The sequence below is a fragment of the Ranitomeya imitator genome, chromosome 2 (assembly GCF_032444005.1).
Source record: "Ranitomeya imitator isolate aRanImi1 chromosome 2, aRanImi1.pri, whole genome shotgun sequence".
Classification (NCBI taxonomy): domain Eukaryota; kingdom Metazoa; phylum Chordata; class Amphibia; order Anura; family Dendrobatidae; genus Ranitomeya; species Ranitomeya imitator.
The window spans coordinates 423,147,043-423,219,131 of NC_091283.1; the positions used below are offsets into that span (position 1 = coordinate 423,147,043).

The 72,089-nt window shown below is 43.9% G+C and overlaps 1 non-coding gene and 3 pseudogenes across 1 annotated transcript; all 4 read left to right on the plus strand.

Moving 5' to 3' along the window:
* Nucleotides 1–10,276: 10,276 nt before the first annotated feature.
* On the plus strand, nt 10,277–10,490 carry LOC138668186 (U2 spliceosomal RNA; annotated as a pseudogene).
* Nucleotides 10,491–15,281: 4,791 nt separating this feature from the next.
* Nucleotides 15,282–15,427, plus strand: LOC138668283 (U2 spliceosomal RNA; annotated as a pseudogene).
* A 13,721-nt stretch (nt 15,428–29,148) lies between these two features.
* On the plus strand, nt 29,149–29,331 carry LOC138668193 (U2 spliceosomal RNA). The gene has a single exon (XR_011319119.1). It is a non-coding gene; the product is annotated as a U2 spliceosomal RNA (small nuclear RNA).
* Nucleotides 29,332–35,939: 6,608 nt separating this feature from the next.
* Nucleotides 35,940–36,148, plus strand: LOC138668115 (U2 spliceosomal RNA; annotated as a pseudogene).
* The last annotated feature ends 35,941 nt before the right edge of the window (nt 36,149–72,089 follow it).

Consider the following 72,089-nt stretch of genomic DNA (forward strand, 5'->3'; position numbering starts at 1 on the left):
AACCCGGCTGCTGCCACAAAATCCAGAGCGGTACTATGGACCTAACCAGCATCTGTCAGATGGTCCCCAAGCAATGCCCGACGCGTTTCCCCCCCATAGGGAATGGCGGGGGTTCATCAGGGGTAATGCAGTCACATAAAAGATGAAGGTGCTGTAACGGCAAACGCCACTCACCAAGACCGCCTTTTTATACAAACACAGGGCGCACCCTGGAAGCGTCGGCCGGACTGTGCCGGAAATGACGCCGCCAGGGCGCTCAGAACACAAGGCGTCGCATCATGTGAGCCCTGGCCACACAAAAATGGAGGAGCGGCCAGAATACGACCACAGGAAAAATGGCCAACACTCCCAGCGCATGCGCATACCAGCGCTCTGTTACAAAAGAGTCACACGCATACGGTTACATAGAGATAATCAAGACCGCAGCGCAGGCGCACTAATAAACCCCAGCAGATGCTGGGCAATAGCAGTGCACCACTGAAGGCCAATGTATTGTGCTACACAGCGCGGCAAAATACTAACCCGGCCACTTAGAAATGGAAGAGCGGCCATAGAACCGGCCACACCATTATGGCCAAATTCAAATATGAATACGCATAAGAGGCGCTCTGTATAAACAGAGTGCAAGCAATTACATCATAATAGCGCATGCGTGCTAGAGTGCCCCAGCAAATGCAAGGTAATATCAGGAGCTGGGGGTAAACATGTATTATGAGACCACAGCCGTGATCTATACATACAATAAATGGTGAATGGCCTATGGACAAAACTACAACGAATAAATAAAGTCAAAATAACAAAAGATAACAAGATAAGAGTCGATCAATGCGACCCTAACAATACATAAAGTATAAATATACATGGCCATAAATAAATACAAAGACCCACCCTGCATGGCTATATGAAACTAGCAAAATTATCCGTCAATTACCTATAGAAGGGGTAGATCTATCAAAGATAGTGTCGTGCATAGTCACTTTATCCCCCCTAAAAAACAGAGTACATGGCTTGCCAATAGATCCACAGGTACCTTCAAATGCGGGCATTGCTCTTTTTGTAAATACGTTGACGTGTCCAAAACTTTCAGCAGTTCGGCTACAGGCAGGATATTTTCTATCAGACAGTTTGCCAATTGTAGAACTGCTGGCTTGGTGTATCTCTGCACGTGTTCTTGTCCCAGGGACTATGTTGGTAAAACCAAACGTGAACTACGTATTCGCATGAGTGAACACCTTGGTGATATTAGACACAATAGAGATACACCATTAGCGAGACACGTCAACATTGATCATGGAGGTGACAGTAGGTGTCTTTCATTTAAGGTCATTGAAGTAATCACTCCTACGGTCAGACTCGGTGACTTTGATAGAAGGATACTACAACGTGAGGCCAGGTGGACATATTTACTTCAATCCGTGAGCCCTCTGGGCCTTAATGAGCAGTTGTCTTTTGCTAGTTTCATATAGCCATGCAGGGTGGGTCTTTGTATTTATTTATGGCCATGTATATTTATACTTTATGTATTGTTAGGGTCGCATTGATCGACTCTTATCTTGTTATCTTTTGTTATTTTGACTTTATTTATTCGTTGTAGTTTTGTCCATAGGCCATTCACCATTTATTGTATGTATAGATCACGGCTGTGGTCTCATAATACATGTTTACCCCCAGCTCCTGATATTACCTTGCATTTGCTGGGGCACTCTAGCACGCATGCGCTATTATGATGTAATTGCTTGCACTCTGTTTATACAGAGCGCCTCTTATGCGTATTCATATTTGAATTTGGCCATAATGGTGTGGCCGGTTCTATGGCCGCTCTTCCATTTCTAAGTGGCCGGGTTAGTATTTTGCCGCGCTGTGTAGCACAATACATTGGCCTTCAGTGGTGCACTGCTATTGCCCAGCATCTGCTGGGGTTTATTAGTGCGCCTGCGCTGCGGTCTTGATTATCTCTATGTAACCGTATGCGTGTGACTCTTTTGTAACAGAGCGCTGGTATGCGCATGCGCTGGGAGTGTTGGCCATTTTTCCTGTGGTCGTATTCTGGCCGCTCCTCCATTTTTGTGTGGCCAGGGCTCACATGATGCGACGCCTTGTGTTCTGAGCGCCCTGGCGGCGTCATTTCCGGCACAGTCCGGCCGACGCTTCCAGGGTGCGCCCTGTGTTTGTATAAAAAGGCGGTCTTGGTGAGTGGCGTTTGCCGTTACAGCACCTTCATCTTTTATGTGACTGCATTACCCCTGATGAACCCCCGCCATTCCCTATGGGGGGGAAACGCGTCGGGCATTGCTTGGGGACCATCTGACAGATGCTGGTTAGGTCCATAGTACCGCTCTGGATTTTGTGGCAGCAGCCGGGTTCAAACCATGAGAATACAACAAATAGATGAGTATATTGGTGACATCTAAGTCTGACTGTATATTTCTGCACCATGAGGACGATTGTGTCCTTAAATTCTCATGTGTTATATATTTTGATGAAGTTTCGCCACTTTATTGTTTAGTGGTGATTGTGATCCCAGGTGCTGCCTTGTAGCTTGTCTTTTTTGTCCACTCTGTGTCATGGTTGTTGTGCCATATTTATGGACACATACTAGTTGTTATTTTGACATCAAATACTGATATACAATGTCACGAGAGTGGTTCCTCATTTGAGTGCTGGGTTTCTGTCTGTGGACATTAAAATTGCTGCACCCAGCATACCCGTATTTGGGCAGTATCATATTACCTGGAGGCTAACATAGTGCCTCCACTATAACATTATTGGCTTACCCTTTGTGGTATAGCATTAGAGTACAGTGCTATTTCTTATGATTTCCAAATTTATTATTTATCTATTTCTGGGATCTTATTTTCTCGTTTTGTGCTTTTTTTTCTCTCTTCTACGGGTATCGCGGTGTTTGTGGGACAATATCTGTTTGTCTATCCTTTATGTTAGGGATTATTAGGGACCCTAGGGCTAGCCACCGTTGAGTGGGGGCGCCTACCGCAGTAAAGTAGGGTGCCAACCTCCACTGGCAGGCAGGTGATTAGTATAGGTGTTGAGAGTAGGGCGTATTTAGCCTTTCTTCTATTCTAGGTCCTTAATAGGGCCTTAAAGGGTTAGCCGTCGAGGAGTGGGGGCGCCAACCGCAGAAAAGTAGGGTGCCAACCTCCACTGCCAGGTAGGACTCATTGTAGTTCATGCTAGGGTCCATTAGGTACATTTAATACTGTTTTAATATCTTGGATAAATATAGTTTTTTATGGTATTATTAAAAGTTATTTTTTAGGGATCTCTGTTTTCTGTTTTGGTGTTTATATGTCTCTGAGATTCCGTACTATTGTTACCCGGCTCCTTGGCCTGGGGGGATCGCTGCATTTAACAGTGTGGCTTCACCCCCTGCTGCTATTGGGGAGTCGGCTTAGTCCCTGGGCAATGAGGAGTGATAAACCTACCTGCATTTTTTCCCTGTGGGTGAGGTTTTGCTGGTGTTATTGGAGGAGATGGAAGAACAGAGGTCGTATGAAGTGCCGCCCTATGAAAGGGTGAAGAATGGTGTTCGTTTTTTGTTAGATAATCCAATTCCTCTTTCCTGGATCTTCATTCTTGGTGGAGAAAAAAAATTTTTGGCCTTGTAGGTGTACAGAAGGAGGATGTCCTGTCTATGTTGGAGTTTTTAAAGCGAGGTTTTTTTTATGTTTTTTTTTTGTTCTGAAGAAAAATATTCTGATTTTTGGAGAAGAATGGGCCTGGTGAAAGGTGAGCCTATTTTGGAGGGTGTGAGGATTGTGCCACACTTTCCCAGAAGGGAAAGACTGGTAATTATAAGGATGTACAGTCCCATGGTACCAGAGGAAGAGATTCTTTATTTTTTGTCTCGTTGTTTTGATGAAGTAGCTGCAGTGGGGAAGATTTTTAATGATTATGGATTTTGGACAACGAAATGGAAGTTTGTGGTGAAGATCAGAATAAGGCCAGATGGAGAGATGATCCTTACACCTAGTCAGTTTAAGATTGGTTTTGTGAAGGGTGATATGTTTTTTTCTGGAATGCCTGATTTGTGCAGGAATTGCAAACAGTATGGTCACTGTAAAGATGAATGTTCTTTATTATGCTGTTCAAGATGTGATAAGGGAGGTCATACACAAGAAGGTTGTAAGAGTAAGAAATTATGTAACCTGTGTGGAAAAGATGATCATATATATATCAGCACTGTCCAGAGAGGAAAAAGGGCAAGAGAAAGAATAGTAAAGCTGGGAGTCCTGGTATGCGTCTTCAGGTAAAAGAGATTGGTTAAAAAGAAAAAAAGTTGTGGAGGACAATACTGAAAGTGTTGGGTTTTCAGTTGAGAAAATGGAGGATGAGGTATCTTTGCAGCAAAAGGAAAAAGAAGAAATAGTAAAAAAAGAAAAACTTGAAAGGAAAAAGGAAGAAGAGCGGAAGAAGTACTTGAAGGAGTATGAAAATAGAATGAGATATGAGAAAGTCAAACCTTTGTTAAGAGATCTGATATCTGTGGAGGAGTTGAGAAAAATTGTCTATATGGACTATGTGAAAGAAACAGAAAATGAGGAGGCTATTGGTAGGCAAAGATTGATTAAAGTGGTGGAAGAGCTGAAGAAAATAGATGATCTAAAAGTGTTGTTTTTTGGCAAAAATGGAAGGCATGTGCAAATATGTGCTCAAGAGGATTCATGGAATTACTGGCACAACATAATAAAAATACAATAGATATGCTGGATAAAGAAATAGAAATAGTCCAGAATTTATTAAAACAGGAACTCTCTGAGACAGATTTGCATGTGCTTCACCGTGACATCGATCAGGAATTTCAGAAATGGGAGGATATTTGCGCAATGAAAACTACCAAATTTCAGAGGGATGTTGGTGATAAACAGTCTAAGACGGTGTATAGATGGAATCGCAAAGCTTTTAAACGTACTAGGAAAACTAGGCGAATATCTATGTCTGCGTCTATGTCCCTCACATCCCAAGCATCAAGTGAGAGCTCATTAAAAGAAGTCTAAAATATTTGATGCTTGCAATATGTTTCCTAATAAAGACTCTGCAGTGGTGAAGCATAAAGTTTCACAGCCTAATCAACAGGAGAAAAGAAATAGAAACAGGTAATTAATTTATCGGATCATGTTCTTACTCAAACCCAAATAGAAGTTTTGTCCAAAGGTCTAACTTTTTCACCTACTAATCATTTTGATTCCTTTACAGCTATAAAAGACCTTTTTTTATTTTCAAGAAAACTAATTCTCAAAAAGTTACACACTAAAGGTACCTTCACACTCAGCAACGCTGCAGCGATACCGACAACGATGTCGATCGCTGCAGCGTCGCTGTTTGGTCGCTGGAGAGCTGTGACACAGACAGCTCTCCAGCGACCAACGATGCCGGTAACCAGGGTAAACATCGGGTTACTAAGTGCAGGGCCGCGCTTAGTAACCCGATGTTTAACCTGGTTACCATCGTAAAAGTAAAAAAAACAAACACTACATACTTACCTTCCGCTGTCTGTCGCCGGCGCTGTGCTTTCCTGCACTGACTGAGCACAGCGGCCGGAAAGCAGAGTGGTGACGTCACCGCTGTGCTTTCCGGCTGGCCGGCGCTCACAGTCAGCGCCGGGGACAGACAGCGGAAGTTAAGTATGTAGGGTTTGTTTTTTTTTACTTTTACGCTGGTAACCAGGGTAAACATCGGGTTACTTAGCGTGGCCCTGCACTTAGTAACCCGATGTTTACCCTGGTTACCAGTGAACACATTGCTGAATCGGCGTCACACACGCCGATTCAGCGATGTCTGCAGGGAGTCCAGCGACGAAATAAAGTGCTGGACTTTCTGCAGCGACCAACGATATCACAGCAGGATCCTGATCGCTGATGCGTGTCAAACTGAACGATATCGCTAGCCAGGACGCTGCAACGTCACGGATCACTAGCGATATCGTTCAGTGTGACGGTACCTTAAGGGGACAGGCGAGCAACAAACATTGATTAGACTGAAACAGAAACTCTTAGAATTTTAGAGGAGCTCTTAAATGAACAGGATCCAGTGGTGACAGGTACGTTCCCACAATGTATATACCCTCGGTCTACTCGTTTTCCCCCCTTGTCAGTCTGTCCTGCTGTCGACATATTTACTAGATTGGTGATGGATGAATTTAAAAATGTGTCGACTAGACGTACAAATGACAGTCTTACGGCTCAGCAGCGGATTGCTCTAAAAGATCTGAGAAATATGAGGGACGTAGTGATCACACCAGCTGACAAGGGGGGAAACATAGTAGTCTGGCCACAACAAATGTATGAAAAAGAGGCCTATAGGCAACTTAGAGATAAAAAAAAAAAAAAAAAACATCTCAGTTTAGATCATAATCCTTTGGCGGCTTTCTCAGCAGAGTTACAAATGATTTTGCAAGAGGCCTTTGACAGTGGAATAAATACTAGATGGACTATTTACCAAATTTCCAAGGGTCCCGACTATTTATTTTACGCCCAAAATTCATAAGGATCTGCCATCTCCACCAAGACGGCCCATCGTGTCCGGGATTGATGGGCTATGTGAGCTTATCTGCAAGTTTGTAGATTATTATTTAAAACCACTTGTTGAAGCCCTCCCCTCATATGACCGTGACACGATGGACGTCCTGGCTAGGATTGATGGCATGACCCTTGAGAAAGAAATGATTCTTGTTACAGCTGACATCGAATCACTGTATACATGCATTCGACACCAAGATGGACTTGAGGCCTGTCGCTTCTTCCTTGCTGGCAGTAACTGGGATGGCCCTTTATGTGGGTTTATTTTGGAGTTACTCCAGTACATCCTAACGCATAATTTTTTTGTGTTTTGGGATGTTTTTTATTTACAACAGTGCGGCACAGCTATGGGGGCGGCCTGTGCGCTTTTTTGCCAACCTCTTCCTGCGGACCATGTGCAGTGCTGGCTGCGTTATATTGATGATTTATTCATTATTTGGCAGGGCAGCGAGCAACAATTACATTGCTTTATGGAGAATTTGAACTCCAATCCATTTAATATCAAGTTAACATACAAGTATAGTAAGACCGAGGTGGATTTTCTTGATATCAAAATTCTGGTGGATGGACATCTGCAATTGCAGACAGATGTATATCGGAAACCCACCTCGGTCAATTCATTGCTGCACGCTAGCTCTAGCCATCCATATGCTACCATTAGAGCCATCCCAGTGGGTCAATTTTTAAGAATCAGGCGTAGTTGTTCATCGGAAGATACTTTTCTAAAACAGGCCAGTGATCTTGGTGATCGATTCAGAATGCGTGGATACAGCAACAGATGTTTCAAGCAAGGGTATGCAAGGGCTAAAAGGAGTAGTCGGGCTGCGCTATTACACTGTCAGAAAAAGGTTAAGAGTGATCAGCAACCAATAAGATTCATATCTACGTTTAATGGCCAGTGGACGCAAATGAGAGAATGCCTTAAAAAACACTGGAGTGTATTACAAACTGACCCTGTCCCTAGTTTTCTGCTAAAGGACCCTCTAATGACAGCAAGGAGAGATATTTTAGTTCAAAGCCATTACGTTCCTACTAAGAAAATTTTTCTCAACACAGGTGGACCACCGCAGGGTTGTTTTCCCTGCGGTGGTTGTCTGGCTTGTAAAAATATCTTGCGAGCGACCACATTTTCCATGGCTGATGGCATGCGTAATTTTTCTATTAATCAATACATTACCTGTGCCACTACACAGGTGATTTATTATGCCACATGTGGGTGTAATAAAATCTACATCGGGTTGATGTCGCGCTAACTTAGAATACGCACTCGTGAACACGTATGGGATATTCTTGCATCAGCTAAAATCACCGATTTGACTCTGTTGAAAACAATACCAAAACATTATAAACAGTTCCACCATATTAACCCGAAGTCTTTTATGGTCAGAGGCATCCAGCATGTTCAGAGTGGGATACGTGGTGGAGACATCAAATGTATGCTAACCCAAAAAGAATGTAAATTGATTACTATTCTGGGCACAATGTCCCCCCACGGATTAAAAGAGTCCCAGAGTTTTGCCTCATTTCTCTGAACTGGTGATTGCACTGACCTACCTATTATAATCTATTTGTCTCATGATCTTTGCTGACGTTCCCGCCATTTGATGTTTTTAGCTTGGCTTTTAAGTGTTTTTTATTAATATTTGTTATTTCCTTGTCCCCACAGTGCCCTTATGTAATGCAACATACTGCATTTAGGTCTAGCAGGTCCAGAGTGGATATCGACGTCTATGGGGTTTACTCCATGACGTGTCCAAGATACAAGTGGACTAAGTATAGCACAGGGACTTTCTACAGCTTCTATATATGAAGAGGAACTTGCCCTGGAGTCAATATCGACATCTGTTAGAATAAATATTGTGTTGTATAAACTATCCATGGATTTTGACATCTCTATACTATAAGAACTACATGATGGAGGTGTGAGACATTATGGAGCTGACATGGATGTTTATTGCTAAGACATTTAAGTCACAGTGTCTATGGACTTTTAACTCTTACCATTTTATATAATCTGTGATTATCCTTGTGCTGTACGAATTATATGATTGACATGTTTACGACTACTGTATATATATTGCATCATTTGCTATTGCTGGGCTGTCACTACGGGAGATTTTATATGTACACCGGCACGGTGGTTCTGTCTGCGCATGCGCGCCGCCCTCTTGCGTGTGTTTCTGGCCGCACAGTTGTGTTTCCCCTCGCTTGCCTTGGTTGCGTGGTGACGGCCAGGCGCCGGCCGCCCCACGTGATCCGGTGTCAGTGGGGGGACCCACCTGTGTAGGTGGACAGCGTTGGAGTGCTATGCGCGTGTGCAGAGGACTAACTGGTATTGGTCCTTTGTGACCAGGTGATGTTAGATGCCGGGTATATAGGGTGGGACATATTACTGGTAAAGCCACGTCCCCTGAGGAAGGAATGTATATACCGAAACATGCGTTGGGGAGCTGACGCAACTACCAGTGATAATGATGGGTAACTAACATATTTATGAGCATGTGCTGTTTTTTTACTCTTAACGCTACCATGTGTATTTATTGAGCAGAGTGGGTCGGGCTCTTTCCCTGGTTGTAGTCTATCATACTGGCGGGGTAGCTACCGCTGCTCATGTCTGATGTCCACTAGGACGTATACTAACCTGGGATCACATTGAGTCATTTACTCTAGCCCCATACTGTTTGGTTGGCAGCAGATATTTGACACACTACGTACTTGCTATATAGTGTCCCCGTTCTTGTTCTGTTTTTTTGCACCGGCACTTAGCTTGGATTCATCTTTGAATTACCTCGCATTAATACACTTGTATATGCGCCATATTGTTCTCTGTGCTCCATGTTTTTAATATTTTATATGTGTGTGATTTATCGACATTAATAAAGTTTTTCACTTTGCTATATATCAGAATTGACTCTTTGTTCTCCGTGTTTCAATATATTATTGAGTCGCCTTTTCTGTTTTCACAACATGCAATTTAGCATGTGTAAGCAAACTTTTGCTAGGTAATGAATTTACCCTTTTGATATGTAAAAATGCGCTTGGGACTAATTTTGAAATATATATGAGCATTGTCCAGAGAGGAAAAAGGGCAAGAGAAAGAATAGTAAAGCTGGGAGTCCTGGTATGGGTCTTCAGGTAAAAGAGACTGTGGTTAAAAAGAAAAAAGTCATGGAGGACAATACTGAAAGTGTTGGGGTTTTGGTTGAGAAAATGGAGGATGAGGTATCTTTGCAGGAAAGGAAGGAAAAAGAAGAAATGGTAAAAAAAGAAAAACTTGAAAGGAAAAAGGAAGAAGAGCGGAAGAAGGACTTGGAGGAATATGAAAATAGGATGAGATATGGGAAAGTCAAACCTTTGCCAAGAGATCTGACACCTGTAGAGTTGAGAAAAATTGTCTATATGGACTATGTGAAAGAAACAGAAAATGAGGAGGCTATTGGTACGCAAAGATTGATTAAAGTGGTTGAAGAGCTGAAGAAAATAGATGATCTAAAAGTGTTGCGTATAAAAGGTGTGGAATCACTTGGCACGTGAGGAGAGGAGGTTTATGGAGACATATAAAGTTCCGCCATGGTTAGCAGAAATAGTAAAGAAAAAATGGACTGGTAGTTTCTTGGAAGAGAAGCTGCTGAATTGGTTGGGTGTATATGGTGTTATGGGTGGTATGCATATTTCAGAATAAATAATAATTCTTTTGATGCACGATGATGGAATCTAGGGTCTAATATGGAGTTTATTGGACTTTATATTTTCGATCAAAGTTCTTAATCTTAAGTATTATGAATCCGAGTGTAAAAAAAAAAATCTGTTCTTATCAGTTTAATATCTGATACGTCCCCTATTTGGGGACCATATATTAAATGGATTTTTAGAACAGAGAGATGGAAATGGAGCTTGCTCTGTCCATTCCACGCATTGACCCTTTATTGCAGCATTTCCGGGAACAGTGCACTCCTTTTCTGATCCAGTTTCCAAAAACAGATTGAATTAACCCCTTTACCCCCAAGGGTGGTTTGCACGTTATGGACCGGGCCAATTTTTACAATTCTGACCACTGTCCCTTTATGAGGTTATAACTCTGGAACGCTTCAACGGATCCCGGTGATTCTGACATTGTTTTCTCGTGACATATTGTACTTCATGATAGTGGTAAAATTTCTTTGATATTACCTGCGTTTATTTGTGAAAAAAATGGAAATTTGGCGAAAATTTTGAAAATTTCGCAATTTTCCAACTTTGAATTTTTATGCAATTAAATCACAGAGATATGTCACACAAAATACTTAATAAGTAACATTTCCCACATGTCTACTTTACATCAGCACAATTTTGGAACCAAAATTTTTTTTTGTTAGGGAGTTATAAGGGTTGAAAGTTGACCAGCAATTTCTCATTTTCACAACACCATTTTATTTTAGGGACCACATCTCATTTGAAGTCATTTTGAGGGGTCTATATGATAGAAAATACCCAAGTGTGACACCATTCTAAAAACTGCACCCCTCAAGGTTCTCAAAACCACATTCAAGAAGTTTATTAACCCTTCAGGTGCTTCACAGGAATTTTTGGAATGTTTAAATAAAAATGAACATTTAACTTTTTTTCACAAAAAATTTACTTCAGCTCCAATTTGTTTTATTTTACCAAGGGTAACAGGAGAAAATGGACCCCAAAAGTTGTTGTACAATTTGTCCTGAGTACGCTGATACCCCATATGTGGGGGTTAACCACAGTTTGTGCACATGGCAGAGCTCGGAAGGGAAGGAGGGCCATTTGACTTTTCAATGCAAAATTGACTGGAATTGAGATGGGACGCCATGTTGCGTTTGGAGAGCCACTGATGTGGCTAAACATTGAAACCCCCCACAAGTGACACCATTTTGGAAAGTAGACCCCCTAAGGAACTTATCTAGAGGTGTGGTGAGCACTTTGACCCACCAAGTGCTTCACAGAAGTTTATAATGCAGAACCGTAAAAATAAAAAATCATTTTTTTTCACAAACATTATCTTTTCGCCCCCAATTTTTTATTTTCCCAATGGTAAGAGAAGAAATTGGACAACAAAAGTTGTGGCACAATTTGTCCTGAGTACTCTGATACCCCATATGTGGGGGTAAACCATTGTTTGGGCGCATGGGAGAGCTCGGAAGGGAAGGAGCGCCGTTTGACCTTTCAATGCAAAATTGACAGGAATTGAGATGAGACGCCATGTTGCGTTTGGAGAGCCACTGATGTGCCTAAACATTGAAACCCCCCACAAGTGACACCATTTTGGAAAGTAGACCCCCTAAGGAACTTATCTAGAGGTGTGGTGAGCACTTTGACCCAACAAGTGCTTCACAGAAGTTTATAATGCAGAACCGTAAAAATAAAAAATCATTTTTTTTTCACAAAAATTATCTTTTCGCCCCCAATTTTTTATTTTCCCAATGGTAAGAGAAGAAATTGGACCACAAAAGTTGTGGCACAATTTGTCCTGAGTACTCTGATACCCCATATGTGGGGGTAAACCATTGTTTGGGCGCATGGGAGAGCTCGGAAGGGAAGGAGCGCCGTTTGACCTTTCAATGCAAAATTGATAGGAATTGAGATTGGACGCCATGTTGCGTTTGGAGAGCCACTGATGTACCTAAACATTGAAACCCCCCACAAGTGACACCATTTTGAAAAGTAGACCCCCTAAGGAACTTATCTAGATGTGTGGTGAGCACTTTGACCCAATAAGAGCTTCACAGAAGTTTATAATGCAGAGCCGTAAAAATAAAACAAAATTTTTTTCCCACAAAAATAATTTTTTAGCCCCCAGTTTTGTATTTTCCTGAGGGTAACAGGAGAAATTGGACCCCAAAAGTTGTTGTGCAATTTGTCCTGAGTGCGCTGATACCCTATATGCGGGGGAGAACCAGCGTTTGGGCGCATGGGAGGGCTCGGAAGGGAAGGAGCGCCATTTGGAATACAGACTTAGATGGAATGGTCTGCAGGCGTCACATTGTGTTTGCAGAGCCCCTAATGTACCTAAACAGTAGAAACCCCCCACAAGTGACCCCATATTGGAAACTAGACCCCCTAAGGAACTTATTTAGATGTGTTGTGAGAACTTTGAGCCCCCAAGTATTTCACTACAGTTTATAACGCAGAGCCGTGAAAATAAAATAAAAATTTTCCCCTCAAAATTATTTTTTAGCCCCCAGTTTTGTATTTTCTCGAGGGTAAAAGGAGAAATTGGACCCCAAAAGTTGTTGTCCAATTTGTCCTGAGTGCGTTGATACCCCATATGTGGGGTGAACCAGCGTTTGGGCGCATGGGAGGGCTCGGAAGGGAAGGAGCGCCATTTGGAATGCAGACTTAGATGGAATGGTCTGCAGGCGTCACATTGCGTTTGCGGAGCCCCTAATATACCTAAACAGTAGAAACCCCCACAAGTGACCCCATGTTGGAAACTAGACCCCCCCACGAACTTATCTAGATGTGTTGTGAGAACTTTGAGCCCACAAGTGTTTCACTACAGTTTATAACGCAGAGCCGTGAAAATAAAAAATCTCTTTTTTTCCCACAAAAATTATTTTTTAGCCCCCAGTTTTGTATTTTCCCAAGGGTAACAGGAGAAATTGGACCCCAAAAGTTGTTGTCCAATTTGTCCTGAGTACGCTGATACCCCATATGTTGGGGTAAACTCCTGTTTGGGCACACGGGAGAGCTCGGAAGGGAAGGAGCACTGTTTTACTTTTTCAATGCAGAATTGGATAGAATTGAGATCGGTCGCCATGTCGCGTTTGGAGATCCCCCTGATGTGCCTAAACAGTGGAAACCCCCCAATTATAACTGAAACCCTAATCCAAACACACCCCTAACCCTAATCCCAACGGTAACCCTAACCACACCTCTAACCCAGACACACCCCTAATCCTAATCCCAATCGCAAATGTAATCCAAACCCTAACCCTAACTTTAGCCCCAACCCTAACTGTAGCCTTAACCCTAACCCTAGCCCTTACCCTAACCCTAGCCCCAACCCTAACCCTAACCCTAGTCCCAACCCTAGCCCTAACCCTAGCCCTAGCCCTAACCCTAGCCCTAGCCCTAACCCTAGCCCTAACCCTAGCCCTAACCCTAGCCCTAGCCCTAACCCTAATGGGAAAATGGAAATAAATACATTTTTTTCATTTACTTTTATAGCGGGTTTTTTAGCGGATTTTTATGATTGGCAGCTGTCACACACTGAAAGACGCTTTTTATTGCAAAAAATATTTTTTGCGTTACCACATTTTGAGAGCTATAATTTTTCTATATTTTGGTCCACAGAGTCATGTGAGGTCTTGTTTTTTGCGGGACGAGTGGACGTTTTTATTGGTAACATTTTCGGGCACGTGACATTTTTTGATCGCTTTTTATTCCGATTTTTGTGAGGCAGAATGACCAAAAACCAGCTATTCATGAATTTCTTTTGGGGGAGGCGTTTATACCGTTCCGCGTTTGGTAAAATTGATAAAGCAGTTTTATTCTTCGGGTCAGTACGATTACAGCGACACCTCATTTATATCATTTTTTTATGTTTTGGCGCTTTTATACGATAAAAACTATTTTATAGAAAAAATAATTATTTTGGCATCGCTTTATTCTCAGGACTATAACTTTTTTATTTTTTTGCTGATGATGCTGTATGGCGGCTCGTTTTTTGCGGGACAAGATGACGTTTTCAGCGGTACCATGGTTATTTATATCTGTCTTTTTGATCGCGTGTTATTCCACTTTTTGTTTGGTGGTATGATAATAAAGCGTTGTTTTTTGCCTGGGTTTTTTTTTTTTTTTTCTTACGGTGTTTACTGAAGGGGTTAACTAGTGGGCCAGTTTTATAGGTGGGGTCGTTACGGACGCGGCGATACTAAATATGTGTACTTTTATTGTTTTTTTTTTTTATTTAGATAAAGAAATGTATTTATGGGAATAATATTTTTTTTTTTTTTCATTATTTAGGATTTTTTTTTTTTTTTTTTACACACTTGGAAATTTTTTTTTTTACTTTTTTACTTTGCCCCAGGGGGGGACAATACAGATCGGTGATCTGCCAGTTTGCACAGCACTCTGACAGATCACCGATCTGTCTGAGAGCAGTGCAGCGTTACCAAGTGCCTGCTCTGAGCAGGCACTTGGTAAGCCACCTCCCTCCCTGCAGGACCCGGATCCGCGGCCATTTTGGATCCGGGACTTACTGCAGGGAGGGAGATAGGAGACCCCCGGAGCAACGCGATCACATCGCGTTGCTGCGGGGGTCTCAGGGAAGCCCGCAGGGAGCCCCCTCCCTGCGCGATGCTTCCCTGCACCGCCGGCACATCGCGATCATCTTTGATCACGGTGTGCCGGGGGTTAATGTGCCGGGGGCGGTCCGTGACCGCTCCTGGCACATAGTGCCGGATGTCAGCTGCGATAAGCAGCTGACACCCGGCCGCGATCGGCGGCGCTCCCCCCGTGAGCGCGGCCGATCGCGCTGGACGTAATATTCCGTCCTTGGGAATTAAGGCCCACCCCACATGGACGGAATATTACGTCCAATGGCAGAAAGGGGTTAAAATCAACGCAAGTTGTGTTCCAAACCATTATTTGAATTATTTTTCTCTGCATTTTTTTTTACTCAGGATCAAAGTTGCACATTTCAGATGTCAAATGCATTTTGGTTGATTTAACTTGACCAACTCTGCTGCATCTTGTGTGTGTATTGTTTTCACCTATGTATGTAAAGCCTTGTATTGTATTCCATATGTAATGTAATTAATATAATCTTATAAATAATAAATATTAAATGGATTTTTAGAACAGGGAGCTGGAAATGGAGCTTGCTCTGTCCACTCCATCCATTGACCCGTTATTGCAGTATCTCCGGGAACAGTGCACTCCTTCTCTGATCCGGTTTCCAAAAACAGATTGAATTGAAATTAGCGCAAGTTGTCTTTTAACCCTTTATGTGAATTCTTGCAACATTTTGTGTGCGCTCCTTGATTTCAACTATGTATGTCAAGCACTGTACTGCATTCAATATGTAATCAATCAGTCTTTACTGGTTGCAACAGGTGTGTTAAGATGTAGTCATGTGTTTGGCCTTTGTTACAGTGCTGCAAATATACGGTGCCATCGACAAAATTAGGCCCCTGCTGTCAGTACTTGGCATTTAAATTGAAGTATCTAATGAGTAGTTCTGCCATACATACCGCATTTGTGACCGCATGAATTCTTTGGTAAAACATTGTCTCCCTCTTGTGGACCACTGGCTTTTAAATGTGTTGTATTATATGTATTTGAAAAAAAAGGAAAACTGGTGTCTGTGCTGATCTTTAATATGCTTGTCTTGTCCATCTACACCTGTGTGAGTATTCTAATGCTTTTGACCAATCAGGTGCGCTGCCTGCAGTAGATAGAATCTGTGCACGGAACTTTCACGTGCAGCCACAATGGGGATGGAGGGTGTTAGGAGAAGAGTTCGCGCGGCTGCACAGGGGGAATCTCGAACCATGTCTGCTGTGGTCTCCCATTCTGCATCGGCTGCAGTGGAGCATGCTCAGCGGAGACGTCGGTCCCAGCATCTCACTGAATCTAATACTGTGCAGAGGGTTGCTGCTGCCTCTCCAGGCTCTGCTATTGTACCCTGCAGTGATCTGCGGCGAGCAGGCTTTTCTGGGACTAAGTCCTGCTTTGCACACACTGAGCATGCCCAGGGTAAGATCTCTCAGTGGAGATCAAGGGTCACATGCTCAGGTACTGCAGCAACTTCCATTGGTCCTCCAGGAAGGTCCTGTATCTGATCAAGTTCAGTGGCAGCCTTCCATTGGTCCTTCTTGGAAGGTCCTGAAGGTGCTACAGCTATAAAAGGTTCTCATGATCGCACGGCCATGCGCTAGTATCAAATATGTACGAGGTCAGCGCCAGTGTGGTCGTGTGTGTGGTCACGGACCCGGCTGAAATAAGCCCCTAGAATGCTGGCACCTCCGACGAGGAGTTTATGTGTGAATTCAGGGCTGGCTAATAGCCAATAGAATTCTGGCTCCACCGGAGAGGAGCTGCGTGTTGGTTGGACTGCATGACCACTGTCGGCTCTACACAGTAGCTGTGTCTCCTGTGAGCCAAACAGGGCACAGCGTTCTCTTTACTACGGGCTCTGTGAAGTAACAGTTTGTTCTAATTTGCTTCGCCGCCTTACTTAGCAGCAGGTTCTTTCCTGCACGGTGGATCCCGGGTTGCAAACGCACCTATCCCATCTAATAAATATATGCGGTGCGTTCCGCGAACCCTAACAGAGGGTGTGTTAAAATAGGTGGAGTTATTCAGATTCAAAATGTGTTGTGCACAGCTTGAACACACACACAGCAGAACTGTCATTGAGAATGCATCCAGAGTTTCTGGAAATGTCTTCCCTGCGGCACTCTTTTGCTCTGTCTCCACAATGGGTGTCAGTTTTAGACTTAGGTGTGGCAGAAGTGGCAAACCATTTCTGGTTATCGCTTCTTGGCCTTTTGGCTAAGATCAGGTGTAGTGATCATATAGTTGCTGCCTTGGTCTTGACTGGAAGGTGCCTGGGGTACCCGGCTCCATGGCCTGGGGAGATTATCTCACTTCTGGTGGGACTTCACCCCCCTGCTGCTATTGGAGAGCTGGATTAGTCCCCAGGCAACGAGTTGCGATCCCCCGGGGAAAGGTCGAGCCCATGGTGATGGCAAGCCTTAGCCAAACTGCTGCGATGCCATGCGAGTGGCAATTCTCATCTGGCGCTGGCCAGATCAGGAACTCGATAAAGATCGAGGTTCCGGAAAACCATGTCGGTTACGACAATCCTCGTGAGTTTTTCGTACAGATTCTGAGGAATCTATTGGGTGTTAAGGAGAGTGAAGTCTACTGCTTGCAGGAGAAGGGGCAGAACTCATATCCTAACACTAACGACCAAGGTTGCCTGTCAAAACTTCTACAAATGAGTCAAGGGCGAGCGTTACAGCAAGCTGCTGGATGGAGTGGTCTTCACTGGTCTGTATGGCGAACTTGACGTACCCCTCATGGTGCATATGTTCAATCCTCATGTGTCCAGAGAGGATATTGAGTTGTTCCTCATCAGATACTGCAGATCTGTAAGGTTCACGGGGAACATCAAAGGGTTTCTGACCCGACCCTGGGGGTGTGGAAGGCCTTATGCACACCCCTCAACAGTGGTGCTGGGGAGAGACCATGGCTATCTGTTCTACAATGGACAGCCGTTCAGATGCCGGAAGTGTGGCGACCCTGGTCATATGCAGAGTGACTGCAAAAATGAGCGGATGAGTCAGTGCCACAACTGTGGTAAATGGGGTCATGCCTCAAAGGACTGCAAAAGTGGAAAGACTTGCAGTAGCTGCGGACAGACTGATCACCTGTTCAGCAATTGTCCAATGTGGACAAGGTTTCGTGGTGGCTCGCCAACACCTGCGGTTAGCTCCGTAGGGGTCCCCGCTGATACCGGCGGGGCAGGCTCAGTAGTCACCGGTGTGAGCTTTGCGGACATCACTGCGGGTCTAATGCAGTCTGACTCAGTTGAAGCTCGGACGGTACCCACGTCTAATGAGTCAGCTCCCACAGCTGAAGTGGTACTTTTGCCTACTCCTGCGGGTGTCCAGGTTCGCCTGGCGGGGAGGTGGCACTTCCTCAGGGAGAACTGAGGAGGATCAAAAAAAAGAGGCAGATATCCAGAGCGGTTGGTGCCATTCCAGATGCCCGTCCAGAGGTCCCTGTTGATGACCATGCTGACGTTGGATCTGATGTTCGCCCTGAAACTGGTCCGGAGGCCCAGCCAGATGCCATTCCAGAGGGATGTCCGGATCCTTGTTTGAGGGAAGGAGGTCACGAGTCAACTGATGATCCTGGTGCCAGACCTGATGGTCACCCTGGTTCGTGAGATGCATTTATTGGCGGCCCTGACGGGGTTGTGGACGTTCCACCAGCTGCAGTGCCTGGAGAGGACCCTGCGGACCCGATGGATCTCCGTGTCAGTGGTAGGAGGAGCAGTGAGGAGACTCGGGAGGAGGAGTGCCCGCCTGAGTCATGCCGTAAAATCTTTCTGGCCGTTGCTTCATATCTTCTCAGCCCAGAAGGAACTAATTTAATAGAGGAATACACGGATTCCGATGATACTGCCAGTTTACTGCCTGTGTCTTCTTTATCACCTGTCATATCACAGCTTATTGAGTCTGATTCTGAGAGCCAAGAATCAAAAAAAAAAAAAAAAAAAAAAAAAAAAAAAACTTGGCAGACATCTGCATTGCCTCACTGAATGTGAGAAGCCTAAAGAGCCCTACTAGGAAGGCTGCTTTGTTTACATGGCTAATGACTGAGCTTTGAGGTCTTTTTCCTACAGGAGTGTGGTATTGATCATGGACTATCATATCCCAACCTAATTAAAGACTAGACAGCAGGACCCTCTGTCTGGTCAGGGTCAAATGAAAATAAAGCTGCCAGGGTTGGGATTTTATTCAAAGGTCAAAATGTGAATATTTTATCTGTCACTGAAATTATTGCAGGTCGTGCCTTATTAACCCATGCTGATTTAAATGGTTTTACATGTTTTATGAATATTTATGCATCCCCAGAGAAAAATGAACGTGCCTCCCTTTTTAATGACATATCTTTGTTTTTAACAGGTCCATCTCCAATAATAGTGGGAGGGGATTTTAATTGTGTCATGTTGGGAGAGGGGCGGAGTGGTGGTGATGGTGCTGGAAGAACAGACAAAACATCTAGTCTGTTAAAACACCTATCAAAAAAAGCTTGATAAAGGTCATTGTACCGAAACGTCGCCGCAGATGGCAGATTAAATCTGTAAGTTATTTTTCACTGACCGTTGTGGCGCTGTCTTCTTTTTTGATATGGATTGAACTTTGTAGCTGGGCTGACCCCCTGGCAGTGACGTGCGCCACTAAGCCTGTGAAGGCCGTATGGGTATAGGGTGCGGTTTAACGCATTTTTTGGATTTTTATATGTTAAAACACCTAGTGACATATCTTATATTATTAGATGCATGGAGGAAGTCCCACCCTTCTGACCCAGGATACACATGGAAGGGTAGAGGGCTGTTCTCGTATTGATTTTATTTTCTGTTCTAATGAGGTTTTTAAATCCAGTAACGCAGGGCTGATGAAAAACATCTTTTCTGATCATGTATTGCTACATACCATCCTGCAGGTTCCTGGGGATGCAAATGTAGGTAAAGGTATGTGGAAACTGAATACACTCCACATCTTTATGGAACACAACCACTGAGGACTCTCAATTCTAAATATTTTTCTACACTCCTTCTAGAAGATAAGTTGGTAAGGGCAGACTTTATAGCCAAATATGAATACTGGAGGGGGGCGGAAACACCCAAAACAGAGTATGCTGGGGTGGTGGGTGTGTGTTAAAACTCGCATTAAAGAGTTTTTTTTATCAAAGCTGGCAAAAGAAAGGCACGTGAAAAAAGGAAAGGTTTTAGAGATTTTAATGTCAGGCTGCAGAGTCTCCATAGGCTCATGGAGTGGGGAGTGCCTGTGGTGGATGACGAGATGGCAAAAATCAAAGCAGAAATCCACAAATTCCTGGAGCAAAAGGGTAAGGAGGTAATTTTTAGTGCCCGTGTGAAATATTAAGGAGAGGGAGAGTCATGTTCAACGTTTTTCTTTAACCCCTTTACCCCCAAGGGTGGTTTGCACGTCAATGACCAGGCCAATTTTTACAATTCTGACCACTGTCCCTTTATGAGGTTATAACTCTGGAACGCTTCAACGGATCCTGGTGATTCTGACACGGTTTTCTCGTGACATATTGTACTGGTAAAATTTCTTTGATAGTACCTGCGTTTATTTGTGAAAAAAACGGAAATTTGGCGAAAATTTTGAAAATTTCGCAATTTTCAAACTTTGAATTTTTATGCAATTAAATCACAGAGATATGTCACACAAAATACTTAATAAGTAACATTTCCCACATGTCTCCTTTACATCAGCATAATTTTGGAACCAAATTTTTTTTTGTTAGGGAGTTATAAGGGTTAAAAGTTGATCAGCAATTTCTCATTTTTACAACACCATTTTTTTTTTTAGGGACCACGTCTCATTTGAAGTCATTTTGAGGGGTCTATATGATAGAAAATGCCCAAGTGTGACACCATTCTAAAAACTGCACCCCTCAAGGTGCTCAAGACCACATTCAAGAAGTTTATTAACCCTTCAGGTGTTTAATAGGAATTTTTGGAATGTTTAAAAAAAATGAACATTTAACTTTTTTTTTTTTTTACACAAAAAAAATTTACTTCAGCTCCAATTTGTTTTATTTTACCAAGGGTAACAGGAGAAAATGGACCCCAAAAGTTGTTGTCCAATTTGTCCTGAGTACGCTGATACCCCATATGTGGCAGTAAACCACTGTTTGGGCGCATGGGAGAGCTCGGAAGGGAAGGAGCGCCGTTTGACTTTTCAATGCAAAATTGACAGGAATTGAGATGGGACACCATGTTGCGTTTGGAGAGCCACTGATGTGCCTAAACATTGAAACCCCCCACAAGTGACACCATTTTGGAAAGTAGACCCCCCAAGGAACTTATCTGGATGTGTGGTGAGCACTTTGATCCACCAAGTGCTTCACAGAAGTTTATAATGCAGAACCGTAAAAATAAAAAATCATATTTTTTCACAAAAATTATATTTTTGCCCCCAATTTTTTATTTTTCCAAGGGTAAGAGAAGAAATTGGACCTCAAAAGTTGTTGTCCAATTTGTCCTGAGTATGCTGATACCCCATATGTAGCAGTAAACCACTGTTTGGGCGCATGGGAGAGCTCGGAAGGGAAGGAGCGCCGTTTGACTTTTCAATGCAAAATTGACAGGAATTGAGATGGGACGCCATGTTGCGTTTGGAGAGCCACTGATGTGCCTAAACATTGAAACCCCCCACAAGTGACACCATTTTGGAAAGTAGACCCCCTAAGGAACTTATCTGGATGTGTGGTGAGCACTTTGACCCACCAAGGGCTTCACAGAAGTTTATAATGCAGAGCCATAAAAATAAAACAAAATTTTTTTTCCACAAAAATTATATTTTAGCCCCCAGTTTTGTATTTTCCCAAGGTTAGCAGGAGAAATTGGACCCTAAATGTTGTTGTCCAATTTGTCCTGAGTACGCCGATACCCGATATGTGGGGGGGAACCACCGTTTGGGCGCATGGGAGGGCTCGGAAGGGAAGGAGCATCATTTGGAATGCAGACTTAGATGGATTGGTCTGCAGGCGTAACATTGCGTTTGCAGAGCCCCTAATGTACCTAACCAGTAGAAACCCCCCACAAGTGACCCCATATTGGAAACTAGACCCCTCAATGAACTAATCTAGATGTGTTGTGAGAACTTTGAACCCCCAAGTGTTTCACTACAGTTTATAACGCAGAGCTGTGAAAATAAAAAATTTTTGTTTTCCCACAAAAATTATTTTTTAGCCCCCAGTTTTGTATTTTCCCAAGGGTAACAGGAGAAATTGGTCCACAAAAGTTGTTGTCCAATTTGTCCTGAGTACGCTGATACCCCATATGTGAGGGTAAACCCCTGTTTGGGCACACAGGAGAGCTCGGAAGGGAAGGAGCACGGTTTTACTTTTTCAACGCAGAATTGGCTGGAATTGAGATCGGACGCCATGTCGTGTTTGGAGAGCCCCTGATATGCCGAAACAGTGGAAACCCCCCAATTATAACTGAAACCCTAATCCAAACACACCCCTAACCCCAATTCCAACGGTATCCCTAACCACACCTCTAACCCTGACACACCCCTAACCCTAATCCCAACCCTATTCCCAACTGTAAATATAATCTAAACCCTAACCCTAACTTTAGCCCCAACCCTAACCCTAACCCTAGCCCTAACCCTAATGGGAAAATGGAAATAAATACATTTTTTTTTATTTTTCCCTAACTAAGGGGGTGATGAAGGGGGGTTTGATTTACTTTTATAGCGAGTTTTTTAACGGATTTTTATGATTGGCAGCCATCACACACTGAAAGACCCTTTTTATTGCAAAAAATTTTTTTTTTGCAATACCACATTGAGAGCTATAATTTTTCCATATTTTGGTCCACAGAGTCATGTGAGGTCTTGTTTTTTGCGGGACGAGTTGACGTTTTTATTGAAAACATTTTCGGGCACGTGACATTTTCTGATCGTTTTATTCCGATTTTTGTGAGGAAGAATGACCAAAAACCAGCTATTCATGAATTTCTATTGGGGGAGGAGTTTATACCGTTCCGCGTTTGGTAAAATTGATAAATCAGTTTGATTCTTCGGGTCAGTACGATTACAGCGATACCTCATTTATATCATTTTTTTATGGTTTGGCGCTTTTATACGATAAAAACTATTTTACAGAAAAAATAATTATTTTTTGCATCGCTTTATTCTCAGGACTATAACTTTTTTAATTTTTTGCTGATGATGCTGTGTGGCGGCTCGTTTTTTGCGGGACAATATGACGTTTTCAGCGGTATCATGGTTATTTATATCTGTCCTTTTGATCGCGTGTTATTCCACTTTTTGTTCGGCGGTATGATAATAAAGCGTTGTTTTATGCCTCTTTTTTTTCTCTTACGGTGTTTACTGAAGGGGTTAACTAGTGGGACATTTTTATAGGTCGGGTCGTTACGGACGCGGCGATACTAAATATGTGTACTTTTATTGGGTTTTTTTTTTTATTTAGATGAAGAAATGTATTTATGGGAATAATATTTTTTTTTTTTTTCATTATTTTGGAATATTTTTTTTTATTTTTATTTTTTTTTTTTACACATTTGGAAAAATTTTTTTTAACTTATTTAGTTTGTCCCGGGGGGGGGACATCACAGATCAGTGATCTGACAGTTTGCACAACACTCTGTCAGATCACTGATCTGACTAGCAGCGCTGCAGGCTTCACAGTGCCTGCTCTGAGCAGGCTCTGTGAAGCCACCTCCCTCCCTGCAGGACCCGGATCCGCGGCCATCTTGGATCCGGGGCTCGAGCAGGCAGGGAGGGAGGTAAGACCCCCGCAGCAACGCGTTCACATCGCGTTGCTGCGGGGGGCTCAGGGAAGCCCGCAGGGAGCCCCCTCCCTGCGCGGTGCTTCCCTGCACCGCTGGCACATCGCAATCATGTTTGATCGCGGTGTGCCAGGGGTTAACGTGCCGGGGGCGGTCCGTGACCGCTCCTGGCACATAGTGCCGGATGTCAGCTGCGATAAACAGCTGACACCCGGCCGCGATCGGCGGCGCTCCCCCCGTGAGCGCTGCCGATCGCTATGACGTACTATCCCGTCCAGGGTCAGATAAGCCCAGGGCACCTCGACGGGATAGTACGTCTAAGGTCACAGAGGGGTTAAAAAAGTTAATGATAAAAAACAAGTGATTGTGGAATTGGAAGGAGAGACTTCCTCTGGGGGCATTTTAGAGAAAACTTTTAAATTTTTACAATGATCTTTTTAGTACAAAAATATTGACGAGACCTCTTTTATAGGAAATCTTAATGTTTTATCCCAGTTTTCAAATAAGGAGGACCAGGAGTTTTTAGAAAACAATGTTTTAACATCTGAAGTTGAAGCGGCCCTAAAGAGTTTTGCTAATGGCAAGGCTCCTGGATCAGACGGCCTCCCTATTGAATTTTACATTTGTTTTTGGGATACTATTACAAATGATTTCTTACAAGTGGTTAGTGAAGCCATTATGGCCGACTCTTTACCGTACTCATGGCATAAAAGCATGATAACCCTCATTTTTAAAAAAGGCGATAGAACAAAACTGGAGGCCCATTTCATTATTGAATACAGACTAAAATCCTTGCAAAAATTATTTCTGGCCGTTTAAAGATTGTTATTAAAAATGTGATCCACCCTAATCAGGTGTGTGGTGTCCCTGGGAGATCAATCTGGGAGCACCTCAACTTAATTCGGGATCTGATCTGGTATCAGAAGGACAGAAAACAACCATTAGCTATTTTATCTTTGGATTTTATGAAGGCCTTTGATAGGGAACCCCATCCTTTCTAAAACTTTAAAAAGATAAAAGTGGGAGACCCTAAGTCTTTGTTTTATCCAGAAAATATCGCTTTTATACAGTCATGTGCACAGGTTTTAATTAATGGGTTTTTAACTAAAGAGGTGGTGCTTCAGTCCGGAGTAAAACAAGGCTGTCCCATGTCCCCACTTTTATTTGTCTGTTCCATCGAACCACTGTTGTGCCTGCTACGTCAGGACAAGATGATCAGAGGGATTTTTATTCCAGGTGGTGGTGGGCAGCAGGTTAAGGCTCTTGGATATATGGATGACAGATATCGGTGTATGGCACCAGCTCAGCATCTATAAATAGAGCAATTTTAATCACGGAAATTTTTAGTGCGGGTTCTGGTTTTAAGCTGAATATTAATAAATGTGACTGTTTAATAATGGGCCAATGGGAATCAGACCCCCCTCGGGTCCCAACACAAACAGTTGGAATCAAGATTCTGGGCATCTTGTTTAACCATGCAAATGATGGCAAAGAAAACTGGGACCTGGTACTTAATAAATTGAACCAGAAAATTTCCCTGTGGCAAATCTGCAAATTATCAATGGTGGGTAAGATTCTAGTGATCAAGATGGTATTGCTTCCCATCATTTTGTATGCTGCCATGGTCTTCCCTCCAAACTCCCTTTACCTAAAAAAGCTCATGAAACCCATGTTTTATTTTTATGGGGTTCCAAAATGGTGAAATTAAGGAGGGAGGTGGTTTGCAAATGTAAGAAGAATGGTGGTAAGGCGTTTCCCAATCTAAAACTTTTTATTTTCATCAAGTTCTTTGCATTTTGTTATAAAAGTTTGAACAATATTGGGGCTTTCGCGTGTTTCCATGAATACTAACTGTCCTCTTTTATCACCTCCCAATCATTACAGGGTCCTGGAAAGCACCATTTCTGTGTATGACCTAACTCATGATGACCGTCAGTTTCTCCTTGACCAGAGAAAGCTGACAATTATCTGTAAGGGTCATGAGGAGATGGAGGACATGTCCAATTTTTCCATCTCCAAATGCAGGCTAGTATGGAATAATGTTGCTTGTCCGGCCCTTAGTAACTCCCAAAAAGATTTGGCTTGGCAGGTAGTTCATCAGTGCCTCCCAACAAGGGCCGTTCAGCACCATAGGGGTTTGGTGGCCAGTGCCAGATGTCCTAGAGACAGGTGGGCACCTGAGGAGTCAGTTTTTCACTTCCTTTGGGACCACTCCTATGCTCAAGAGCTCTGGCAAACAGTGGGTACCCTGCTAAAGTGGATATGTGGGATACAATCCCTAACCTGTGACACAATTATATATGGTATTATTAACTGCCCTACCATGAAACAAGCATGATTGGCATGGCTAATCATCAATTGTTTTAAAGAATCCCTATGGAAAGTGCAAAATACACTTTTGTTTAAGTGTGAAGTTATTTCTGTAAATGACTATTGGATTGGCACTGTGTGAGATGTATACATACTACCTGCGAGATTGTAAAAAAAATGGGAGTAAAAAAAGCAAAACCATTATGGTGCTTACAAATTTGAAATATGTATTTACATATGTAAATTATATGCATATTAGTTTTAATTTGTGTTCTTAATTGTTTTTTTATCAGATTGTTTTAAGCCATGTTTTATTCAAGTGTGAATTTTATATTGTACTTGGATTTTAACAGCAATGATTTTATTATATCTGAAGAACTGTAAATGAGTCTCACCATGATAAAAGAACATAGTTTTATACGCATATGTATTGTACTATTTTTATATTTTTACCTTGTTTTAAAATCAGATTTGTATTTGTTTTATGTCATATTTTACTCAAGTCTTTGATTTGTTTGAAATTTGTGATGTATGTCTGCAAAATTGACTGGAATCGAGATGGGACATCATGTTGCGTTTGGAGAGCCCCTGATGTGCCTAAACATTGAAACCCCCCACAAATGACACCATTTTGGAAAGTAGACCCCCTAAGGAACTTATCTAGATGTGTTTTGAGCACTTTGACCCACCAAGTGCTTCACAGAAGTTTATAATGCAGAACCGTAAAAATAAAAAATCATTTTTTTACAAAAATTATCTTTTTGCCCCCAATTTTTTATTTTCCCCAAGGGTAAGAGAAGAAATTGGGACAAATTGTACAACAACTTTTGGGGTCCGAGTACGCTGATACCCCATATGTGGGGGTAAACCACTGTTTGGGCGCATGGGAGAGCTCGGAAGGGAAGGAGCGCCGTTTGACTTTTCAATGCAAAATTGACAGGAATTGAGATGGAAACCATGTTGCGTTTGGATGGCCACTGATGTGCCTAAACATTGAAACCCCCCACAAGTGACACCATTTTGGAAAGTACACCCCCTAAGGAACTTATCTAGAGGTGTGGTGAGTGATTTGACCCACTAAGGGCTTCACAGAAGTTTATAATGCAGAGCCGTAAAAATAAAACAAATTTTTTCCCACAAAAATTATTTTTTTAGCCCCCAGTTTTGTATTTTCCCGAGGGTAACAGGAGAAATTGGACCCCAAAATTTGTTGTCCTATTTGTCCTGAGTACGCTGATACTGCATATGTTGGGGTGAACCCCTGTTTGGGCGAATGGGAGAGCTCGGAAGGGAAGGAGCACTGTTTTACTTTTTCAACGTAGAATTGGCTGGAATGGAGATCGGACGCCATGTCGCGTTTGGAGAGCCCCTGATGTGCCTAAACAGTGGAAACCCCCCAATTATAACTGAAACCCTAATCCACACTTAGTCTATGTTTGGATGTGCCGGTCAGGTTTTTGAAATGTATTCTCTAGCCTTCTGATCGTGCACTCCGCCTCCTAGCTTCAGGTGTTTTAATTACAGCAGGTCCAATACCCCTCCACAGAGAGAGAGAATTTTTAGTCTAAGAAGAGGTTTCACATGTACCCATTCAGATGGAGACGTTTATTCTCAGCGAGGTAAGGCAAGTTTAGGACCTGGTATAAGAGATGCCGTAAAGGGGCTACCAGGTACACATTAAATTGGCCATTTTTATGCGCTAAAAGCTCTCATTTTTCATATTTCTAGTACAGTAATGCAGTTCAAATTTCGTGTTTTCAAGTTTACATGTTTTAGCGCTGCAGTGTGCTGCCTTATTTACTTAACTATATACGAGTTGGCGACTCTAGGTTCAGCACCTATTCACACTTAGTCTATGTTTGGATGTGCCGGTCAGGTTTTTGAAATGAAACCCTAATCCAAACACACCCCTAACCCTAATCCCAACGGTAACCCTAACCACACCTCTAACCCTGACACACCCCTAACCCTATTCCCAACTGTAAATGTAATCTAAACCCTAACTGTAACTTTAGCCCCAAACCTAACCGGAAAATGGAAATAAATACATTTTTTTAATTTTTCCCTAAGGGGGTGATGAAGGGGGGTTTGATTTACTTTTATAGCGGGTTTTTTAGTGGATTTTTATGATTGGCAGCCGTCACACACTGAAAGACGCTTTTTATTGCAAAAAATATTTTTTGCATTACCACATTTTGAGAGCTATAATTTTTCCATATATTGGTCCACAGAGTCATGTGAGGTCTTGTTTTTTGCGGGACGAGTTGACGTTTTTATTGGTAACATTTTCGGGCACGTGACATTTTTTGATCGCTTTTTATTCCGATTTTTGTGAGGCAGAATGACCAAAAACCAGCTATTCATGAATTTCTTTTGGGGGGGGCGTTTATACCGTTCCGCGTTTGGTAAAATTGATAAAGCAGTTTTATTCTTCGGGTCAGTACGATTACAGCGACACCTCATTTATATCATTGTTTTAGGTTTTGGCGCTTTTATACGATAAAAACTTTATAGAAAAAATTATTATTTTTGCATCGCTTTTTTCTCAGGACTATAACTTTATTTTTTTGCTGATTATGCTGTATGGCGGCTCATTTTTTGCGGGACAAGATGCCGTTTTCAGCGGTACCATGGTTATTTAAATCTGTCTTTTTGATCGCGTGTTATTCCACTTTTTGTTCTGCGGTATGATAATAACACACATTTGGAAAAAATTTTTTTACTTTTTTACTTTGCCCCACAGGGGGACATCACAGATCGGTGATCTGACAGTTTGCACAGCACTCTGTCAGATCACCGATCTGACTTCCATCACTGCAGGCTTCACAGTGCCTGCCCTGAGCAGGCTGTGTGAAGCCACCTCCCTCCCTGCAGGACCCGGATGCCGCGGCCATCTTGGATCCGTGTCTGGAGCAGGGAGGGAGGTAGGGAGACCCTCGCAGCAATCACATCGCGTTGCTGCGGGGGGCTCAGGGAAGCCCACAGGGAGCCCCCTCCCTGCGGATGCTTCCTTATACCGCCGACACATCGCGATCATGTTTGATCGCGGTGTGCCGGGGGTTAATGTGCCGGGAGCGGTCCGTGACCGCTTCTGGCTCATAGTGCTGGATGTCAGCTGCGATAGGCAGCTGACATCCGGCCGCGATCGGCTGCGCTCCCCCCGTGAGCGCGGCCGATCGCGTATGATGTACTATCTCGTCGGTGGTCATAGGGGCCCACCCCACCTCGACGGGATAGTACATCTAATGTCAGAAAGGGGTTAATAAAGCTTATTTGAAAAGTGAAAAAAAAAAAAATCTGTTCTTATCAGTATCAGCTGATACGTCCACTATTTGGGGACCATATATTAAATGGATTTTTAGAACAGGGAGCTGGAAATGGAGCTTGCTCTGTCCACTCCACGCATTGACCCGTTATTGCAGTATCTCCGGGAACAGTGCACTCCTTCTCTGATCCGGTTTCCAAAAACAGATTGAATTGAATTGAAATCAGCACATCAAGTTGTCATTTAACCCTTTATGAGAATTCTTTTCAGGGTCAAAGGAGCACGTTTCAGATGGCAAATGTAGCAATTTGCTCATTTTCACTGGACCATTTGCAACATTTCCTGTGCCTTGCTTTCACCTATGCATGTTCAGCATTGGATTGCATCCAATATGCAATCAATCTATCTATCTTTCTTTGCTGGTTGCGACAGGTGTGTTAAGATGTAGGCCCAAATGAGGCCTTGGTACAATATATTAGCAACACTGTTACAATCTACTAAATTAGGCCCCCGCTGTCTGTCAGTATGAAGTGTTTAAATTGAAGTATCCTACGAGTAGTTCGGCCATACATACTACATTTGTGACCGCATGCACAAATTCCTTTGTAAAACATTGGCTCCCTCTTGTGGGCCACTGACTTTTAATTATGTGGTGTATGATATGTATTTAAATAAAAAAGGAAAAATGGGGTCTGTGATGATCGTGAATATGCTAGTCTTGTCTATCTTGGCTTGTACTGTGTGAGTAGTATTCTAATGCTTTTGACCTATCAGGTGCGCTGCCTGCAGTAGATAGAATCTGTGCACGGAACCTTCACAAGCTGTCACAATGGGGCCTTTAGCCATTGACTCCGGAACTCTCACGTGTCACAATGGGCTCTGGGCTTATCTAAGGCAGAGTAAAATGGCGCCGTCTTCAGTCTGCTGCTGTAAAAGCAGCAGACCACATGGTAGGGGGGGGGGGGGGTCTGTGCCCAGCTTCAGGGGAGCTGGGAAGACAACTGCTAGCCTGTCTGGTTTTTGAATCACACTCTCGCTCTGCCTGTTTCTTGGATAGGTCTCCTTACCTTGACAAGTCAGCTGGTATGTCACTCTCCATCAGGAGAAACGTTACCCCTTAGACCCCAGTCCAGTGCCTCTCACCTAGCCAAATCAGTTCTCTTGCTTCGCACTGACGAGGGCCAAGAGCCCCAAACACCGTGTCTGCGAATTGAGACACTGATTTGCCTTTAATCCCAAGTCATATTGCACGACTCGTTGATTGTGACTTGTAGGATCGCTACTTACAACAGGTGCTTGCTGCTATAGAGTTGAAGTCCTCTTTTCCTCACAAGAGGCACTTTGCATATTTGCACTAATAGTTGCACTCTTTAGCGCAAAAGGGATGGAGGGTGTGTTCAAATAGGCGGAGTTATGCAGATTAGGCGGAGTTATGCAGATTTAAAAAATGCATTGGGACCAGCTGGAACACACCCCCACACACCAGAACTGCCATTTGAGAAGGCATCCAGAGTTTAGAAAAAAAATGTCTTCCCCTGGGCAATCTTTTGGGCTCTCCACAGTGGGTCCTGGTTGTAGGCCATGGTGCGTCCGGACTGGCAAACCATTACAGGCTATCGCTTCTCGGCCTTTTGGCTAAGATCGGGTGCAGTGACCTTACAGTCGCTGCCCTGGTCTTGGCTGAGAGGTGCTTGGGGTACCTGGCTCCTTGGCCTGGGGGGATTGTCTCACCTCTGGTGGGACTTCACCCCCCTGCTGCTATTAGGGAGTCGGATTAGTCCCCTGGCATCCGGTTGCGATCCCCCGGCTATAGGCCGTTTCCCTGTGACTTCCCTTGTGGGAGTACTTCTATTCTCTGTGGTAGAATATACCGACAGTCCATAGTCATGAATTTCGTCAGGAACACCATCCGTTTGACTGTGGATCCGGGCAATTCAACAAAGAACAACGTGGTTTTCATCATCCGGGATCTTACTGAGGAAAAGGCTGGAGCAAAGCGTGCAGAGATCTTCAGTTGCAACGAGTTTCCTCGTCAAGGTAATTACGACGTGACTTTTGTGGACCAAAACGTCTGCCTGAATGTGTTTGAGTGGCTTCGGGGTAATGCTGAGGATCCTCTTCTGGAAGGAGTTGGCTGGATACCTTTATTTGGTCTACAAGAAAAGGAGGTAACTGTGACTGTATATAATCCCTTCACAGATCCTGCCTTATTGCAGAGTTTTCTTTCACAGTATTGTGACTATGTAAAAGTGGGAGAACGGCAGGTGAACATTTTGGGAATCTTCAACTGCAAGTATATCTATCGTGTAAAGTTGAAGAGGGACCCTGAATGTGTGGGTGGTTTCAGGCACCCTCCTGCAAATTTCTCTGTGGCAGGTCACAGAGGCTTTTTGACGTATCCGGACAGCCTCGTTTTTGTAGGAGATGTTTTTGTTTTGGACATGTACAGGCAGAGTGTACTAAAGGACAGTGTTGTCGAAATTGCAGGAAAGAGGGGCATGCCGCAAATCAATGCCCTTCGCCTAAGACCTGTGATGTCTGTGGGAGTAGTACACATATGTATAAAGACTGTCCCATGAGTGCACCTAGGCGGTCTGACAAGGAGCAAATGGAGGAAGAGTTGGCCAGGAGGGAAAGGGTAAGACTTGTGAAAGAGCTTGCAAGGAGGGAGAGGGAGGAGGAAGAGGGAAGGAGGCGGAGTGCGAGTAGAGCCATGCCCCCTCCAGAGAGTGTGAATCTAAGGCCGAGTTGTTCGGTAGAGAGAGAGGAGAAGGAGGAAAAGAAGACGAAAAAGAGTGAGAGGAGGGAAGACAAGGAGTTTTGGAGGGAAGCTGCATGGGTGGAGGCGCATCTTCCTGAGATGGAAGTGCAGTTGTCCGAAGCAAAAGGGTAGTTGCCTGATACGATGGCCCTTAGTGAGGCAATGGACGCCGCGGAGAGCGATGCACAAATTTCTGAGGTGGATAGTTCTGAGCATTTGTCTAATCCTGACCATATTGAGGATTTTGAGTCAGATGACGATAGAGCTGCAAAAGAGCCGGCGGGAGGATGATGGAGAGGATGAGGAGGCGGAGAGTAGTGCTCCTCAGAGAAAGATTGGCCCTGCAAGAAGGAGGAGTGAGGGTGGTGAGATCAGCAGGTCAGACACTTGTTGTTCAATCCAGATGGTGGAGGAGGATAGTGATGATGCTGGATAGTGTCGCCATATAGAGCACTAAATGTGTTATTGTTTTTTTTCTCTTGTGAGCTTTGGCTTAGGCCAAAGGCTTTTATTTTCTGTATAGTTTTGTTGAAGTGTTTTTTGTAATATGGGTTTTGTTATAGTTTCACAAAATGTTAGAGTTTTTAAGAGTAACGTTAGGAGAGCTGCAATTTTTGAGTTTTTAGCTATGCAAAATGCATCTATTTTTTGTTTACAGGAGTGTGGGGTAGTGGATGGTGTGAAAGGGGATGAATGGCCTTATGGTGCGTCTGTGTGGTCAGGGAGTGCATGTAATAAGAATGATGGAGTGGGAATATTGGTTAAAGGGAGAGAGGTGGTTTTGAATGATTATCTGGTGATTGAGGTAGGGAGGTGTATTCTGGTTAATTTTGAGTATAGAAATGTAAAGTTTTGTGTTATTAATATTTATGCGCTGGTTGATAAGAATGAGCGTAAAGCATTATTTGAAAAAGTTAAGCTTTTTGTTCCAGGTAGGATGCCTGTAGTGATTGTGGGGGATATGAATTGTGATTTGGGGAAAGTGAAGGTGGATGTGTCAGGGAAAGCTTTGTTGGAGTTAGTGAGTGATTTTGATCTGGGTGATATGCAGCGTGTGTGTAGTGTGAGTCCTGTGTTGAATACTTTTTTTCTGAGAGTGGAAGGGTGCAATCTAGATTGGATTATTGTTTTATTTCCAAAAATATAACAGCTATTGATTATAAACAAGAAAATGTTTTGTTTTCTGATCATGTGTGTATGAAGTGTGAGGTGGATATAAAGGTTGATGGAGTGTTTGGGAAAGGTTTGTGGAAGTTAAATGTGAAGTTGCTAGAGAGTGAAGAGGTGAGAAAGGAGTATGCAAGACGGTATGAAGGGTGGTGTAAGTGTAAAAGTGGTTTTGGGAATGTTTGTGCTTGGTGGGATTGGGTGAAGAGAAACAAAAATATTCTTTAAAAGCTTAGGGTATACGTTTGCAGCTATTAAAAGAGAAAATTTTGTTAAGTTGAATGCGCGTTTGAGTGTATTGTATAAGTTGAGGGAAGGAGGGATGGAAGTGGAAGAAGAGATATTACAGGTGAAAAAGGAGATTAATGTTTTTTTGTTAGAGAAAGGGAGGAGTATTGTTTTTAGAGCAAAAATTGATAAAATGGAACATGATGAGAAATGTTCACATTTTTTCTTTAAAAAGGTGTTTGGGAAGAAACAGAGTATGAGTGCTGAATGGGGAGGATGGAAGAGAAGTGAGTGGTGAGGATATGTGTGAAGAGGTGGCTACGTTCTATGAGGAGTTGTATGCAGTGAAGTGGAGGGATGAGGGTTTGGAGAGTGATGTGTTAAATATGTTAGAGAATAAGTTGTCTGAGACGGAAAGGGAGAGTGTGATGTGTGAGGTGACTAGTGATGAGGTGTGGAAGGTGATGAATAGTATGGCGCTAAATAAGACGCCAGGGGAGGATGGTCTTCCAGTAGAGTTTTATCGAATGATGTGGGATGTGATTGGTAATGACTTTGTGGATGTGTGTAAGTATATGTGGTTAAATATGGAGGTGGCTGAGAGTATGCGTGCGGGAATGGTTGTGTTGATACCTAAAAAGGGGGATTTGAGGAGTTTGAGGAATTGGAGGCCGATAACATTATTAAACTGTGATTATAAAATCTATGCAAAGTTAATGGCAAATAGGATGCGTGATGTGATAGAGAGTGTGATTGGGGATGAACAGTGTTGTGCGGTACCTGGGAGGCGTATATATAATTGTGTGTGTATGCTGAGAGATTGTCTGTGGGTCTGTATGGGGCGAAAGAAGAGTGTGTTTTTGTTGAGTTTAGATTTTGAGAAGGCGTATGATAGATTGTCGCATGGGTTTTTGTTTAGTGTGTTGCTAAGAATGGGTTTTCCAGTTGATTTTGTAGGGAAAGTGAGGAGTTTATATAAGGATATTTACAGTTGTGTTTTGATGAATGGTTATGTGGGAAGGAGAGTGAATGTCTTTTCGGGAGTTCGTCAAGGGTGTCCTTTGTCACCTGTGGCCTTTATTTGTGCAATTGAGCCTTTGTTGTGTATGCTGAGGAAAGATAAGGTGGTTAGGGACGTGCAAGTGCCAGGAGGAGGGGGTAGAGAGTGGAAAGTTAGCGGTTATATGGATGATTGTGTGTTGTGCGATTCAGAATGTTCGGTGAGGCGGGTGAAGTTATTAGTGTCCTTTTTTTATGGTGCGTCTGCATTTAAGGTTAATTGGGAAAAGAGTGAGTGTAAAGTATTTGGAAATGGTGTTTTAAGTAAGGATGTTGGAGTGAATGTGGTTAATAGGTCTATTAAAGTATTGGGTGTGAAATTTTCAGAGAAGTTGGATGGGAAGGAAAGTTGGAATGATGCGAAAGAGAAGATTGAGCAGAAGCTGTGTTTTTGGAGGTTGAGAAACCTTACGTTTTTTTGGAAAAATCTTAGTTATAAAGAGTGTGGTGTTGCCGATTTTTTTTGTATATAGCAGTAGTGTTTCCACCAGGGTATATGTGTGTGAGGAGTTTGAATAGGATTCGGTTTGTGTTTTTATGGAATTCAAAGATGGAGAGGCCTAGGAGAGAGATTTTGATTTAGAGATTGGAGAAAGGTGGGTTGGGTTTTCCAAATTTGGAAGTTTTTTTTGGTGTGAATATTGTTGTGTTTGTGCTGAAAGTGATAAGGGCGGATGGGAAATTTTCATCTATGTGTAGGTATTTATTTGGAGCGTATTTGTTTAGGTTAAAATGGAGAGAAAGGGATTTGAGGTGTCCGGTTGCTTTTGAAGTTCCTGTATGGTATGTGTGGGTTTATAAGTTTTTGGTGAAGTATGAGTTGTGTGATGTGGATGTAAGACTAGTGGAAAAGAAGAAGGCTGTGTATAGAATGATTGAGTGTAGAGAGATAGAGTGTGATATTAATATGGTTAGAGGAGCTGATGTACAAAAGGTGTGGAAGAAAGTACGGATGGATGGTATGACAAACAGACAGAGTGAGATTGTGTGGCAGTCATTGCATGGAGTGTTACCAGTAAGAGAGTTTCAGAGAAATAGGGGTTTAGTGAGGAGTGAGAGGTGTCCGAGAGAAGGTTGTGGTGGGTGTGAAAGTGTAATACATGTGTTTTGGAATTGTCAGTATGCTAGAGATGTGATTGGAAGAATGGGTCCTTTGTGCAAAGAATTGTGTGGTGTGAATTTTTTATCCTTCGAGTTGTTCATGTTTGGTTTAGGGTTGTGTGATGGAGTGAAGGAGAGAGTGTTGTGGTTAATGCTTGCATGTATAAAGGAAGTGTTATGGGATGTGAGAAATGTGTATGTGTTCAAGAGGAAGAATATTGAGGTTAGAAATACCGTAAAGGTGATTTTGGGGAAGATGTAGGTTTGGTTTTTTGTGGGATAAGAAAAGGAAGGGGGAGGTGGATGCGGAAGGAATTTGGAAGGTTAAAAAGTGGAGATATTTTGTTAATACTTCTTGATTGTTTTTTTGTTATGTAAATATGTATTTTGAAAAAAAGAGAATTTTCCGATGATGATGGGAACGGCTTTTTGTGTTTTAATTTTGACACAGCTGTTTGGGTATGTTTCTTCGGTTTTGGTTTTCTAGACCGTGAAATTCCCCATCTGAGGGAAAAAAAATATAAAAAAAATCTGTTCTTATCAGTTTAATATCTGATACGTCCCCTATTTGGGGACCATATATTAAATGGATTTTTAGAACAGGGAGCTGGAAATGGAGCTTGCTCTGTCCACTCCACGCATTGACCCGTTATTGCAGTATCTCCGGGAACAGTGCACTCCTTCTCTGATCCGGTTTCCAAAAACAGATTGAATTGAAATCAGCGCAAGTTGTCTTTTAACCCTTTATGTGAATTCTTGCAACATTTTGTGTGCGCTCCTTGATTTCAATTATGTATGTCAAGCATTGTACTGCATTCAATATGTAATCAATCGGTCTTTACTGGTTGCAATAGGTGTGTTAAGATGTAGTCATGTTTTTCGTATTTGTTACGTTGCTGCAAATATACCATCTACAAAGTTAGGCCCCTTGCCATCAGTACTTAGTTGTTTTAATTTAAGTATCCCATGAGTAGTTCTCCCATACATACCACATTTCTGACATTATGATTTCTTTTGGAAAACATTGTCTCTCTCAAAGAGAACCTTGCAACACTCCTTCCTGAGGCAGAGAGGTTCACTAATATGATGCTATACCAGTAGGTCATTGTGGAACATATGTTGTAAAAATCCTAGCGATGAGCAAGCACCAAAATGCTCAGGTGCTCGTTGCTCAATCCAAGCAATTCCTAATACTTGCATGCTCGTTTCGAGTAACAAGTATAATGGGAGACAATGGGAAAGCCATGTTTTTTTCCCAGCAGACACTACAAAGAGGTATGGGTCAGTGAAAATTTTCAAATAGATGGTTAAAGAGCTGAATGGAAGAACAGCATGGGGAAGACCCATGGAAGCATCTGACTCACAGATCAAGGCAGAGAACAATAGTGTCACTCTTACTCCATGTTAAGGAGTTAAAATAAAACACTGCAAACAGACAAGAAATTGTATTTCACAAGGAAAAAAAAAAATTAAACATTTTTTTCTGTACAATGACTTGTATAGAAGGAAAAAAAATAAAATGATGTTAAATAAGATATAATTTAAGTGAAACTGATTTTTTTTTAATTTTTTTATAAAAAATAAATTTAGCTTTATTTATGAAGGAAGCAAGAAATGGCAAAAATAAGGGACTCATATGCACAATCTATTAGACATTAGGGTTGAGCGAAACGGGTCGGTCATTTTCATAAGTCGCCGACTTTTGGCAAAGTTGGGTTTCATGAAACCCGACCCCTGTGTGGGGTCGGCCATGCGGTACGCGACTTTCGCGCCAAAGTCGCGTTTCAATGACGCAAAAAGCGCCATTTCTCAGCCAATGAAGGTGGACACAGAGTGTGGGCAGCGTGATGACATAGGTCTCAGTCCCCACCATTTTAGAGAAGGGCATTGCAGTGATTGGCTTGCTTTCTGCGGCGTCACAGGGGCTATAAAGGGGTGTTCCCGCCGACCGCCATCTTACTGCTGCTGATCTGAGCCTAGGGAGAGGTTGCTGCCGCTTCGTCAGAAGCAGGGATAGCGTTAGGCAGGGTACATTAACCCCCAAACCGCTTGTGCTGTAGCGATTTCCACTGTCCAACACCACCTTTTCTTAGCAGGGACAGTGGAGGCTACATTTTTTTTCCCCTCAGCGCTGTAGCTCATTGGGCTGCCCTAGAAGGCTCCCTGATAGCTGCATTGCTGTTTGTACACCGCTGTGCAAACCAACTGCTTTTTTCAAAGCATAAATCCTGTTGCTCCTTCCTTTCTGCACAGCTATCTTGTTTGTTTGTCCACACTTGACTTTTTTGTGCAGTAGTCCACTCCTTGTTATTGCTGCCTGTCATACTTTGCTGAGATTACTGCAGGGAGATCGTAATTGTAGGACACATTTCAAAAACCTGACCTACACATCCAAACATAGACTAAGTGTGAACAGGTGCTGAACCCAGAGTCGCCAACTCGTATCTAGTTAAATAAATAAGGCAGCACACTGCAGCGCTAGAACATACAAACTTGAAATACGAAATTTGAACTGCATTACTGCACTAGAAATATGAAAAATGAGAGCGTTTAGCGCATAAAAATGGCCAATTTTATGTGTACCTGGTAGCCACTTTACGGCATCTCTCTTATACCAGGTCCTACGCTTGCCTTACCTCAGAGGTTTATGCGCTAAACGCTCTCATTTTTCATATTTCTAGTGCAGTAATGCAGTTCAAATTTCGTATTTCAAGTTTGTATGTTCTAGCGCTGCAGTGTGCTGCCTTATTTATTTATTTAAGTAATTGTAGGACAGTCCCTTTTTTTTTTTTTTCGTTATCTCTTCAAGCCACTTTCTGCTACAGAAAATATACTCTAATACAGTGGCCCAGATTTATTCACTAGTCTCCCTGAAGAAAAAATAAAAATAAAGGGTGCAGATTAAAATTGGCAAATCTGTATCAGTGGCAATCCTGTGTGTGGCATCTGTATCTCATTTTCTGGCACAGAAAACAAAGTCTAACAGTGGGCCTGATTTCTTGCCAATTCTCCCATAAATAAAAATAAAAATAGTGGGAGATTAAGATTGGCATTTCTCCCTCATTGCCAGTGCGGTGTGTGGCATCTGTCTCTAATTTTGTGCCACAGAACATATACTGTATAAGAGTGGGCCACATTTCTTCAATATTCTGCCAGAAAAAATAAAAAGGGGGAGATTTTTATTGGTAGTGTCTGCATCAGCGTCAGTCCTGTTAGTGGCATTTCTCTCTGCCACAGAAGCTGTGTACTGTTATACATTGGGCCTGATTTTCCCTGCAGTCTCACCCACCTATAAAGGGATATATAAATCCAACAGATGTTTGAGTTCACCTTGTAACTGGTTTTACAGTAACAAATACCGTTAGTTTGGTTACGTTTTTCAAACAATGAGGAAGTCTGGTGGAAGAGGTCGTGGCTGTGGGCGGTCATTGCCAGCTGGTATTGATGGTAGTGGAGCATCAGGTGGTCGTGGGAAAAGCAATATAGCACCTATGTCTCGAGTTGTTGAGCCAGGTTCGTCGTCTGGCTACACAAGGCCTCGAACGCTTCCTTTTCTGGGAGTAGGAAAACCGCTTTTAAAGCCGAAGCAGCAAGAACAAGTTTTGGCTTTCCTTGCTGACTCAGCCTCTAGCTCTTTCGCCTCCTCTTCTGAAACTGCTAAATGTAAAAGCAGCGCGTCGTTAGTGGGGTTCACGGTCAGGGACAAGTCGCTTCCTTGTCTTCTTCACCAAGAACAACAGAGAAGGATGCGTCAGGCGACAACGGGTTACTCCATGGAGCTCTTTACACATACCGTAACTGGGTTAGAAAGTGAAACAGTTAACAGGCCATGCCCATTACAAGTTGAATCGGACATGGAGTGCACAGATGCACAGCCACAGCCAGATTACTATGCTGTTCCTTTGACTCAGACCAGAACATTGCCCTCGCAGTGTACTGATCCAGAATCAGACCCTGATGAGACTATGGTGCCCCGTCACGAACGCTATACCACCGGCTTACACGGTGACACAGACGAAGTTGCACACGAGATAGAAGAGGAGGTCATAGATGACCCAGTTGTTGACCCAGATTGGCAGCCATTGGGGGAACAGGGTGCAGGCGGCAGTAGCTCTGAAGCAGAGGAGGAGGAGCCGCAGCAGGCAACATCGCAACAGGTTCCATCTGCCAGGCCCGTATCTGGCCAAAAACACGTGGCAAGACCAGTTGTAGGACAGCGTGGACATCCGGTTAAAGAAGCTCAGTCTGCAATGCCTGAAAAAGGTATCCGATAGTAGAAAGAGTGCAGTCTGGCATTATTTTAAACAACATCCAAATGATCAGCGCAAAGTCATCTGTCAAAAATGTTCAACTACCTTAAGCAGAGGTCAGAATCTTAAAAGTCTAAATACAAGTTGCATGCGTAGACATTTAACCACCATGCATTTGCAAGCCTGGACTCCCTACCAAACGTCCCTTAAGGTTGTAGCACCCTCGGCCAATGAAGCTAGTCAGCAATGCTACATCCCTTCCCTCACTGTAAGCCCACCATTTCCCGCACAACCTGCAGTAAAATGTGCAGGTTTTGTCGCCAGGCCAAAGCAGTCAGGGAAACACCAGTTTCGTAGTAGGAAACACTGCATGTAGGGCACAAGCAAGAATACCATCTCCATCCCTCTCTCAGTCTGCCATGTCCACCAGCACCCCCGCTAGTTCCACGATCTGCAGCTCTCCAGTCCAGCTCACCCTACATGAGACTCTCGTTAGGAAAAGGAAGTACTCATCCTCACATCCTCGTACACAGGGTTTGAATGCCCACACTGCTAGACTAATCTCATTAGAGATGATGCCCTACCGGTTAGTTGAAAGCGAAGCTTTCAAATCCCTGATTGACTACGCTGTACCACGCTATGAGCTACCCAGTCGACACTTCTTTTCGAGAAAAGCCATCCCAGCCCTCCACCAGCATGTAAAAGACCACATCATCCATGCACTCAGGCAATCTGTGAGTACAAAGGTGCACCTGACAGATGCATGGACCAGTAGGTATGGCCAGGGACATTACGTGTCCATCACGGCACACTGGATTAGTGTGGTGGATGCAGGGTCCACAGGGGACAGCAATATTGGGACAGTTCTGCCTATCCCATGGTCTAGGAAACAGTTGGCTGTAGGTGTACGCCCCCCCCCCTCCTCCTCCTCCTGCAGAAGCGAGAACTCGTCCACAGACCGCAGTCGCACGAGCACTCCATCCGCAGCTGCCACTGTTGCACACGAGGTGTCCCATTATGGGACAGCTAGTGGCAAGCGTCAGCAGGCTGTATTGGCAATGAAGTGTTTGGGCGACAGACACACCGCAGAAGTTCTGTCCGAGTTCTTGCAGAAAGAAACTCAGTCATGGCTGGGCACTGTACATCTTGAGGCAGGCAAGGTAGTGAGTGATAACGGAAGAAATTTTATGGCTGCCATAGCCCTTTCACAACTGAAACACATTCCTTGCCTGGCTCACACCTTAAACCTGGTGGTGCAGTGCTTCCTGAAAAGTTATCCGGGGTTACCCGACCTGCTCCTCCAAGTGCGCAGACTTTGCTCGCATATCTGCCGTTCGCCCATGCACTCCAGCCATATGCAGAACCATCAGCGGTCTTTGAACCTTCCCCAGCATCGCCTAATCATTGACGTTGCAACAAGGTGGAACTCCACACTGCACATGCTTCAGAGACTGTGCGAACAGAGGCGTGCGGTTATGTATTTGTGGGAGGATACACAGACACGGGCAGGCAGTTGGATGGCAGACATGGAGTTGTCTGGTGTGCAGTGGTCAAAGGTACAAGACCTGTGTGAAGTCCTTCAGTGTTTTGAGGAATGCACACGGCTGGTTAGTGCAGACAACGCCATAATAAGCATGAGCATCCCCTGTTATGAACAGGTGATTCAGAACCACAATGGACCTAGTGGTTAAGAGCACACAAAGTGACCTGATAGTTACTAACATAGGACGAGCTCTGAGACGTGGAAACTGCTGACCGCAATCCCTAATCCTATCATACCACACTAGAGGTAGCCGTGAATTGCGCCTAACGCTCCCTATGCAACTCGGCACAGCCTGAGAAACTAACTAGCCCTGAAGATAGAAAAATAAGCATACCTTGCCTCAGAGAAATTCCCCAAAGGAAAAGGCAGCCCCCCACATATAATGACTGTGAGTTAAGATGAAAAGACAAACACAGAGATGAAATAGATTTAGCAAAGTGAGGCCCGACTTACTGAATAGACCGAGGATAGGAAAGATAGCTTTGCGGTCAACACAAAAACCTACAAACAACCACGCAGAGGGCGCAAAAAGACCCTCCGCACCGACTAACTGTACGGAGGTGCTCCCTCTGCGTCCCAGAGCTTCCAGCAAGCAAGAAAAACCAATATAGCAAGCTGGACAGAAAATATAGCAAACAAAAGTAACACAAGCAGAACTTAGCTTATGCAGGGCAGACAGGCCACAAGAGCGATCCAGGAGAGAGCAAGACCAATACTGGAACATTGACTGGAGGCCAGGAACAAAGAACTAGGTGGAGTTAAATAGAGCAGCACCTAACAACTTAACCTCGTCACCTGAGGAAGTTAACTCAGAAGCCGCAGCCCCACTCACATATACCAGCGGAAGCTCAGACAGAACCAGCCGAAGTACCACTCATGACCACAGGAGGGAGCTTGACCACAGAATTCACAACAATCCCCCTAATGCGTTGATGCAAAGTTTGACGCACATAAAGGAGCAGGCATCTGCAGCCGAGGAAGAGGAAAGCCTTGATGACAGTCAGCCATTGTCTGGTCAGGGCAATCTACAGGACGAGGTAGCGGGCGAAGAGGATGAGGACGAGGAGGATGATGGGGATGAGTATTTTTTGAATGAGGAAGCTTCTCCAAGGCCAATAGAAACTGGTGGCGTTGCAAGGCCGGGTTCAGGTTTTTTGAGGGAGACAAGTGACGTAGATTTGCCTGAAACTGCCCCTCAACCCAGCACAACCGCAGATTTGACAACTGGAACTTTGGCCCACATGGCGGATTATGCCTTACGTATCCTCAAAAGGGACCCACACATTATTAAAATGATGACCGATGACGATTACTGGTTGGCCTGCCTCCTTGATCCTCGCTATAAATTTTGGCAATTTGCAAAATATCATGCCACATGAGAACCTCGAACAAATATTAGCAACCAAACAAGCAACTCTGGTAGACTGTTTGATTCAGGCATTCCCAGCACACAGCGCCAGTGATGGTTCTCACACGAGCTGCAGGGGGCAACAGGGCAGAGGTGTTAGAGGTGCACAAATCAGAAGTGGCGTTGGACAGAGGGGTTTTCTGACCAGGTTGTGGAGTGATTTCGCAATGACCGCAGACAGGACAGGTACTGCAGCATCAATTCAAAGTGACAGGAGACATTTGTCCAGTATGGTTACTAACTATTTTTCATTCCTTATCGATGTTCTCCCTCAACAGTCATTCCCATTTGATTACTGGGCATCCAAAATAGACACCTGGCCTGAATTGGCAGAATATGCATTGCAGGAGCTTGCTTGCCCAGCAGCTAGTTTGCTATCAGAAAGAGTATTCAGTGCTGCTGGTTCAATATTGACCGAAAAAAGGACTCGTCTGGCTACCCAAAATGTTGATGATCTAACCCAGGGGTCCCCAACTCCAGTCCTCAAGGCCCACCAACAGGTCATGTTTTCAGGATTTCCTTTGCATTGCACAGGTGATGCAATTATTACCTGGACAAGACTAAGGAAATCCTGAAAACATGACATGTTGGTGGGCCTTGAGGACTGGAGTTGGGGACCCCTGATCTAACCTTCATTAAAATGAACCACTCATGGATTTCGAATTATTTTGCCCCACCTTTCCCGGCTGACACCTAGCTTTCCTATAAAAAGGTCTTGCTTGTGGACTGGTCTTACTGACTGTTCCAGTCTCTTAATTTGCAGCAGCTGTTTGTCCAGCATACGACATGTTTACACCTCCCTAAATGGACTAACTCCCCCCACGGGGCCGTGGTCTCGCCACTTGGTGCAAGCACCCGTGAGAGTGCCGTTTGTCTGAAGTGGTGGGTGTGCCCATTTTTAGTCGACGGCACTGCCACTGGGTCCCTCATAGTACAATAAAGTGTCTCTGGCGGTGGTGGCACGCAACCAACGTCAGCCACACCGTTGTAACATGAGGGGCCCTGGGCCTGTACCGCCGGCCACAAGAGAGTTTCCCCCCCCCCAGCTCAAACACTGTTCTACCACTTGCAAAATTATCTCTCACAGCTCCACCAATGTTTAGTCTATGCGCTGACATCCTTCAATGCCTGGCACTGACAATACCAATTTGTTGACATGTATGATGCTAGTTAAAATAGTCAGGGTCAGTGTCCTATATTGACACCAGTAAATGCTTAGTGCCAAATTACTATGTTTGAAACTCAGCAGAGGAGCCCACCCCTGTACCTAAGTGTGCCACCCTTTTGTTTTTTGGTTTTGTTGTTTTGCGAGACATTAACATCTATTTATTTTTTGGGAGTACTAACTGTGTCAGACACTCCTTCCAATCGTCCTCCGCTGACCACACCAATGCTGCCTGTGTACCCCTGCAAGATAATTCAAACTGCTTTGAGCCTATTTTTTAAAATTTTAGGCCTACTAAGTCTGTGTGCGGTCCCTCCTTCCATTTGTCCTCCGCTGAGCACACCAATGCCGACCGTGTACCCATGTAACTTTTTTTCATCCTGCTGTGAGCCTACTTTGTGGTGTAAGGCCTACTGACAGTGTCTGTCTGTGCCACTTAATACAGCTGTCCTCCTCTTTAAAAAAAAAAAAAAAAAAAAGGCTGATTTTCAGCTTGTCAGAATTATAAAACTGCATTGGGGCCACAAGTTTCATTGTGGTCTACAAACTGAGTCTTCCGCTCCAAGGTGTTCTCTCTGTTGCCTCTCCCTCGCTTCCATCTTGAAGCTCGTTAAGTAGTTGTTGAAACAACACTGCATTAGGCCTACAAGTTGGGTCTGGGTTGTAGAGACGGTGTCTGCTGCTCCAAGGTGTTTTCCTAGTTGCCTTTCCTGAGCTTCAATCTTCAGGCTCTTGTTAAATACCGTATATACTCGAGTATAAGCCGACCCGAGTATAAGCCGACCCACCTAATTTTGCCACAAAAAACTGGGAAAACTTATTGACTCGAGTATAAGCCTAGGGTAGAAAATGCAGCAGCTACAGGTGAATTTCAAAAATAAAAATAGATGCTCCATACCGTTGATTATTGCCCCATAGATGCTCCATATACAACTGTGTTATATAGAATGCTCTGCACCGTTCATTATTGCCCCATAGATGCTCCTTATAATGCTGTGCCATATATGCTCTGCACCGTTGATTATGGCCCCATAGATGCTCCTTATAAAGCTGTGCCATATATGCTCTGCACCTTTGATTATGGCCCCATAAATTCTCCTTATAATGCTGTGCCATATATGCTCTGCACCTTTGATTATGGCCCCATAAATTCTCCTTATAATGCTGTGCCATATATGCTCTGCACCTTTGATTATGGCCCCATAGGTGCTCCTTATAATGCTGTGCCATATATGCTCTGCACCTTTGATTATGGCCCCATAGATGCTCCTTATAATGTTGTGCCATATATGCTCTGCACCTTTGATTATGGCCCCATAGATGCTCCTTATAATGCTGTGCCATATATGCTCTGCACCTTTGATTATGGCCCCATAGGTGCTCCTTATAAAGCTGTGCCATATATGCTCTGAACCTTTGATTATGGCCCCATAGGTGCTCCTTATAATGCTGTGCCATATATGCTCTGCACCTTTGATTATGGCCCCATAGGTGCTCCTTATAATGCTGTGCCATATATGCTCTGCACCTTTGATTATGGCCCCATAGGTGCTCCTTATAATGCTGTGCCATATATGCTCTGCACCTTTGATTATGGCCCCATAGATGCTCCTTCTAATGCTGTGCCATATAGAATGCGGCTGCAATAAAAAAAAAAAAAAAAAATCACACTCACCTCTCTTCTCAGGACGCCAGCGCTTTCAATAATTACCTGCTCCTCTGCGGCTCCGTCTCCAGCACTGACGCTCAGCAGAGGGCGCGCACTGACTACGTCACAGCGCCCTCTAACCTGAGCGTCACTGCTAGAGGACGCTGCAGACGGAGCCGCACCGGAGCGAGAAGCAGGTAATTATAGCGCTGCGCTCCCCTTACCTGTTGCGGCGCGGTCCCTGCAGTCCCTGGCTTCTCCGGCGCTGCAGCTTCTTCCTGTAATTGAGCGGTCACATGGCACCGATCATTACAGAAATGAATATGCGGCTCCTTCCCTATGGGGGTGGAGCTGCCTATTCATTTCTGTAATGAGCGGTGCCATGTGACCGCTCAGTACAGGAAGAATCTGCAGCGCCGGAGAAGCCAGGGACTGCAGGGACCGCGCCGCAGCAGGTAAGTATGACTACACAGCCCCCGCTCCCCCTCCCCTGCCGACACCCGGGTATATGACTCGAGTATAAGCCGAGAGGGGGACTTTCAGCCCAAAAAAAATGGGCTGAAAATCTCGGCTTATACTCGAGTATATACGGTAGTTTTTTAATCGAACAACTGCAGTGGGGCTACTAGTTTGGTTGGGGCGTACTAACTGTGTATGCCGCTCCGTGCTGTTCTCCAGGTTTCCTGTCCTGAAATTCCATTTTCAAGCTCTTGTTAAGTAGTTGTTGAAACAACACTGCATTTGGCCTACAAGTTGGGTCTGGGTTGTAGGGACAGTGTCTTCCGCTCCAAGGTGTTCTCCAGGTTGCCTTTCCCTAGCTTCTATCTTCAGGGTCTCGTTAAATTGTTTTTAATATAACACTGCTTTTGGCCTACTTGTTTTGTTGGCCCTACTAACGGTGTCTGCCGCTCCTTGATGTTCTCCTCCACTGAACAAACCAGTGCCGCCTGTTTACTTCTGTTACCAATTTTGAACTGCATTTAGCCCACTTTATTCTTTGGGCCTATATCTGTGTTTCCTCCTCATCCTGCCCATTGCCCAGCCAGTGATAGATGAGTCTGCTGGTACATTGACCCATAATGCAACATTCCCCGTGCACGCTACACAGCAAGATTGTGACACTGCTGAAAGTCAGGTTCCCCCTTCCCGCATACCATACCAACTTACACGGGGACAAAGAGGAAGGTGCAGATGAAAGTGCAGGTTCCTTCATCAGGTGGGGGGAGGAATACTCGTTGGTGACGTCACTGGCACAGGGCCCCTCATAGTATGCAAAAGTGTCGCTGCCGGTGGGAGGCGCCCCCGCCGTGCAAACACCGCCGTACCTTGAGGGGCCCTGTGCCAGTGCCAATGTCGACGAGTGGGCCCCCCTGCTTGCTCAGGATCACAGCACTTGCAAAGGTTAAATACTTACCTCTCCCTGCTCTACTGCTGTGACGTGGTCCAGATTTCCTGGGCCCACTAAATACTTGAACCAGCCCTACCTCCCACAACTTTAGCCAAATGACCCCCAATTTCCAATGCCTTACTATTATAAGGTAAATTAAGATTGACAAGCTTCAGTAAGAAGAATGGATGTTTTTTATTAAAATGGGCACTGTAGGTGTTTTCCTGGCCTCCACTCACTGCCGACTATGCTTCCCCATTGACTTGCATTGGGTTTCGTGTTTCGGTCGATCCCCGACTTTTCGCGATAATCGGCCGATTTCACTCGACTCGACTTTTGAGATAGTCGGGTTTCGCGAAACCCGACTCGACCCTAAAAAACTAAAAGTTGCTCAACCCTATTAGACATAAACAAGGGCCTCAAACAAACGTTACGTTCAAATGGTCATGTATTGGTACACCTAGGCTCAAAGGCTTAGCAATTTTGAGGGATATATCGCAAGGAAATGTACTCAAGACCATGACAGTCCATGGGTGAACAATATAATACAGATAAGGGTATGTACACACATTGAGTAAAATTTTTGCACCATCTCTGCATCTTTTGGCAGGAAAAATGCATATTTTTGCCTGTGTTTTTAATTGATTGAGTGAAGCGAATGTTAAAGAAGTAGGGCATAAATATACATAGAATTGACATGCTGCAGATAATTATCTGCACCAAATCTGCAACCAAGATGGCCAACGGGCATTACAGTGACTCACAGGCTATCACTGCAAGCTTACTGGCTGCATAACAGGCGCCAAAGATACAGGGGGTGGGATTCCAGTAACACCTATTACCCGCTGAGTAACAAGCACTTCTGAGCACCGTGATACTTGAGTGACAACCGAGTATCACCGCACACATCCTCTCATTTCCAAAAAAATTCTAAATCAGACAACGCTAGTGGGAGGGGGAAAGCTTCCTTGCCCAACCAAGGAGGAGAGGTGAGGGAAACAATAGGTACAGCAGAGTCAGGGGTACACTGTCAAAGGCCTGGGCCAATTTCATGACACTCTCCCAGCATCCAGACCCTGCTGACTGGGTATTTTTTACAAGGAGGGAAAGGTTTTTAAAGATGGTCAAGCAATAATTGTCTGACAAAACCAGAGTACTCCCTAATTCCTCTGCGAGCTTCAGCTACTGGGTCTGAAAGCTAGACACCTGGCATAAAGGTACCGTCACACTTAGCGATGCTGCAGCGATACTGACAACGATCCGGATCGCTGCAGCGTCGCTGTTTGGTCGCTGGAGAGCTGTCACACAGACCGCTCTCCAGCGACCAACGATCCCGAGGTCCCCGGTAACCAGGGTAAACATCGGGTTACTAAGCGCAGGGCTGCGCTTAGTAACCCGATGGTTACCAGCGTAAAAAAACAAACAGTACATACTTACATTCAGCTGTCTGTCCCTTGCCGTCTGGTTCCTGCACTGACTGCTGGCCGTAAAGTGAAAGTGAAAGCACAGCACAGCGGTGAGTCACACAGCGGTGACTCACCACTGTGGCTGTGCTCTGCTTTCACTTTACGGCCAGCAGTCAGTGCAGGAACCAGACGGCAAGGGACAGACAGCTGAATGTAAGTATGTACTGTTTGTTTTTTTACGCTGGTAACCAGGGTAAACATCGGGTTACTAAGCGCAGCCCTGCGCTTAGTTACCCGATGTTTACCCTGGTTACCAGTGAAGACATCGCTGAATCGGTGTCACACACGCCGATTCAGCGATGTCTACGGGGAGTCCAGCGATGAAATAAAGTTCTGGACTTTCTTCCCCGACCAGCGATCTCCCAGCAGGGGCCTGATCGCTGCTGCCTGTCACACTGGACGATATCGCTAGCGAGGACGCTGCAACGTCACGGATCGCTAGCGATATCGTCTAGTGTGACAGTACCTTAAGGTTTCCCTCTATGTCATGAAGGTGTTATGTTGGTCTGCTGCTAGCATCTTGTCTGAGCCGGTTTTTAGAGGTTAAAACAGAAAACAGACAGGCACTTTCATCTATCAACAGAAAGTTCTGACAGGCTCACTCTGATAAAAATGAACAAAGCTTGGATTAGCTCCAACTTTTTCACACCATTGCATGATAGCAGCTCATAAAGTGTTTTTAATCTTCAATATTTGAATGAGGCCCACCAGTTGTTGCCATTAAGAGCATAAGATGACCCTACTAATTTTATTCCTGGCTTTGCACTTAGTACCAAGCCTTTAAGAGTACATCAACTACACTTTCAAACTAATTTAATGAAGTCTTCCAGTTGTTGCTTTCAAGGGTGTATGGATGACCCTGCATGTAATTTTTGGCAGGCTTTGGACTGTGCAGACATTTATGAGTGTAGGAGTCCCACAATATACTTTTTGCAGAATATTTGAATGAGGTACTACAGCTGGGAGTACTTCTACATCACAATTTGAATAGAATGTGTATTTATGTATAGTGCAGGGTGTATCAGAGTCCCTCTTCCATCTCATTTTAGGCAGTTATTTCTTCCTTGACAAATTACACTGAAATTTGTAATTATTTTTATTTCAGTTTTGGTTTACTTAAATTATTATTTTTTAATCCTTTTTAAATTGTGCCTTATATACAAGTCATTACCCAGGAAAGAATGTTTCTGAACATTTTTCTACCTTGTTGATTTCTCATTGATTTTAAAATGTTTTGATGTCAGGTCCTTAGAGTTGAGTAAAAGTGTGATACCATTGTTCTCAGCAGCGATCTGGGAGTCCGATTCTTCCAGGGGTCTTCTCATGCTGTTATAGTTCCATTCCGCACTTTCTTCATCCATTTTAACATTTTTACAGACTGCCAGACCTCCTTGTAGGGTTTGCTGAAAAAAATGCTGATTTCCCATTGACTCCCATTATACTCATTACTATAAACAAGCATTTGAGCATTAGGAATTGTTCAGTTCGAGTAATGAGCATCCGAGAAATTTAGTGCCCTCTCATCTCTAATGTTAATGCAAAATCTGGAGTGCTGTTTTAAGACTCATTTCCCTATGATTTGTCTGTAAATGGTTAAATAAACATGGTAGACTGACATATACTACTCACAAAAAGATAGGTAAATTTGGCTTTTGGGTGAAATTTCAGGATGAACCTAAAGTGCACTCTAACTTTTTCAGGTTAAAGGGACTCTGTCACCTGAATTTGGCGGGACTGGTTTTGGGTCATATGGGCGGAGTTTTCGGGTGTTTGATTCACCCTTTCCTTACCCGCTGGCTGCATGCTGGCTGCAATATTGGATTGAAGTTCATTATCTGTCCTCTGTAGTACATGCCTGCACAAGGCAATCTTGCCTTGTGCAGACATGTACTTTGGAGGAAAGAGAATGAACTTCAATCCAATATTGCAGCCAGCATGCAGCCAGCGGGTAAGGAAAGGGTGAATCAAACACCCGAAAACTCCGCCCATATGACCCAAAACCAGTCCCGCCAAATTCAGGTGACAGGTTCCCTTTAATTTAATGTGACCCTCCCTAAACTTTTGAATGCCCATGTCCAATTATTAAATGTTTCAGTATGTTTTGCACAATTTGCTGTTATCTAACAAGGAGCTTAATGGCAGAATTCCCAATAGATGTTTGATCCATGAATCAGCCAATACATTTCAAGGTTCAACTAGAATTGGTATTTAAAGTGTCCTTCACATCATGCTCTTCACATTTTGACATAAGATCAATACAACACTTAATTGATCAACAGTACCTCGCCATTGTGAGGCTTCAAGCACTATGTTCTAAGACGGAAGCGTCCACTGGGCGATACAGAGATACAGAGAGGTTGGAAGAATTATAGAAAGGCAGAGAAGTGGACATCTATTGGCCACATCCCAAACTAATGATGCTTCATTGTGAACAATGCCCTTCGTAGACGGATAATGAATGCCACACAACTCCAGGCACATTTAAGGGAGGTGAGGCACCCAAATGTCAAGTCAGACCATTTAAAACTGTTTACATCAGTGTGGTCTGTGTGCTAATGACCTACAAGGGTACCTGACCAAACCACCAGGCACAGGAGTCATTGTCTTGCATGGGCCAGGGAGCATCTATGACCAGTGGGCCTCAGTGCTGTTCACTGATGAAAGTCAATTAACGCCGAGTAGAAATTATATCCACCAACGATGTTGGAAACGTCAAAGAGAGCACTATGCAGCAGCCGTGCCATGGTTGGTGGTGATAGTGTGGGCTGATGTGTTTAACCCCTTCCCGACGTTTGACGCACCGTATGCGTCATGAAAACCTGTGCCAATCCGACCTGCGACGCAGCATATGCGTCATGGCCAGATTGAGCTCCTGCAAGCCGGGTGAAAGGGTTAACTGTAATTTCACTCGATCTGCAGGGACAGGAGGAGTTGTACTTTAGCCCAGGGGGGGTGGCTTCACCCCCCTGTTATGAACAGGTGATTCAGAACCACAATGGACCTTGAAGTTCAGAGCGCACAAAGTGACCTGACAATTACCAAAAACATAGGACGAGCTCTGAGACGTGGGAACTCTGCGGACCGCAATCCCTAATCCTATCCAACCACACTAGAGGTAGCCGTGGAGCGCTCCTGACCAGTCCTATGCGCCTCGAGCACAGCCTGAGAAACTAGCTAGCCCTAAGAAAGAAAAATAAGCCTAGCTTGCCTCAGAGAAAATACCCCAAAGGAAAAGGCAGCCCCCCACATATGACTGAGTTGAGATGAAAATACAAACGCAGAGATGAAATAGATTTAGCAAAGTGAGGCCCAACTTACTGAACAGACCGAAGATAAGAAAGATTGCTTTGCGGTCAACACAAAACCCTACAAACAACCACGCAGAGGGGGCAAAAAGACCATCCGCACCGACTAACGGTACGGAGGTGCTCCCTCTGCGTCCCAGAGCTTCCAGCAAGCAAGAAAAACCAATATAGCAAGCTGGACAGAAAAAATAGCAAACAAAAAAAACTTAGCTTATGCAGGATAGACAGGCCACAGGAACGATCCAGGAGAAAGCAAGACCAATACTAGAACATTGACTGGAGGCCAGGATCAAAGCACTAGGTGGAGTTAAATAGAGCAGCACCTAACGACTTAACCTCATCACCTGAGGAAGGAAACTCAGAAGCCGCAGTACCACTCTCATCCACCAAAGGAAGCTCATAGACAGAACCAGCCGAAGTACCACTCACGACCACAGGAGGGAGCTTGGCCACAGAATTCACAACAGTCCCCCCCCTCCCCCCCCCCCCCCCATAGCTACGATCGCTCAGATTGGCTGTTGAAAGTGAAACTGCTAATCAGAGCGATTTGTAATATTTCACCTAAAATAACTAGTGAGATATTACAATCCAGCCATGGCCGATGCTGCAATATCATCGACCATGGCTGGAAACACTTATGTGCATCCCCCCCCCCAACCCACCGATCGCCGGCAGATTCGTTTCAAGTGCATTTTGATCACTGTGATAAAACCTCACAGTGATCAAAATAAAAAAAATACTAAATGACCCCCCCCCCTTTGTCACCCCCATAGGTAGGGACAATAATAAAATAAAGAAATTTTTCTCTTCTTCCACTAAGATTAGGGTTAGGGTTAGGTCTAGGGCTTCGGTATGTGCACACGTATTCTGGTCCTCTGCGGATTTTTCCGCAGCGGATTTGATAAATCCGCAGTGCTAAACCGCTGCGGATTTATCGCGGTTTTACAACTGCGGTTTACTATTGGAGCAGTTGTAAAACCGCTGCGGAATCCGCAGAAAGAAGAGATTTTGTGTACAGCGATTTTTGTTTCCCATATGTTTACATTGAACTGTAAACTCATGGGAAATTGCTGCGGATCCGCAGCGTTTTCCGCAGTGTGTGCACATGCCTTTGGAATTAGGCTATGTGCACACGGATTGGCCGCTGCCGATTCGCAGCAGAGTTCCATCAGGTTTCCAGTACCAAGTAAACCTATGGAAAACCAAATTCGCTGTGCCCATGGTGCGGAAAATACAGCACAGAAACGCTGCGTTGTATTTTCCACAGCATGTCAATTCTTTGTGCGGATTCCGCAGCGTTTTGGGGGGACGGGAAGAAAAACATTAGACTCGAACAAAGACGACCCAGGAAAACATACTCAGAAGGGAGGTAAGAACATTTCTAAAACAATCCACAGTGAGGAGATTGGAACAAAACAAAATCCTCTAAACTGCATGCTCGCAAACGCCAGAAGCCTGACAAACAAGATGGAAGAACTAGAAGCAGAAATATCTACAGGTAACTTTGACATAGTGGGAATAACCGAGACATGGTTAGATGAAAGCTATGACTGGGCAGTTAACTTACAGGGTTACAGTCTGTTTAGAAAGGATCGTAAAAATCGGAGAGGAGGAGGGGTTTGTCTCTATGTAAAGTCTTGTCTAAAGTCCACTTTAAGGGAGGATATTAGCGAAGGGAATGAGGATGTCGAGTCCATATGGGTTGAAATTCATGGAGGGAAAAATGGTAACAAAATTCTCATTGGGGTCTGTTACAAACCCCCAAATATAACAGAAACCATGGAAAGTCTACTTCTAAAGCAGATAGATGAAGCTGCAACCCATAATGAGGTCCTGGTTATGGGGGACTTTAACTACCCGGATATTAACTGGGAAACAGAAACCTGTGAAACCCATAAAGGCAACAGGTTTCTGCTAATAACCAAGAAAAATTATCTTTCACAATTGGTGCAGAATCCAACCAGAGGAGCAGCACTTTTAGACCTAATACTATCTAATAGACCTGACAGAATAACAAATCTGCAGGTGGTTGGGCATTTAGGAAATAGCGACCACAATATTGTGCAGTTTCACCTGTCTTTCACTAGGGGGACTTGTCAGGGAGTCACAAAAACATTGAACTTTAGGAAGGCAAAGTTTGAACAGCTTAGAGATGCCCTTAATCTGGTAGACTGGGACAATATCCTCAGAAATGAGAATACAGATAATAAATGGGAAATGTTTAAGAACATCCTAAATAGGCAGTGTAAGCGGTTTATACCTTGTGGGAATAAAAGGACTAGAAATAGGAAAAACCCAATGTGGCTAAACAAAGAAGTAAGACAGGCAATTAACAGTAAAAAGAAAGCATTTGCACTACTAAAGCAGGATGGCACCATTGAAGCTCTAAAAAACTATAGGGAGAAAAATACTTTATCTAAAAAACTAATTAAAGCTGCCAAAAAGGAAACAGAGAAGCACATTGCTAAGGAGAGTAAAACTAATCCCAAACTGTTCTTCAACTATATCAATAGTAAAAGAATAAAAACTGAAAATGTAGGCCCCTTAAAAAATAGTGAGGAAAGAATGGTTGTAGATGACGAGGAAAAAGCTAACATATTAAACACCTTCTTCTCCACGGTATTCACGGTGGAAAATGAAATGCTAGGTGAAATCCCAAGAAACAATGAAAACCCTATATTAAGGGTCACCAATCTAACCCAAGAAGAGGTGCGAAACCGGCTAAATAAGATTAAAATAGATAAATCTCCGGGTCCGGATGGCATACACCCACGAGTACTAAGAGAACTAAGTAATGTAATAGATAAACCATTATTTCTTATTTTTAGTGACTCTATAGCGACAGGGTCTGTTCCGCAGGACTGGCGCATAGCAAATGTGGTGCCAATATTCAAAAAGGGCTCTAAAAGTGAACCTGGAAATTATAGGCCAGTAAGTCTAACCTCTATTGTTGGTAAAATATTTGAAGGGTTTCTGAGGGATGTTATTCTGGATTATCTCAATGAGAATAACTGTTTAACTCCATATCAGCATGGGTTTATGAGAAATCGCTCCTGTCAAACCAATCTAATCAGTTTTTATGAAGAGGTAAGCTATAGACTGGACCACGGTGAGTCATTGGACGTGGTATATCTCGATTTTTCCAAAGCGTTTGATACCGTGCCGCACAAGAGGTTGGTACACAAAATGAGAATGCTTGGTCTGGGGGAAAATGTGTGTAAATGGGTTAGTAACTGGCTTAGTGATAGAAAGCAGAGGGTGGTTATAAATGGTATAGTCTCTAACTGGGTCGCTGTGACCAGTGGGGTACCGCAGGGGTCAGTATTGGGACCTGTTCTCTTCAACATATTCATTAATGATCTGGTAGAAGGTTTACACAGTAAAATATCGATATTTGCAGATGATACAAAACTATGTAAAGCAGTTACCGTATATACTCGAGTATAAGCCGAGATTTTCAGCCCAAATTTTTGGGCTGAAAGTGCCCCTCTCGGCTTATACTCGAGTCAATGTGGGTGGCAGGGTCGGCGGGTGAGGGGGTGAGGGCGCTGAGGTATACTTACCTAGTCCCAGCGATCCTCGCGCTGTCCCTGCCGTCCCACGGGCTTCTGTGCTGCAGCTTCTTCCCCTCTTCAGCGGTCACGTGGGACCGCTCATTAGAGATATGAATAAGCGGCTCCACCTCCCATAGGGGCGGAGCCGCCTATTCATTCCTCTAATCAGCGGTGCCGGTGACCGCTGACAGGAAGAGCTGCGGCACCGAAGACCAGGCAGAGGGACAGCGCGAGGATCGCCAGGACTAGGTAAGTATAGCATATTCACCTGTCCTCGTTCCAGCCGCCGGGCGCCGCTCCATCTTCCCGGCCGGCGCCTCCATCTTCCCGGCGTCTGCGCTCTGACTGTTCAGGCAGAGGGCGCGATGACGCATACAGTGTGCGCGGCGCCCTCTGCCTGATCAGTCAGAGCAGAGACGCCGGGAAGATGGAGGCGCCGGAACGAGACGCCGGGAGCTGCAATCAAGAAAGGTGAGTATGTGGTTTTTTTTTTTTATTGCAGCAGCGGCGGCAGAGATTTCTATGGGGCACAATGAACGGTGCAGAGCACCGTATATGGCACAGCAATGGGGCACAATGAACGGTGCAGAGCACCGTATATGGCACAGCAATGGGGCACAATGAACGGTGCAAAGCACCGTATATGGCACAGCAATGGGGCACAATGAATGGTGCAGAGCACCGTATATGGCACAGCAATGGGGCACAATGAACGGTGCAGAGCACCGTATATGGGCACAGATATGGGGCACAATGAACGGTGCAGAGCACCGTATATGGCACAGCAATGGGGCACAATGAACGGAGCAGAGCACCGTACATGAGCACAGATATGGGGCACAATGAACGGTGCAGAGCACTGTATATAGCACAGCAATGGGGCACAATGAACGGTGCAGAGCACCGTATATGGCACAGCAATGGGGCACAATGAACGGTGCAGAGCACCGTATATGGCACAGCAATGGGGCACAATGAACGGTGCAGAGCACTGTATATGGCACAGCAATGGGGCACAATGAACGGTGCAGAGCACCGTATATGGCACAGCAATGGGGCACAATGAACGGTGCAGAGCACCGTATATGGCACAGCTATGGGGCACAATGAACGGTGTAGAGCACTATATGGCACAGCTATGGGGAAATAATGATCTATTTTTATTTTTGAAATTCACCGGTAAATGCTGCATTTCCACCCTAGGCTTATACTCGAGTCAATAAGTTTTCCCAGTTTTTTGTGGCAAAATTAGGGGGGTCGGCTTATACTCGGGTCGGCTTATACTCGAGTATATACGGTAATACAAGAGAAGATAGTATTCTGCTACAGATGGATCTGGATAAGTTGGAAACTTGGGCTGAAAGGTGGCAGATGAGGTTTAACAATGATAAATGTAAGGTTATACACATGGGAAGAGGGAATCAATATCACCATTACACACTGAACGGGAAACCACTGGGTAAATCTGACAGGGAGAAGGACTTGGGGATCCTAGTTAATGATAAACTTACCTGGAGCAGCCAGTGCCAGGCAGCAGCTGCCAAGGCAAACAGGATCATGGGGTGCATTAAAAGAGGTCTGGATACACATGATGAGAGCATTATACTGCCTCTGTACAAATCCCTAGTTAGACCGCACATGGAGTACTGTGTCCAGTTTTGGGCACCGGTGCTCAGGAAGGATATAATGGAACTAGAGAGAGTACAAAGGAGGGCAACAAAATTAATAAAGGGGATGGGAGAACTACAATACCCAGATAGATTAGCGAAATTAGGATTATTTAGTCTAGAAAAAAGACGACTGAGGGGCGATCTAATAACCATGTATAAGTATATAAGGGGACAATACAAATATCTCGCTGAGGATCTGTTTATACCAAGGAAGGTGACGGGCACAAGGGGGCATTCTTTGCGTCTGGAGGAGAGAAGGTTTTTCCACCAACATAGAAGAGGATTCTTTACTGTTAGGGCAGTGAGAATCTGGAATTGCTTGCCTGAGGAGGTGGTGATGGCGAACTCAGTCGAGGGGTTCAAGAGAGGCCTGGATGTCTTCCTGGAGCAGAACAATATTGTATCATACAATTATTAGGTTCTGTAGAAGGACGTAGATCTGGGTATTTATTATGATAGAATATAGGCTGAACTGGATGGACAAATGTCTTTTTTCGGCCTTACTAACTATGTTACTATGTTACTATGTTTTACACCTGTTCCTCAATAGGAATAAGCAGGTGAAATCCGCACAAAAAACACTGGATATCCGCGGTAAATCCGCAGGCTTTTACCCACGGATTTTTCAAAAATGGTGCGGAAAAATCTCACACGAATCCGCATTGTGGGCACATAGCCTTAGGGTTAGGGTTGTGATTAGGGTTATGGCTACAGTTGGGATTAGGGTTAGGGGTGTGTTGGGGTTAGTGTTGGAGGTAGAATTGAGGGGTTTCCACTGTTTAGGCACATCAGGGGGTCTCCAAACGCAACATGGCGCCACCATTGATTCCAGCCAATCTTGTATTCAAAAAGTCAAATGGTGCTCCCTCACTTCCGAGCCCCGACGTGTGCCCAAACAGTTGTTTACCCCCACATATGGGGTACCAGCATACTCAGGACAAACTGCGCAACAATTATTGGGGTCCAATTTCTCCTGTTACCCTTGTGAAAATAAAAAGATTGCTTGCTAAAACATCATTTTTGAGTTAAGAAAAATGATTTTATATATTCACGGCTCTGAGTTGTAAACGTCTGTAAAGCACTTGGGGGTTCAAAGTGCTCACCACACATGTAGATAAGTTCCTTTCTGGGTCTAGTTTCCAAAATGTGGTCACTTGTGGGGGGTTTCTACTGTTTAGCCACATCAGGGGCTCTGCAAACGCAACGTGACGCCCGCAGAGCATTCCATCGAAGTCTGCATTTCAAAAGTCACTACTTCCCTTCCAAACCCCGACGTGTGCCCAAACAGTGGTTTACCCCCACATATGGGGTATCAGCGTACTCAGGAGAAACAGTACAACTGTTGGGGTCAAATTTCTCCTGTTACCCTTGGGAAAATAAAAAAAATTGCGGGCTAAAAAATCATTTTTGAGAAAAGAAATTTTTTTTTTATTTTCATGGCTCTGCGTTATAAACTTCTGTGAAGCACTTGGGGGTTCAAAGTGCTCACCACACATCTAGATTAGTTCCTTTGGGGGTCTAGTTTCCAAAATGGGGTCATTTGTGGGGGATCTCCAATGTTTAGGCACACAGGGGCTCTCCAAACGCGACATGGTGTCCGCTAATGATTGGAGCTAATTTTCCATTTAAAAAGCCAAATGGCGTGCCTTCCCTTCCGAGCCTTACCATGTGCCCAAACAGTGGTTTACACCCAAATGTGAGGTATCGGCGTACTCGGGAGAAATTGTCCAACAAATTTTAGGATCCATTTTATCCTGTTGCCCATGTGAAAATGAAAAAAATTGAGGCGAAAAAAATTTGTGAAAAAAAAAAAAAAAAAAAAGTACTTTTTCATTTTTACGGATCAATTTTTGAAGCACCTGAGGGTTTAAAGTGCTCACTAGGCATCTAGATAAGTTCCTTGGGGGGTCCAGTTTCCAAAATGGGGTCACTTGTAGGGGAGCTCTAATGTTTAGGCACACAGGGGCTCTCCAAACACGACATGGTGTCCGCTAAAGAGTGCAGCCAATTTTTGATTCAAAAAGTCAAATGGCGCTCCTTCCCTTCCAAGCCCTGCCGTGTGCCCAAACAGTGGTTTACCCCCACATACGAGGTATTAGCGTACTCAGGACAAATTGGACAACAACTTTCGTGGTTCAGTTTCTCCTTTTACCATTGGGAAAATAAAAAAATTGTTGCTAAAAGATAATTTTTGTGACTAAAAAGTTAAATGTTCATTTTTTCCTTCCATGTTGCTTCTGCTGCTGTGAAGCACCTGAAGAATTAATAAACTTCTTGAATGTGGTTTTGTGCACCTTGAGGGGTGCAGTTTAGAATGGTGTCACTTTTGGGTATTTTCAGCCATATAGACCCCGCAAACTGACTTCAAATGTGAGGTGGTCCCTAAGAAAAATGGTTTTGTAAATTTCGTTGTAAAAATGAGAAATCGCTGGTCAAATTTTAACCCTTATAGCTTCCTAGCAAAAAAAAAATTTTGTTTCCAAAATTGTGCTGATGTAAAGTATACATGTGGGAAATGTTATTTATTAACTATTTTGTGTCACATAACTCTCTGGTTTAACAGAATAAAAATTCAAAATGTGAAAATTGCGAAATTTTCGCCAAATTTCCATTTTTATCACAAATAAACGCAGAATTTATTGACCTAAATTTACCACTAACATGAAGCCCAATATGTCACGAAAAAACAGTCTCAGAACCACTAGGATCCGTTGAAGCGTTCCTGAGTTATTACCTCATAAAGGGACACTGGTCAGAATTGAAAAAAACGGCAAGGTCTTTAAGGTCAAAATAGGCTGGGTCATGATGGGGTTAATACTGAACTGCCCTACACTTTATAAATGGTACAGTGACAAGTCCCTTCTACTTGAATAACATCATTAATCCAGTCATTGTGCCTCTGCATGGACAACACAGGCCTAATTTTATCTTCATTGACGACTGTGCTCCAGCTCATCGAGGTAGCATGATTAGGAAATGGCTGCTGGAGACAGGGGTACCTCAAATGGATTGTCCTGCACTTTCTCCAGCCCTAAATCCAATAAAAAAAACTAGGGGAACAGCCAAGTCACCATGTCGAGGCTTGTAACTCTATACTCCAGAACCTTAGTGACCTGAGAGTCATCGTTCAAGAAGAGTGTGATGCCATGCCTCAGCAGACAATAACTTGACTTATGAAGAGCAGGAGACGTCGTTCTCAAGCTGTAATTGATGATGAAGGCCACATGACAAGATATTTAGCCCGGAAGTCAAATATCCTTCACTTTTTGTGAGTAGCGTACCTCGCAACATTGGTTATCTACATTTACCTAACTGAACCTCAAAAAACATAAATCACCTGAAAAGATTATGAAAACTTCTGTATGGATGGTTTTATATCCTATATTGTACCTTTAAAACCTACCCCATAACTTCCAGTTTATGGATAAGGTGTGAAAAAAGCTAACTATTCCACATGGTGGCTCTGTATAGATATTCTTGTATATTGGATGGATGTGTAAGATGTGGTTCCTGGGGTTTCTTACATATTGAATATTCGTAGGTATTTGCCATATTGGGATTATGCACTGATATCATTACACTTTGATGATTTACCCAGAAGAGAAATAACTTTAATCATCAAAATTGTTATCATTGCAAGATGGTGTATAAATAAAAAATAGGCAAGTAGCAATATACCTTGTATGGTTGCAGTGTTATTGGGTATTCATCACTATTTAAGGGTGATGCTGGTGAAGAATGAACCACTTAGTGTGTTAATTGCTTTGATCAAATAAAAATATATAAAACAGAAATATATAATATTTGAACCTTGACGATATTTGCATGTGGATGTTTCATATGGTTGTGCTCTGTTGGGAAAAATTAAAAACATCTTGGTGAAAATTCAAAATGGCATAATTGATGAATATTTATGTTGATGCAACACAAGGGAAGAGAATTGGTTTTGTCCAGATTGTGCTGTAAATCTTGAAGAATGTTCCTCATCTCTTAGTAATGGATTTATTTGTGCCACAGGATTTTCTTGAACAGAAAAACATGACGAGCATTATGAGAAAAGAACTGGGAAAAATTATGTGCATTTCCACTGTACTGTTTGTTAGGATCGAGAAGAGGGGTCTTATAATATTATAATAACTTGTGGTCAAATGAGACATAACGATAGGGCTTGTAAGTTGCCTACAAGTGATATTTGCCGCTGTGGCGAGTATTTGGTTGAGAAGTTTCTCTTTTGGCATTTTGGACAAATCCAATGCAATGATGTACCGATATCATGTATGTGTTCCACCAGGGAATTTCTTACTTATGTTGTGTGTGTGCCATGTAGTCCGGTTTTTGTGTGCCATCACTTTTTGGACCATCCATCCTTTAAGTCTATTTTCATGAATACCAGGCATAGTGTATGTACAATGTAGTTCACCTATTCTAAAGTTACCATGTTGAGCTTCATTTGTATTATTCTCCATCATCATCTGCTGGATGTTAGGGAAGCTCAAGACCTATTACTCTATTAGCTAAAGTAAATACATTTGACTGAAGTATGGATTGAAAATAGGCCATGATGTATGTATTAAGAGTTCCAAAAATAAATAAGAATATATATATATATATATATATATATATATATATATATATATATATATATATATATATATATATATATATATATATATATATATATATATACACATACAGTGGGGCAAAAAAGTATTTAGTCAGTCAGCAATAGTGCAAGTTCCACCACTTAAAAAGATGAGAGGCGTCTGTAATTTACATCATAGGTAGACCTCAACTATGGGAGACAAACTGAGAAAAAAAATCCAGAAAATCACATTGTCTGTTTTTTTAACATTTTATTTGCATATTATGGTGGAAAATAAGTATTTGGTCAGAAACAAACAAGATTTCAGACTCTCACAGACCTGTAACTTCTTTTTTAAGAGTCTCCTCTTTCCTCCACTCATTACCTGTAGTAATGGCACCGGTTTAAACTTGTTATCAGTATAAAAAGACACCTGTGCACACCCTCAAACAGTCTGACTCCAAACTCCACTGTGGTGAAGACCAAAGAGTTGTCAAAGGACACCAGAAACAAAATTGTAGCCCTGCACCAGGCTGGGAAGACTGAATCTGCAATAGCCAACCAGCTTGGAGTGAAAAAATCAACAGTGGGAGCAATAATTAGAAAATGGAAGACATACAAGACCAGTGATAATCTCCCTCGATCTGGGGCTCCACGCAAAATCCCACCCCGTGGGGTCAGAATGATCACAAGAACGGTGAGCAAAAATCCCAGAACCACGCAAGGGGACCTAGTGAATGAACTGCAGAGAACTGGGACCAATGTAAGAAGGCCTACCATAAGTAACACACTACGCCACCATGGACTCAGATCCTGCAGTGCCAGACGTGTCCCACTGCTTAAGCCAGTACATGTCCGGACGCGTCTGAAGTTTGCTAGAGAGCATTTGGATGATCCAGAGGAGTTTTGGGAGAATGTACTATGGTCTGATGAAACCAAACTGGAACTGTTTGGTAGAAACACAACTTGTCGTGTTTGGAGGAAAAATTATACTGAGTTGCATCCATCAAACACCATACCTACTGTAAATCATGGTGGTGGAAACATCATGCTTTGGGGCTGTTTCTCTGCAAAGGGGCCAGGACGACTGATCCGGGTACATGAAAGAATGAATGGGGCCATGTATCGTGAGATTTTGAGTGCAAACCTCCTTCCATCAGCAAGGGCATTGAAGATGAAACGTGGCTGGGTCTTTCAACATGACAATGATCCAAAGCACACCGCCAGGGCAACGAAGGAGTGGCTTCGTAAGAAGCATTTCAAGGTCCTGGAGTGGCCTAGCCAGTCTCCAGATCTCAATCCTATAGAAAACCTTTGGAGAGAGTTGAAAGTCCGTGTTGCCAAGCGAAAAGCCAAAAACATCACTGCTCTAGAGGAGATCTGCATGGAGGAATGGGCCAACATACCAACAACAGTGTGTGGCAACCTTGTGAAGACTTACAGAAAACGTTTGACCTCTGTCATTGCCAACAAAGGATATATTACAAAGTATTGAGATGAAATTTTGTTTCTGACCAAATACTTATTTTCCACCATAATATGCAAATAAAATGTTAAAAAAACAGACAATGTGATTTTCTGGATTTTTTTTTCTCAGTTTGTCTACCATAGTTGAGGTCTACCTATGATGTAAATTACAGACGCCTCTCATCTTTTTAAGTGGTGGAACTTGCACTATTGCTGACTGACTAAATAATTTTTTGCCCCACTGTATATATATATATATATATATATATATATATATATATATATATATATATATATATATATATAATCTCTCATAAAAAACAAATACTCTTCAATGACCAACTTCACCTAGCAAAAGCTGGGTGATTATCCCTCTAATAACCCTCACAACAATCTTTTCAAAAAGACCGCTTATCCCAGTGACCAGAACCTGTTAGAACAGAGTTACTCAACTCCAGTCCTCAAGACCCACCAACAGGTCAAGTTTTCAGATATCCTTAGTTTTGCACAGGTGATAATTTCATCACCTGCTCCAACATTTATTCCATCACCTATGCCAGGGCTCCCCAACCTGTAGCTCGGGAGCCACATGTGGCTTGCGGCCCCATGAATTGTGGCACGCGACTGTCTGCCAGCTTGATGCATTAGCTCCAGGTCTAGCAAACAGGTATGAAAAGGACATCTGAAAATGGTGAATTTTGTGGGTAGCCCTGCACAGAATTGCAGATCTGGATGCACATTTACTGGCCTTACGGGTTTAGATTTTTTTTTGGTACGCTGGAGGTTTGTACTACCTGTTAAGAGGAGGAGGTGCTCAAAGCTGGATGTGACAGTGTGTTGGGAGAATACTGAATGGAGGTATTGTGGGAACCCCTGGATCTCAGTGTACTGCTCTGGAGTGATTTCTGTGGAAAAGCTTTGGTTATCATTATACCTGTAAATGGGGGCTTTGGTTGACACTACTTTGAAGGGGGTGGGAGCTGGATGTGGCTCGCGACCCTCTTAGTTCTGAATGTGGCTCGCGACCCTATCTTTAAGCTGAATGTGGCTCTCAAGGTAAGAAAGGTTGGGGACCACTGACCTATGCAATACTAAGGAAATCCTGAAAACATAACCTGTTGGTGGGACTTGAGGACCGGAGTTGAGAAACACTGTGCTAGAACCTGCTCATGACTCTGCATAGCTTACTCCACTGACCTTCTGACCTAGTAAGTGTGAGCAGAAAAACATGTTAAAGACAGCACACCAAATTTTTATAATTAAATATTCATGACAAAAATTAGCATTTCTGATAAATATTTTAAGTCAGTGTGACAATGTACCCTATATATGGCCCTCATTCCCTTAGGACCAACTTTCTTTAGTCCCACTGCTTGTACCGACACACCAACCTCTAAAATGTGCAACACTGATCACAATACCATATATATTATATGGGAACAAGGCATCATTATCATCTATGTTGGCTCAATGTATTAGATGTGTAAGGTGACCAGGACCCATGTTGGCCCAACACTTCTAAGTTTCTGCCCTACAAATGTGGTGTGCTGCCGAGGGTATAGTGAACTTTTAGACAATAGTTATGAGGAAACTTATCAGGACATTTATTGGGAAATCTCCACTGTTTGATGTTTTTTTTTATCAGGACATACCAGTGCACCTTCAGTATGAGTTCTTGATTCTCAAGTACATATTCTTGACGCACCGAGCCTCTTTCTATGTGTTCTGCCATTAGTTTCAATTTCAAGTCATGACCATTTGGTGTCACCGTTGGCCCAATTCCTGACTCCCATATTGCATAGATTACCCGTACCTCAACATTTTTGTATCTTTATTACAGGGGCTCAATGTTCAGAAACACTTTTTAAGCATCCCTGACACAGTTTTATATAAAACTATAACAAAAAAACATCATAAATGTCATGTGTTTTTTTCACAAGCTGCTTTTATTCATACATTCAACATTCTGTTTTGTCATTTTATCTTAGAGGGGGGAAAAAATCCAAACTTTGGTTAAAAATAAAAAATGGTTCCATTTTTAGAGATCTGTAGACCATTTTTTGTCATTTGGGGCTGGGTAAGGGCTTATTTTTTCCGCACCGAGCTAATGTTTTTATTTATACCATTTTGGTGTAGATATGATCTTTTGATCGCCTGTTATTGCATTTAATCGCATGGTAGCGGCAACCAAAAAAAACGTAATTCTGGCGATTTGACTTTTTTTCTCATTACACTGTTCACCGGTTGGGTTAATTCTTTTTTATATTGGTAGATTGGGTGATTCTGAATGCGGTGACACCAATGCGGTGACACCAAATATGTGCATGTTTGATTTTTTTTTTTAAGGCTGGAGTAACACTGTTAGGGCTGGCGGAACGCACCGAGTTAATTTGAGAGATGTTATTTGGTGCGTTCGCAGCCCGGGTTCCACCGTACAGGAGAGGACCTGCTGCTGGCAAATGGTGGCCCTATATGGCGGTAGAAGCGAACTTTGTTAATTCACAGAGACACTGTGCCAGATCTCACTCTGACCCTTGGTGGCTTTTGAGCCTGCGCCTGACGTCTCTGCTGAGCAGGCTCCACTGCGGCAGGAGAAGAATGGGAGACCGCAGCGGAGATGGCCCGAGATTCCCCCCCTGTGCAGAGGCGTGAACTCGACCCCTAACACACACAATGTATAAAAAAAATCTGTCTGATTGTCTGCTGAGAATCGCACAAATGTTCTCTGTATGGTGATCCGTATCTCATCAGTGTGCAATGCCAGGATACTTTTTTTTCTCATCCATATGGTGAGATTTTCTCACACACTTGCAAAATGAGCAAATAATGGCTGAGCCTTTCCTGTCACCTGCCCAATGCCTGAGAATTTCTCGCAAGTCACTCTGATGGTCTGTGTGGTGTGCTATTATTTCTCACACCCATAGACTCGCATTGGCGTTTCTCAGCTGAGATACGCGGACAATCGCAGCATGCTGCAATGTCACTCGCATGCGTAATACGGACGAGAAAAAAAAACGGAAGATGGTAGCTGCCCCATAGATTAACAAGGGTCTGAGTTCTATGCGATTTTTTTATCGCATAGCACTCGTACGTATTACAGACTAGTGGGACTCCGGCCTTATTGTTTTATTTTGAATGGGGTGAAAAGGGAGCGATTTGAACCTTAATACATTTTTTATTTTGTAAATAGTTTTTAAAACTTTTTTTATTTGCTTTTTAATGCTTCAATAGTCTCCATGGGAGATTAGACGCTGCAGTTGCATGATCGGCTCTGCTACACACAGGCGATAATCAGATCACCTGCATGTAGCAGAAATGCTCACTTGCTATAAGCGCCAACAATCGGGTGGCTCTCATAGCAATCTGCCTATGACAACTATAGAGGTCTGCTGGAGACTACAGGTTGTCATGCCAACCCATTGGCGACCCGCGATTACATGACGGGGTCATCGGTGGGTGGTATTTCTTGGGCACTTACTGGAAGCACTAGTTAAATGCCACTGTCGGAGATTGACAGTGGCATTTAACAGGTAAAAGCCGTGGATAGATCACGATTCCATCCGCGGCTGTTAGAGGGACATCAAAGGGAGGGAATACAATGTGGGCATACTATTACCCAACGGCAGAAGGGGGTTAAATATGCTAATAAACTGAGCTTTTTGGTGCATTTTTTTCTACAGGCTTCCATGATTAGCCTGAAAAATGCATAAACTAAAGTATAATCTTGTTTTTAAGTATGGAAACCCAGGGCTTCTGCATAAAAAAAATACTGCATCACATCTGCATCAGAGACAAAAAAGAGGAGGTACATGTATAAAAAAAATTTGCAAAAATGCCATAACCAGAGCAAATGCCCATCACATATTTTGCTGCAGACATCTGTGGCAACTGTTGGAATAATGCTTATTATTGTATATATTGCCACAATTACTATTTACTACTGTTTAATAGTGCTTGAGTATCTGACGAGTATCTGACTCCAGCAATAGTGTTATGATGCCAGTAAAGCGGTTATAATAATAAATTCCGCCAGGATGTTGCTCCTCACTGTGTGTAGCTGGAGCACATTTCACATTCACTTTGCAGGCGGACAGACAAGAAGCCAAGATCCTCGATAAGATGTAGGAAACACCAGCTGTAATCTGCTATCTCTGCTCCTGAATAAATGTGTGTACACTGTCCTACGCCTGGACAGTACAGAGATGAATCCGCTGCCAACAGAAGCAATGCCCTAGATTTCCCACCTGTGGAAACAATGCTCTAGATCTGCCCCTGTGGGAACTTGGCTATAAAGCCGCTTAATATCTGTATCAGTCAGCGATTTACTGCAATATCACAAGGCTGATGGGAAATCCGTGGTAATAATGGTCGGAGTTGATTCTTATGTGGGGGGGAGGGGTGAGCTCTAATTACAGACTTTTACTCTCTAGAATTAGGAATCCCCCCAGAGGAATATAAAGCCCCCACATACCGAGCACTCAGGTTCCTGGTGTTCTGTATAATGCAGCGTGGCACAAACTAAGCTGAGCCCCCACCGGTGACAGACCCCCGCAGCATCATTATCTGAGGGCACGAAGCACAATTTGGGCATCAATGCCGACCAAGGGTTTCCCATTGGCACAAATGGTTTGGAGGCAAAAAAGTGCAGCTCTTCTTATAGTTCTGAAAACTAAATAAAAACCTTTCTGCATTTATTCCCCCGAGCATTAGAGGAGCCGGCAGACAGGAGAACAGACATTTCTGGGGTCGGCAATAACTGGTGAATGTACAGCGACTACAGGGCCGCACCGCTCCCCGACATTCACTAATGGGGCGACGGGGAAATCTGGGGCGAGAGCCGCGCTACAACACATTAGTGCAGGTTTCCTCACACTGACGGCCATGAGACACTTCTAGGATGAAGATTGTCCCAGGGCATCAGACAGGGGGCGCTGTGCACGGTGTGTATTCATGTGTCACCCATGTATCCTGATAGCTGAGCCTGCAGACTATTGCACGGTGTATTCATGTGTCACCCATATATCCTGATATCTGCGCCTGCAGACTGTTGCACACTGTAGTCATGTCACCCATATATCCTGATATCTGAGCCTGCAGACTGTTGCACACTGTAGTCATGTCATCCATATATCCTGATATAATAATAATAATAATCTTTATTTTTATATAGCGCTAACATATTCCGCAGCGCTTTACAGTTTGCACACATTATCGATATCTGAGCCTGCAGACTATTGCACACTGATATCTGAGCCTGCAGACTATTGCACACTATCCTCATGTGCCTCCTATGTATCCTGATATCAGCCTGCAGACTATTGCACTCCTTGTATTCATGTGCCACCTCTGTATCCTGGTATCAGTCTGCAGACTATTGCTCCTGTTCTTCCTCTGCTCTAATGTAAAGTCGCCCTGTGACCTGATATACAGCTCAGCTGCACTGACAGATTCCAGCTCCCACCCTCCTACAAGATGGTGACACATAGTGATGTGTCGTTCGTTCGTGAACGATCAGACACAGAGCCGGCTCACTGCTGTGAACGAAAGGAGTCGGCTCTGCAGTGTGAGTGAAAGGAGTCGGCTCTGCAGTGTGAGTGAGAGGAGTCGGCTCTGCAGTGTGAGTGAGAGGAGTCAGCTCTGCAGTGTGAGTGAGAGGAGTCGGCTCTGCAGTGTGAGTGAGAGGAGTCGGCTCTGCAGTGTGAGTGAGAGGAGTCGGCTCTGCAGTGTGAGTGAGAGGAGTCGGCTCTGCAGTGTGAGTGAGAGGAGTCGGCTCTGCAGTGTGAGTGAGCCGAGTCTTTTTTTTTTTTTTTTTTTTTTTCTTTCTTGGCTGCTGGTGCCTGCAGCCTATCAGATTCAGGGTAGTGAAGTGACTGTGACTCATGTGGGAGGAGCAGTGAGGAGAGAGGGAGCTGTGGACTGTTAACCCTTAAGTGCCCCCAGACAGCAAGGATTAGTGTTCCACCATCCTTCAGTCAGTGCTGGAGTCAGGATTTGAGCTACCTTAGTCCCACATAAAGATATACTTTACTGGCCTCATCCATGGCATTATATACTGATATATACTTTATAATTGTCTAAGGGTCACTTCCATCTGTCCTTCTTTCTTTCTGTCACGGTTATTCATTCGCTGATTGGTCTCGCCAGCTGACTGTCATGGCTGCCGCGACCAATCAGCGACGGGCACAGTCCGGAAAAAAATGGCCGCTCCTTACTCCCCGCAGTCAGTGCCTGTCGCCCACATACTCCCTGCTAACACAAGGTTAATGCCGGTGGTAACGGACCACGTTATGCCGCGGGTAACGCACTCCGTTACCGCCGCTATTAACCCTGTGTGACCAACTTTTTACTATTGACGCTGCCTATGCGGCATCAATAGTAAAAAATGTAATGTTGAAAATAATTTTAAAAAAATAACCTGCTATACTCACCCTCCGTAGTCGCTCGTGCCGGCCGCCATCTTCCGTTGCAGGTTCCGGTGGCAAAGATGGTATGGGAGAAGGACCTGCCATGATGTCACGGTCATGTGACCGCGACATCATCACAGGTCCTGCGCTCATACCAACCCTGGGACCGGAAGCTGCCATGGACTACAAGGGGCCCTCAGAAAGGTGAGTATATGTTTATTTTTTAACCTGTGACAAACCTGGCTGGGCAATATACTACGTGGCTGGGCAATATACTACGTGGGCTGTGCAATATACTACGTGGGCGGCCAATATACTACGTGACTGGCCAATATACTACGTAACTGGGCAATATACTACGTGGCTGCGCAATATACTACGTCGCTAGGCAATATACTACGTGGCTGGGCAATATACTACGTGGCTGGGCAATATACTACGTGGTTGGGCAATATACTACGTGGCTGGGCAATATACTACGTGGCTGGGCAATATACTACGTGGCTGGGCAATATACTACGTGGCTGGGCAATATACTACGTGGCTGGGCAATATACTACGTGGGCTGTGCAATATACTACGTGGGCTGTGCAATATACTACGTGGGTGGCCAATATACTACGTGGCTCTGTGCTGTATACTACATCGCTGTGCAATATACTATGTGGCTCTGTGCTGTATACTATGTCGCTGTGCAATATACTATGTGGCTCTGTGCTGTATACTGCGTCACTTGGCAATATACTACGTGGCTGCGCAATATACTACGTGGCTGCGCAATATACTATGTGGCTGCGCAATATACTATGTAACTGGGCAATATACTACGTGGCTGCGCAATATACTACGTCACTAGGCAATATACTACGTGGCTAGGCAATATACTACGTGGCTAGGCAATATACTACGTGGCTGGGCAATATACTACGTGGCTGGGCAATATACTACGTGGCTGGGCAATATACTACGTGGCTGGGCAATATACTACGTGGCTGGGCAATATACTACGTGGCTGGGCAATATACTACGTGGCTGGGCAATATACTACGTGGTCCAGATTGCATCTCTACACTTGACATAGGGACGCATGGACCTGCAATTGCATCAGGATGCATCAGGATTTGTCATGTGCTCCCAAAACGCAGCTTGTTGCGAATTTTGGGTGTTAAAAAATCTGCAGACATCCTGGTACGTAGCAGCGAATCCAATAAACATGATTGTCAATGTAGACGCCCCCCAAATCAGGATGACTGCGTCCAATCTGTATGTGGATGTCATACTGCGCAGGCATGGAGCCTAATTTTTATTTTCTTTCACTTTCACCAGTGCTGGTAACATGCCTTTATGTTTATGAATTATAATCTCATACAGCGCCAGAACATCACAGCACTTACTAAATCAGAATGGACATGTACAAAAAAATGCCACATATTAGGCTGGGATCACACATGCGAGAAACACGTCCGTGTCTCGCATGTGAAATCCAAGCTCTGGCATCGGCACTCCAGAGCGGAGCGTGCGGCTCCATGTGTTGCTATGCGGCCGCACGCTCCGCTCCGAAGTGCTGGCGCCAGAGCTTGGCTTTCACATGCGAGACACGGACGTGTTTCTCGCATGTGTGATCCCGGCCTTAGGGCTTGTTTTCACATGCGAGGAACACGTCCGTGTCTCGCATATGGAAACGAAGCTCTGGCGCTGGCACTCCGGAGCGGAGCGTGCGGCCGCATAGCAACACATGGAGCTGCACGCTCCGCTCCGGAGTGCCGGCACCAGAGCTTCGTTTCCACATGCGAGACACGGACGTGTTCCTCGCATGTGAAAACAAGCCCTTAGAAAGTAATACATAAGACTACAACCGAGTAGCAGGGCCCTGTTCACAAGAGCTAACAATCTGAGGAAATAGCAATGCTAAAAAACAGTCTGTACTGCTTCACTAGATACGTCTACAGGTGTATAATGAGGCCCTCACTGTACAGGCAAACACCTGGAGCAAGGACTATGGAAAACGGATTTTTATTTTGAAAAAGAGCCGGTTCGCGAGCCAAAAGAGCCGGCTCTTTATGGTGAGCAGAGCCGAAAGAGCCGGATCACCAAAAAGAGCCGGACTGCCCATCACTAGTGACACATTTATCAAGATCCTGCACTTCCTTCCTGGCATTTATAGGAGAAGCTCCGCCTCCATCTCTGTGCAGCCTGTAACTCTTTCCTACCCAGACAAGTCCATGTGATCCCACAGGTGAACTTCATAATGAGGGGCTGTTCAGACATAGCAGTGCTCCTGCAGTTCCTGTCATGCAGCCTAGAACCTTCCAGCAGAAAACATCTGTGATTTTACTGCAAATTGCTGTAATTTTTAGCACAAACAGGTGACATCCAATAAAACAATGGCAATTATCGGGGTGATGGCAGACAATGCTGTGGTGGTGCGGCCTCTATGTGGTGACTATATGCCGCTTTTGGGTTTTATTTAGTGATGAGCGAGCACAAAATGCTCGAGTCGAGCAAATTGGAATAGTCCGGTACACGGACAGAACAACGAGCCCAATGTAAGTCTATGGGAGACCTGAGTATTTTTACCTCGATCCCCCTGGGGTCCTTTTAAGGTCTATAAACATCTGAAAATGATGGAATCACTGCTCAACTGACAGGAGAACATCATGGGGATCGCTCCTGGGAGCATTTCTGAATCTTCGGTCACAGCTGTAATCAATGTTGTCAGAGTTTCACGCCAATTTTACACGTGCACCAAAAAAGACAAAAACGAAACCAAAAAGG